Raw genomic sequence first — 72,089 nt, forward strand, 5'->3', positions numbered from 1 at the left:
AACGTACTCAAATCCTTATTAACTGGCAAAATGTCTAGAACAGATTGAGGTATCACAAGAGAGAGTACAACGATGTAAGGGACATGCTGGCTACGAGCGGCTTTCGTTGGGACAATGAGTGCATAGTTGTTACGGCCCCAAACGAAGTTTGGGAGGAGTATCTAAAGGTAAGTTCATCACAAACAATGTGTCCAATCTAATTGACAAACTCCCTTCATTGTTTATAGTCTCATTCGAGAGCTGAAAGATTGTGTGGCAAGCTAATCGAACGGATGGATGATTTAGCGATGATTATAAGTTCTGACCAAGCTACGGGCCGCTACGCTCAAGAAAGTAGGAACCTGACTGCATCTCCGTCTCATGTTCATAGAGATTTGAACAAAGCATGGACAAAACTGGATGATGATGTTGATGCTACTATGGACCTTTCTGAAGAAAATTTTAGGGAATCAATGGGGAATTATCAATATTCATCTGAAAGTCAATCAATGGAAAATCAATCGTTCCAAAACACTCTCACCCGTGGAAATGAATCCGATAATGCTCATGGTGGAAGTATGACAACAAAACAGATGCGACCTACTCATCCCTGTGACGTCCTTAACATGTCTCTCACGACTGTAGCAGAGGCAATGCGTAACTTTGGACTTGAAATGAGGTCAACCAAACAAGTAGGGTCTTAGACATCCTTGAAGAGGTTTAAGGGCTTACCAACTTTGACTTCATTGAGGTTGGTGAGCTCCTGAGTAAGAATGACAAGCTTGCCTCCTTTTTTTATTAGTCTACGACCGGAACATCGTGTTGATTGGCTGACAAAAAAATATCTGATTTTAAGGGCAGTGATGGCGGTGTTCTAGTTGATGGAAGCAGAATTAATGGGTTTTGAAACTTTGATATTTACGTTACACTTTGGATAATATTTAAGGTGGGAGAAGATGTATTACAATAGATTTAATGGACCTGTAACAACTAAATTAGAATGTGTTTGATTATGTTGGTAGTGGATCTAATTAGATTGCATAACAGGTATATGATCCACCTCCTACGGTGCCACTTATATTTCAACTGGTAGGGGAGCAATCTACACCGTGGTTGTAAACCACAGGCTGAGCATGATGCATGTTGAATACTTCTACTCATCTTCATATAGACAGAAGCATACATCAAGTAGCTAAAATATGGTTTATATACAATCATATGTTTTAATTTTGTCTATTATGTGAATGCAAATGGGTTCTAGCAAATACTATGTCGTTCTTGTGGGCCGTCGTCGAGGCATATACTTATCTTGAGACGAGGCACGATTACATGTAGAAGGATTCAACGGTGCCAAACACTAAGCCTTCAAACCAATGGTAGATGCAAGTGTATGGTGGAATTCTAACCAAGCATGTATCACAAGTGGACAGTCCACGTCACGGGATATCGTACCTGGATACATACCCTAGTGTTGTGGTGATGTTGCTACATTGACTTCATCTACTAACTCGATCCAACATATTCACGGATCCTTAGTATGCAGGATTACATAGACGGATGATACCCCTATGTCAATTAGGGATAAAGTAGTTGCATTAGTAACTACCATCCTAGTTATATTCTTCATTTTGTATATTATCATTAAGTTGTAGCTTGCATATGTAGTTACATCTACTGACTCCTTATTATAGTTTAATGTCTAGTTCAATGAACTCATATATGGTGCTTGACGACGGACCGAATATCGAACTTTTAGTTGCTTGTCAACTGATCTGGACATTATTATTTTATGAAATGTATAACTATTTCAACATGATTTTTGTAATAATCATGTTGGGCATTTTGTGGACATGTAAGTTTTTGATCATTCCTAATCCGATGATGATAAATTATGTTTGTATCCATTTGTCGCATTTCATTCTTTAAAGGATCCGCTCCGTATTCTACCACATGATGAAGGGGGCAACACTCTGAATATCATATAACCATTTCACCGAAGGTAGGTATGGTCCTATAACCTATATGATTTACAGTATATGTCTATCTAATGCGTGATGTTGGTTTGCGCAGGAAACCACGAATCCAGCGAAGTGTCAACCTACACTCCTTCTTGCACAGTTTGGTTGCTAAGATCTAAAGTACGTCCAAGTGGAGTGAATATATTGAAAATTCCCATCGCATATTCAGGTGTGCTTTCTATACAATTCTCGTTCAACATCGAAACAAAACACCCAAGTAAAATGAAGGCTCAGCTTATGTCAGGCCTGTGTCTAAGTACCCCGTCATTCCTTAAGATCCCGTGGTCCTTCCGGTCGAATTTCGGTGACCCGCGACCTGTAGATAGCGTTTGCGAGCAACCCTAAGTTCCGTCCTATGAACCTGAGTCGACTTGACCTGAGACCTATGCCATTGTGACCGTATCATTGTCGTAGTTCCAATGTCACGTCTCATGTGTCAATGCGACGCTTAAATTGCGAGATCCAGCCCATGCATTATCTCGGCCGTTGATCGCATGTTGCGGGACCTGAGGTGTCCAATTAGATTTTCTAGCAAACAATCATGATTCCTAGGCTAGGATGACATCATCTTAGCTCTAGTCACCCTACCCTAACCCATGATTACTTACAAACAATGATTTCTTTCTCTTCCCCATGACTTACACAAGTCATAATTTCCCTTACATGCAATGATTTCACTACCCTCTCTCTCTTATCTCTCTCCCTCCCTCTTTCTTCCTCATTTCTCCATGGCAAGACCCATGGACGTCCAAGCAACCCCAAAATCCAGCCCTCTCCCACCTTAGATCCCCACCAATCCAACCTTTAGATCATTATCTCCACCGTTGAAAGAGCTTCCTAAGAGCATTGGAGCATAGGGAAGAAGAAGTTTAGGTGGGTGCTTCTCTCTCTCTCTCTCTTTTCTTTTTTTCTGGTTTGATGGCCCACCATTGATGATCGATGATCTAGACCATCTAGATAGTGGGACAGCCTTACTGCCACCGTACAGGGCCATCCTGGTGCCCATTTTTAGACAAGCTTGGATGGTGAGGAAAACACAAATACCGGCTTGGTCTAGGGCTGTGCGGCCCACCCTTATGGACCCTACCATGATACATGTATTTTATCCAAGTCGTCCACCCACCAGGGCCCATCTTGCTATCCATTTTGGGCAGGCCTGTTTGAAGGGAAACCACAAGTACTGGCGTGATTTTTAGTGGGGTGGCCCACCACGTGGACCCCACCTTGCTGCATGTGTGGTACCGTCACCATCCATCCTCAACGGCCAAGATCCAGTGCTTTGTGGGCTGCACCATAGCAGCAGTAACACCATCCATCTGCTAGCCATCAACCTGCTGACCTGCTAGATGAAAGGAAAACATAAATATCATCTTGATCTAAAGCAGATAGGCCACACTGACGTGGAACCACCACGATGTATGGGTTTTATCCTTGCCATCCATCCATTTTTTTCTAAGACGTGGGACCCACCCCACACGTGTTGCACGTGTGGGGGTGGGGTCCACCTGTGATGTATATATTTTGCATCCACACCGTCTGGACGGTGTGATCCCACCTATGATATATGTGTTTTAACCATGTTGTCTGCCCATTTGTTGGACATGGGACTACCCCACACATGTTGCACGTGTGGGGGTGGGGCCCACCTTGATAATGTGTATTGTACATCCACCATCCACGTGGGACGGTGGGATCCACTATAATGTATGTATTTTATCTACACCATCCAGCTGGGATGGTGTTGATCCACCTGATGTGTGGGTTTCATCCACGCCTTCCGTCCATGTTCATGGGACCCACCTAACGTGGTGTACCCTGTCCAGCAACATGACCCCACCAGTGATGTTTGTGACTATCCACTCTGTCCATTGGACACCGGGACCCACCGCGATGTATGTGGTTTAAGCGTGCGGTCCATGAGGCCTGCCATGATATATGTATTTTATTCCATGTCGTCCAGTGGTTGGGCGTGGAACCCACCCTGATGTTTGTCTTTTATCCATGTCGTCCAGTCCCTGGACATGCATGGGCCCCATATGGTGTATGTGTTTTATCCAGATGTCCAGCCTCTTGGACGTCCAGCAATGGCTAGGGCATTACTGGACTAGATATCCAGCAAAGACCCACCTTCATGTATGTGTTTTTCCATGTTGTTCAGTGGATGGGGCCCCTTTAGTGCCTTGAAAGGCCCACTTTTCATTTGATTGAATAAGGACCAGATAGTCCAGATTTTTTGGACGTCCAACAGGTCTAGATGGACTAGATAACCAGCCTTAGAGTCCACTCTAATGTGTGTGCTGGCATCCATTATGGTGGATTGCGTGGGCTATTTTGTAAGCCACCATGACGCATGTGTTGTTCCCCTTGCCCAGCTATTTTTTGGAGCCTATGGGCTGCCCAGGGAGGTCCACCATGATGGATGTGCTATATAAAATCCTGTATCACCATTTTCCTGGGCTAAGGGTTGTCCCATATAGCCCACTTTGATGATGTGTTGTGCCTAGCCGTTTTCTCCATTTTGTGTGGCCCACTTAGACATGGCCCATCCCTGGTGGGATGTCCAGAGTTGGGGCCTACCATGTGCATAATTTGGGCCAGCCGTCCAGGCCCCATGGATGCCCAAATTGGTTGGGGTGCTGCTGGACTTGTAATCCGGCAGCAAGCCCACCCTGTTTTATGAGTTCTATCTATGCTTCCATTTGGTGGGGCCCACTATGATTTATATGGGCCACCATGAAGTAATTGTTTGCTCAAATAATGCATTTGCTAGGCCCCAGCGGGCCTAAGAAATTGGGTGGGCTGGATGTCCAGCAAGAGCCCAGAATTTGTTGTATATAGTTGGTTGTTTGAAGCTATGGGGCCCACCAGATTGGGGGTGTTTTGAGTACTCTCTATGCCTGTGTTTCTGTGTGATTGTAGGCCCCGTTTATGCCTTGCGCGGCCCACTAACCATCTCCTTGTATGAGGACCTTGCTGTCTAGATTTTTGGACATCCAGGCAGGCCCAGATGGGCTGGACGTCCAGCCTTAGTGTCTCTCCACGTGCTAGTGCTGCCCATCCATTGTGTTGGGCCTTGTGGGCTAATTGTAAGCCCAATATGATGTATGTGATTGAATCTTTACTGCCCATCCAACTTGTCTAGTTTTGGACTGATTTGTAAAGCCCACATTGGTGGGTGCTGGTTATACCTTAGCCATTTAATTGAGGCATATAAGTTGCCCATGAGGCCCAAAATAATGCATGAATAGGATGTTCTCTTTGGCCATGATGTTTTTGGGTCATGGGTTGCCCCCTTGTGTAGCCCATTTTGATGTATTTAGGCTTTGGGCCGTTGCTTGAGGCCCAACATGATGTGTGGAATATTGTGCATGATGCCCATTTATTTTCTAGCTATTGTATGGGTCATGGGCTATTTTATGAGACCCTTGTATAAGGCCCATGGTGATGTACATGAGACCCTTGTATGAGGCCCAATGTGATATATGTGGGGCCTATATGATGAAGCCATTGTGATGTATATAAGGCCTATGTGGTAATGTTTCTTGTTGTTGTTGTTGTTGGTTATGCTTCTCTTTATAAAATTTTATTTTAAAAATCCTCTTTATAGGATCTCAGGATCGGAATTCGGTGTATGAGAGCTGGAAGCCGAGAATGGGGTACTGCAGAAGCTGTTGGCACTGGATTCGGTGATCGAGAATTTTGTAAGCCTAGTTTTCGAGTTTGGGGCGTGACAGGAGTGGGCCTCATATAATTACAATGGGCCTCATACCATCACAATGAGCATCATATAATCACAATGGGCCTCATACAATCACAATGGGCCTACATATCACAATGGGCCTCATACAATCACAATGGGCCTCACACAATCATGATGGACCTCATACAATCACAATGGGCCTCATACAATCACAATAGGCCTTATACAATCACAATGGGCCTCATACCATCACAACACAATGGTCCTCACACATCGCAATGGGCCTCATACAATCACAATAGGCCTCATACAATCGCAATGGGCCTCACACAATCATGATGGGCCTCATACAATCACAATAAACCTCATACAATCACAATGGGCCTCATACCATCACAACACAATGGTCCTCACACATTGCAATGGGCCTGCAATGTATTTGAGGCCTATCTGGTGAGGCCCACTATGATATATATGAGACCCTAGTGTGAGGCCCAATTGTGATGTTGATTCCAGCATGATGTATATGATAATGTTTATGGTGCCCATCCATTTTTCTAGCTAGTTAAGGGTTATGGGTCCCATTGTGAAATAATCTCTATAGCGGGCCACATTCTAGGAGACAATGGTGGTTAAATGTCCACATTGAAAATCCCTAGGGCCCATTGCTAAGCCCATTCTCCATCATAAGTTAGAATCTAAGGCGGGCCGTACCTTAGGAGTAATGATGGTTAAATGTTCATGTTGCAAACTCCCTAGGGCCCATTGTTAAGCTCATTTCCATTTTCTCTTATTGGGCCTTCATTGAGAATAATACTTTCCACCATACCCTGTAGTACTACTCAAACCTTGGAACCCATCTTGTGGCCATGATAAGACCTATTGTGATATATAGGCTTGTTGTGATGAGTAGGCCCATTGTGATTGTATGATGCCCATTGTGATTGTATGAGGCCCATTGTGCGAGGCCCGTTGTGATTGTATGAGGCCCGTTGTGACTGGATGAGGCCCATTGCAATGTGTGAGGCCCATTGTGATTGTGTGAGACCGATCATTGTTATGTTTGATAATCATGCATGGCATACACCATGATTCATGCTCATACGCATCATTTGTATGCTTGTTATGAGGAGTAATGGACCATAACATATGTCATTGGGTTGGTTGTTTTTGGGACTCCCTAAGAGATGGAGTTGCCCCACATGAGCACGCGGTATGCTTATGACTGATGCATGACTGGATTGTATGACTCATGCATCTTGCATTTGTGTGATATGATTTTTGTTCGCCCTAGCAACATCAGGGTTGAGGCCTCCACAGGCATATCGTGGATGGCAGGATTGGACACCGAAAATGTTTTAGTTATACATGGGGTGCCATAGATGTCCCTGGGTGAAAGTCCCTAAACCCTTATAGTACTAAGTAGATGCTCCAACGTCGAGACCGAGTGGATGTATGAGTACACGAGTGCCGAATACCATTAGGCCGCGTCTCCCACTGTGCTATGGTCAGTTGAAGGGGGTGTGGCCTTACTCACCTAAGGGTAGGGGCAATGCTAAAATGAGTCTGACCAGCTCGTAAACTGGTCCGTTATCGACGTGCCAGATAGGTATTGGTAGACTATTGGTCATGCGGATAGTGAAGTCTCTTACGCTCACTTGGACTGCGCGCCCGGGGGAGAGGCAGTGCCATTTGAAATGTCCTAGACCTCACTGATTGTCCAGAGAGGAACTGTACTGATATGTGGATTCAGATGAGGACTGGCATGACATGTGATTGCATCTTGCATATGATATTGGCCACGTAGGCCTTGCATCGCATAGCCTTGGTATGGCTGACAACATTGCACTAATCCCCAATGATGATCCCAGATATGTTCGGTACTGGTATTACAACACCCCGTCACTGTTGTACACGTGGGCAGGCACATGTGGGTGGACGCTGATGTGGGCAGGGCCTAAGGGCCTGGGCAAGTTACCGGTGGTTGGCAAGCTACTGTGCTAGCAAGCGAATGTGCAAGGGTTACGTACTCAACGTTCAACTCATTCATTCATTCATCCACTATCCACTCGAGCTGGTGGTGTGCAACCAAGTCATTATGTGTACCTTTGCAATGGCTAGGATTTCGGTTGGGGCGCACGACCAACCTGAGATCAGGAGTTTACCACATTGAGTCTAGCTATCCAAATTTAGGTATGGGCCTGGTTTGGATAGAAGTCCCTTGTGATGAACCCCACAGCTTGCGATACCATGTACTATCATCCTGACTACACACTCAGCTTCGTCATTCCTTTGCATTGCATATTATATTACACCCTCAGTATATGACATTTGGGTTACTATTATTCTGTATTACATAACCTAGATATGTTATTAGCTTATTATGTTTTTGCATCGCACAACTTGAATAAGGCTGATGGTATATTATGGACTTACCAGTATGTTTTCGTATTACTCTGATATTGCATCCTGAGTACACTCATATTGCACATACACTTACACCACCCTCTAAGCTTTCTATAAGCTTATGCACGATAGATGCACGTAGGTGACGCTAGGACGCAGTCAAGTTGAAGTAGGAGTATGCGGCTGAGCTTCTGGAGTTTTTTTATTATTATCTCTATAGTGTATTTCCCTTCATGCCATGTACTCGAAGTTTTTTTATTATAGTGGATATGTGGTGATGTTTCTTGTTGTTGTTGTTGGTTATGCTTGTGGTTATGCTTCTCTTTATGAAAATTTATTTTGAAAATCCTCCTTGTAGGATTCTAGGATCGGAATCCGGCGTATGGGCGCTGGGAGCTGAGAATGGGGTACTACGGAGGCTGTTAGCGCCAGATTCGGTGATCGGAAATTTTGTGAGCCCAGTTTCCGAGTTTGGGGAGTGACAGCTTACATGTCTAACATTGTTATTGTTTGCGTCTAATGTAGGGTTACGATTTCCTGATCCCCTCTTTTTCATGAAATATGGAGTGTATGTTTGGTAGAAAAAGAAGCTGGTTTGGGAAGACTTAAATACGATTTCATATTTAGATTGATGACCTGTTTTTCATGTTATTCACTGCATGTAGATGACTCTTTCAGATTTGGTTTATTAGTCACATGTACTTTGCATGTGTACAGACCGAAGAGCAATGGTTGTTCATCACGTCCTTGTTGTTTTGTAATCTCTCTACCTGTTTATTATCATTTTCTTTATATACATATAGTGAAAAATTGTATGGATGTACTTAAGACAGTCACATATACATTTGTGGTGTGGTCCACATTTGTTTTAATACCGCAAAATCTTTATTTTTTCCCTTCATCTAGATCAGTAAGACCTAATCAACGGATTGGATTTGGATGTCAAATAAACAGGACAGTGGGCCTTAGGACGATTTTAATGATGGATCTCCAATCTATATTGTTTTCCTATAATTTAGCTGCACCTGAGATTTATATACCTCTCATTTGCGGTCTCATACCCTAAATTGATCTGTTAAAATGATCTGAACGAAATGGATAAAACACATGCATCATGGTGGGGCCCACAGAGCACAGACCACCACCACCACCGGGCTTGTTGCAGGTGGACTTGCCGGTCCGTACCTGTTTTGTCATACGTATTACTTATCCACAAACCCACAAACCATTCAGTACATCACATGCCAAACATGGGTTGCCTAAATTCCATGGGATTCTTTCATCTACACTGCAATCCAAACACAATTGTCAGTATTACCAAGGATGTTAGAAGGAACATCGGTTTATTCCAAACACCATTAGTGAATTTACTCATTTACACCACTCCCAGACAAGTCTCTGACAGACAACAATAAATGCGATTTTGTAATCCCATCCCTTCAATTCCTATGGGATTTGATGGGCCAAACAAGCCCTAGGGGAATAAGGAATGGAAGAATGAAAGAAAGAGAAAGGAAAGAGAGGGCCTGTTTGGATGCCACATCAAAATCATCCATTCACATCGGACGCGGATTTCCTGCGAAAGGCTTTCGCAAGAAGTTCCTACGATGGGATTCTAGGCGAGTCCCACCATGATTTTTGTGATGAATCCACACCGTACAGACGTTTTGGGAGATCATTTTAGGACGTGGCCAAAAATGAAGTGTATTCAAAATTCAAGTGGGTTGCATGAGAGGAAACAGTGTAGATTTAGTGAACATCGTTTGAAACATTCGAATGCCCACAAAGTTTCATATCAGCCGAACTTTTTGGTTTTTTCACTTCATCCAAATGGGAATGACCTTATAAACGGTCTGGATGGCATATAAATATCAAGTTAGATCCCAGGAAGATTTCAACGGTAGAAAACTCTTTCCCCGGTTTTCCCTCTCGTCCGGCCCATTAGAGTTTTGGATCACCTCAATTTTGGTAGAATTTCCTAAAATGAGCTCCCACAATGGATGGACGGTGTGGATTTCTCACAAACATTACTGTGGCCCCACCTAGCATCCAAGCGCAGGAACTTTCAAAAGGCTTTTGCGGGAAATCCACGTCCATTCACATCTCGGTTGATAATTGAGTTGGGAAGTGCGCCCCCTTTTGCGGGATGACCTGGGATCAAGTCCAAAGTCATTTCAATTTTAATTAAATTTGCATCTTATCACTGAAAATAGCTCTTACACTTCTTTTTTCCATAAATGAGTTAGTATGCCAACTTCTTCCACCCTTTGTCACACATGCCAATTGAGCACACATTTACAAGATCCAAATTGTTCATGAAGTGCGTGATGACTCAAAATACCATAACATATATTTAAAAAAAAAGGCCAATATAATACATAGGTGGGCCTAATATGCGAGAAAATCATCACCATTCAGTTCTTAGCCTTTTTGTTCCAAAATTCATACGGATTACATAAACGGGGCAGATTTAGCCATACGGATTAGATAAATGGTGCAAATTTAGCCATGTGATATGGAAGATATTGAGAAGCATGAGTAAGGGATTTGGTGATTGGCTCATCTTTTCAAAGGTGTTTTTGGTAGTTTAGTTTTCTCTAGATAAAGGCAAGTGGTTGTTCAGCCACGTCAGTCCTAAAGCACGTTCTAAGCATACAACAAGGATAAGATCATGATCGATGAAATGTAACTGTTATTTTTCTAGCTAGTTGCATGCGAAAGCACCACATGGACTAGCAATTGTTCTTCCATTTCTTCCATAAAGCTATAAATAGCATGGACTAGCAATTGTTCTTCCATTTCTTCCATAGAAAGGACTCCTCTCTAAATCCAAAAACCCAATTGGAGGTTTAGTTCTCCATTGCTCAATAATGGCAAACCCTTAATGTAGATCTAGTCTCAATTTGTCTATGTGCATACACTAGACCGACTCTTAGTCGTAGATATTAGTTGTAATTTCCTTCCATATACACTTGCGTGCCAAATATGAAGGAAGACCTTATCTTAGGAATCTGCTTACTCTTATACGATGGGCCGACCTTAGTTATAATATCCGGCATTTGCATTTGCCTTGCTCATTAGTATGCTGCTCTCAGTTAGGCCGATGATCCCACTATAGTGGTAAGTCACATGCCTTTTTCTGCATCAATCTCCCTCCAATCTTTTTCATTTCGACCATACAATTATTGCACCTTCGAAAGTCGTTGAATTTTCAAGGGAAAAAAAGAGCTCATTGGAGAAAGAGCCCCAACCTCTGCCAATCACCTGAGTAACTTGTACATGACAATTAGCTGAATAGATGAACGATCAAGCCCACGACAAACTTCGCTCTACCTCGATGCTAGCAGTTGGTGGTCATGGTTTGAATCATACCCAATCGGTTATGGCACGCCTGCAATCCACACACGTGTTTCACGTGGTTGAATTCGATACCAACATCATTTTGCCACCCCTGATGGAACAGGTGTGTGGTTGTTAATTGAAGTTTATAACAACATGAGTATGCGATCTACTTGAGTTAGTGGAAATATTGAAGAACGCGATCTTAATCAGGTCCCTAAGGCATTTCCAATGCAGGCCAAACTGGATCCCTAATCCTCCACATCCAGCCATTCCAAAAGTAGGATCATTATCCCAAAATAATTTCATTGATGTTAACGGAGTCTTAGGGAGTGTTAATATGAGTCTACAAGAACTGACTGAAACACTCGAGTTTAAACCGAGGCTATAAACAGGTTCTTAACTTTCCTTAATGACAGATTACCTGATTACCGTTAGCATAATTAAGAGATGCCCAGATTTGGCAATGCTTTCTTAGAGCTGTTGATTGTGCCTCCTTGTAACATATGCCCAAACCTAGACCTAGGAGGCCAAAACATGCCACCTCAGGTAGGCATTAGGAGGAATGGAAAAAATAACCAATTCAATGGTCCAAATAAAAATGATATGAATCAGGACATACCTATTGCAGGGCCATTCATGCCGAGCAATGAACCACTTTAGGGGCAGGTTCCAATGGTACAGCATACCCAAGAGGCGCACAATTGTCACTAATAGTTAACCCCAGATAACTCCAGCCGGCCGGGAGGAAATAATTAATTTGATAAATGAGGTAACCGACCATTGCCATGGTCGATGTACTAACTGACCCGTTTATTGCACGCCATACCTACACTGGGTTTGCCAAAGTACCGAAGGGTTCAAAAATACCAAAATTTTCATTATTTTCTGGAGATACAGGCCAGTCCATGGTGGAACACATTGGTTGCTTCACTATACAATGCAGTGAGTTTTCGGTAAATGAATATGTAAAACTCAAATGGTTTGCAAATTCGCTAACTGATACAACGTTCACATGGTATATTAATTCATTAGTAAATTTAGTACAGGCTTGACAAGACATGGAGGAATTGTTCGTTGCTCAATTTTATCGAACCGAACTTGAATTTTCCTTTGCCAATTTATCATGCCTAAGACAGCACCTAGCGAACCGACTAAGAAATACATTACTTGGTTCAAAAAAGCAAAGAATAAGTGTCGAGTATTTCTTTTAGAAACTTAATTTGTTAACTGTCGGTAGAAGATATGGACATGAAAGTTCGAAAGAAGTTTAAAGGAATAGACTTCGAAGAATGGCTTTTACGAGAAGAAATCAAAGGAAAAATTTCATCGTCAAGAACTTATTATCGGGATCCAAACTAGGAAATAGCTTTGGTCGAAATAAGTCTTAGTAAACCATGCACGACTTTAATAAAGCAAAAAATGTGTCATATCATCAAGGTTCCAACGTGACCAAAAGAACTATAGAACAAAGCAGGCAGTATTCCTTTGCTATCACAAAGGCCGATGAGATATTTGATCTTCTACTAGCTGTCAAAGTAATAAAACTTTCACCAAAGCAAAGGATTCCTTTGGCAAAAGAATTAAAGAAAATAAAATATTGCAAATAGCATGTCTCACGTTCTTATTCAATTAGGAATTGCATTATTTTTAGGAATGTGATATGGGATAATATAGATTTTGCAATGCTTAAGTTCCAAGTAATGGAGAATGAAGATATGCTAGTCGACACTGCCCATTTTTGCAAACCTTGGGAATCAACATAGTCATTATGAATTTAAGAAACATGAACACCCCAAAACATAAAGTAAATCTTGTATCGGTAAAAAAACAACATGTTTGCCATTCAAGTTATGCCGACAAGAGAGGCGAACCAAGAAGAAACACTAGGGGGCAATGTTTTTCTGGTAATAAATTGGTAATTAAAGTGAACAGTATATGTGAAAGATGCCATGAGGATATTTAGTGGCAATGATTGGTGAAAGAATATCATCCACTAAAGGCTTAGGGTAATAGATACAACAAGTATAATAATATTCGAAAATACTAAGTTGTTCACCCAAAGAATGTTAATACAGGTACGAAGTAGTGTAGCTTTGCCGAAGGGTATGATGGAAAACGACTAAGAATTGTCAAACCAATTGCGAATACGGCCAACCGATGGACGAGGGTCGTTCATCCTAAATTTCTGCAATTCCCACTGGAAATGACAAGGACGCAAAAATATTGTTGGCAATGATAAAGAGAGGCAAAAAAGGGTATGAAAATGTAGAATCTAACATATGATCGATCAAAATGGCCTATTGCCCATGGTTAACAAAATCTTGGTTAAAATTGAACATATGTGAATAATTCGAACAAGAAACAGAAAGACAAGATGATTACCCTGGGTGTGAACTTGCAAACCATCTATAACGAATGAGAATTCACCAACGAAACAAAGTAAGATGATCTGTTAGAAAAAAGTTTGAATGGCAATGGCTCCTTGGGAGAAGATCTGCTAATGGAAGAAATATTGGCAAACGTGAAAGTTTTAGAAGAAGACGTCGATTTTCAGCAAGCCACAAACTAAAAAAATGTTGAAGAATCTAACGAACAAGAGATGAAGACTATCACATTTGGAACATTGCCACCATTAAAAGTAAGTTGTAATATGGTGTTCACGCTTTCTCTTAATTTCTTTGCTAAGCCAGATTAGCCAAATAATACTGAATGTGATGTTGAAAAGATAGGGGCGATCTTAGTAAAAGAGGAAATAACCCATCAACAACTGATGAATTACAAAGGTACGCCTACTGTTACCATCGAACCAGGTACACATGCAAAAAATGTAATCTTCAGCCAACATTCATTCGCAATGTCATAACATCTTAAACCTTTGGTTATATCGGCACATATGGATGGTTGTCCTATTCCCGGTATCTAGGTAGACAATGGAGCAGCATCCAACATCTTACCGATAAACATGTTAAAAAAGTTGGGCAAAACTTATTCTGATTACTATAAAGGTAACTGTCACTGATTTCATCAGTGGCATAATCATTACTGAAGAAATCTTACTAATTAAGTTAACGGTCAAAAGCAAGAAAGCATTAATGACTTTCTTTTTGGTACCATCATCATCAAATTATAATGCTCCCCTCGGTCAAGATTGGATCCATGTGAGCTTTTGTATTCCTTCTTCCCTTCGTCGATTCCTTATATTTTGAAACAGATGAAAGATCGAAGTGGTCTTAGCTGATAGTAAACCATTTCATGTGGAATATAATGCTGCAGAGGCTTATTTGTATGAGGACAATATTGGGCAAGTAGTCTTCACAGGATGAGACTGAATAGGTCATCCAACTAGAGCTTCAATATCACAAAATTCAATGATTAAGGTAAAAGACATAAGCTCGACTATTAACAAAGAAATAGTTGTGTCAGGAGCATTAGTTGTGTATTGATTAGGATGCTCTTACATTGTCGAAGAGTTGCCATGAATACAAACTCATAAAAGAATCGAGAAATAGTTGAAATCACGGCTTGGTTCCCTACGTTGCAACGAGCTTGGGACAAACGTGAGCTAAGAAACAGTCATTATATTAATATAGCTAAATGTTTGCTAGTACATAACGAAATCGCCGAAGACGGCATATCTTTTGAAGAGTTAGAAGCCACACTAGCAACGCTTGATGATTTTCAAGTAGACATTTAAGATCCATTGGTTGAATTTAATCTAGGAGATGACCATAATCACCAGCCAACATACATCAGTGGTCACTAATAAGCATAAGAGTGTGGAGTCATGGTCAAACTCCTACAAAAATATAAGGATTTTTTTGCATGAGATTACTATGAAATGTCATGTCTGAGTCAGAAATTAGTCAAGCACCTATTGCTGATTAAGGAGGGATTCAGACTAGTCAAATAGCCACCGCAAAGGATGACCATGAAAGTCACTATTAAAGTCAAGGAAAAAGTAGAAACACTCCTAAGGGTGGGCTTTATTTAGCCAATCAGGTATGACGAATAGTTTTTTAATATAGTTCATGTGGTAAAAAAGAATGAAAAAATTCGTGTGTATTGATTTCAGAAATCTGAACAACATCACTCCTAAGGATGAATGCCCTATGCTTATTGTTGATCAGTTAATAGATTGGGCAACAGGCGATAACATAATATCATTCATGGATGGTCATTCCGGTTACAATCAAATATATATCGCGATATATATATATATATATGTATATATATATGTATGTATGTATATATTGCGATATATATATATATATATATATATATATATGTATGTATGTATATATCAAAAAAATGACTTTTAGGTGTTTAGGAGCTATTAGTATGTTTTGTTCGAAAATGATGTCATTAGGACTTAAGAACGCTGGGGCAGCCTATCAAGGAGCCATGAATGATATTTTTCATGATATGATCAGCCATATTCTAGAAGTATACATTGACAATGTAGTTGTCAAATCTTATGACTTAGTCGACTATCTTGCTCACCTACACTAAGCATTTGAGTGTATGTGGTTGCATAAATTAAAAATGAATCTCTTGAAATGTACATTGATCAAAGGGTTGACAACCCCAAGTGCAGGGTTGTGATGCAGTAATAACTCGATGAGACCAAGGTCAAAACCTTAGCAAATGGGAAACATAACTAGTTTAAAGGTAAATGAGTTGTCTAAGTTTTTAATCCAGTGAAGAAGAACATGTTTTTAAATAAATAATAAAGGACTAAAAATCCAGGAATCCACTTTTAGCAATCACAATATCTAATTCACTTATTCAACTTTTATAAATCAATTAAAATCAAAGTTCTATCCTATTCAATTGAAAAATAATTTTATTAAACTAATCATTAACACTAATAAAACATGATTTCAATTGAAAGATTCTACAATGAAGCACTCAGATATCAATCATATGGAATCAAGAGCATCTACTGTAACGTAGGTCTACAATAGATCAATCAATTATACAAATTGATTCATTCTCTGATCAAGAACTAATCATTAACACTAATAAAACATGATTTCAATTGAAAGATTCTACAATGAAGCACTCGGATATCAATCATATGGAATCAAGAGCATCTACTGTAACGTAGGTCTACAATAGATCAATCAATTATACAAATTGATTCATTCTCTGATTGAGCTAAGTAATTGTTAAAGAAAAGTATTCATTGTAACTGTAATTCACAATAAATCCAAAAATAAATTACTTAAAGGCTTTAAAGTAAAATTCAAATTAATTTAATCTATCATTATCATTCAAACATTGTTGTTAAATCAAATAAGCTAAATATTGTAATTAACTACAAGCTTCATCTCTTAACCTTAGCTAAGAGATTAGCTTAACATGACTAACATCCTATAACAAAAATAAAGGAAAACATAAAAGACAAACTAGAACTGAGGGATTGAAGAAGAAGAACAGCTTTGTAGAAGCTCTGCTATCCCTTGGTCTCTTCCAAACCCTAATTCATTTGTAAAATAGCATGAAACACCCATTTAAAAAGAAAAATTATCCACTGACTTCAAAATTCTGTACTTTTGTTATGCTTAGGTTGCACTGAACCCACCTTCGGTCACACCGAAGTCAAGCTGAGTGTAGCAAAAGTTGCCTTCATCCATAACCGAATTTCTCCAAATTTTATCTGAAGTCTCTGTCTCCATTTGGTCCGACTGAACCCTCCTTCGGTAGCATCAAATACCACTTCAATCTCACGTAATTATCGAGTCAAATAAAGTATGAAAATCATTGTTTCTTACTAGATTGTTTTGGACACTTTCAGTCGAATCACTCGAAAACTGTTGTTTTGGGCATATAATTTCACAGCAGCTTAACACCTCTACTAGCCTTACTTATCATATTCTAATTAGGCTCTTAAGGCTAAGCAATGATCAACAAAGTTTACCTATAGGGTTAGGATCATCTTAAGGTTCAAGGGTTGTTTTGTGTCAAGGTTAGGGTCACTAAGGCATCTCATTTACCTGCTTTTGAAATTCTATGATATTGGGCCCCCGTGTTAGTTAAGTGGATTTATATAATGAATTGTTATATATATTAGGCCCTCGTGTCATTCAAGTAAAATATGTGATATGATATTGGGTTCTTATGTGGTCAAGTGGATTTATACATTGCATTATATGATTGTCGCGCATCCCATCTACATGATGAGGTAATGGAACTTGAGGCATTGACAAAGTGTATTACCAGGTGGCCTATCGTACACAATGTAGTGGCGGAACTTAAGATTTTATAATGTGTATCGTCAAGTGGCCCATCATATGCGATGAGGTGATGCATTCGACCTGTTGTTCGGCGGCCCATTGTATTCCCCTGATGTGTTGACGAGACCCAGGGGTAGTATGGATGTTTGGCGACGGCCCTCATGTTTGTCTAACCAAATTTGTTGATGGTTTGTTCTAAACTTGAAACCAAGTAGATGCCTTGAAAATGTAGGAGTAACATTCTAATGCGTGAAAAAATCCTACTTTCCTAGCTTAGGGAGGTTATTGGGCCTTTAAGGTAGGATGCCTGACAATTACTCCAATTGGCCATTAGGAAGTCTCCTATCTTCATGTGCATACGTGCTAGGAGTAGGGGAGAGAGTGCGGCAAACCTTACCGTAAGGGAATAATGAATTATGCACATCCCTCGATTCTATCAGGAGTGATGTGTGGCTATTCTTGATGTTATTATTTGGAGTTTTTTGTAAGATAATGCACCACACGTATCCATACATTTGCAGCATGTTGTATTCCATCCGCTTCTATTCAGTAGCATATGTTATATGTGGTTATTGCGCTTTATTTTATTTAGTTGCAAGTGCTACTTGATTTTGATATTACACGATCCCCTACGCTATACTATGATCTGACAATGTTATGTCGTTAATTTGACTGTGTTATGCTACTTGATATGGCTACCCACCAAGCTTTCGTAGCTCATCCCATTGTTTTATACACACACACACACACACACACACACACACACACACACTTAAAGGAAGGACTCACCAGTAAAGACAAATAGGTGCAATATATATATTTTTTTAATTTTAAAATTTCAGTAATGTATTGTTATTTTGAAACATCAAGGAATATAATATTTAAGGTAGAAAAAATACATTATAATGGACATAATATATATATATATATATATATATATATATATGGGTTTCGTCAATGTTTTGCTTGGATACCATTAAAAAAAGAAATACTGTTAACACTATGATGGGGACATCATGCACACGCCCCCTCTACGCACGTATTCGAGGAGGAGGCGGGCCCCACTTTCGATTTGGATCAACGACGACATCTTAGAGGGCCTCATAATTAGGGGGTTGTGTTATGGAGCGTTGGAGTAGACCCGATCATCACATATATTCTACCATCGGATCTCATGATCGTGGTTCACTACCTTAGATGATCTAGGATTTTGAGTTTTGACTATTTTTGTTATTAGAAACTTCATGAACGGCTTTGATTGTTCAGATTAGTATTTATTTGCTTTAGATTTGATATTAGTGCACGCACATGGCACAAGGGTAATTCTATCTTTTTGGGTTTAGGTTTTCTTATAAATATAACAATCCTATGTAGTATTGGCATGATATTTGATGAATAAAAATTCTTGCGTTTCTTTCTCTCTCTCTCTCTCTCTCTCTCTCTCTCTCTCTCTCTCTCTTTGGGTTATAGAATCGAATTAGGTGCAGAGCCCTCCCTTCCTTGAAGGGCTAACTACTGTGATGCGAAGCCACATCCGCTCCAAATCATCTCCATCTTCTTATGCATCACTTCCATCACCCTCTACACCCCTTTTCACCATTTGTTGCATCCTTTTTCTCACCCATGTTTTCTTTTATAGCAGTGCACAAACAAATTTCTAGATTTTGACATATCTAAGGGGTTGAAAATTCGGCGGAGTAATACGCACAGACCTTACAACAGATCGACGTGAAACTTGATATGGAGGCAACCCATCCTTGGCCGATCCTAGCTTAGAAGTTAGTTTTCAACTTTGTGAACCCTAACTTTGTGGGCCTTACACATGTGCGTCCAGACCTATCTACTGTCTAGTTCGCGTGGTTCATCCCAGGTTCTCTTTTTCCTCTATTTCATTCTCTTTTGACTAAAAAAAATCCCTTAATCCAAATCTCTAACAATAAAGAGTCCGAATTCCCAATTATCCCTAATTTTCAAATCCTAGATTTTCCTCCAAATTGAAACTTAGTGAATCTCTTGAGTTGGGAACAATTCTTTGCAAGAATGGATGATTATTATACTTATTTGGGCTTGTTTGACTTATAATTTTATTTCATCAAGCCCTAAAGTTGTGTAGGCTTGGACCCACATAGATTCTCCTTTTTGAATATTTGATAGTATGTAGAATGTGGAATTTTATGACTGTTTAAAATTAGTATAATCTCAAACTTGATCTCTTTCATTTCATATTTAATTTCATATCCTGCATTATTGTATTTAAATTTCAGAAAATTGGAGAACTCTTTTACCGAGTTTGGGACACGATATATTTTTCTTTTAGCAAGAGGCTAGATGGTAAACAAACATGTGATTTTTACAGCAAAATTCTTGAAGAATCTATATTTTACCAAATAATGTGTAAATTACATGCATGTACTTTTTGAGGGATGAAATTATAAAAATGCCCTTATTTAATATTTTCTTTAAAAGTAGTAAAAGTCAAGAGTTGTGGACTCAAAAAATTCGAGTATAACATCCAACTTGTCCAACGTATGCACACCACATGGTGATAATATAAACAAAATATCAAGCTTGTTAGATCATTAGATGGGTTACACTTAAATTAAGATATTTTAAATGATTTTATATATATATATATATATATATATATATATATATATATATATATATATATATATATATATATATATATATATATTATAGATTAGATAAGATATACTATGTCTTTGGTTTGTCTAATAATATTGTTGCTTGCATTGTTAGAGAGTTAAATGGGAGATGCATACAATGTGGCCAATAGTCAATTTTTTCCTTTAGCTGCTGTCAAAGCTCTATAGCCCTTGTGATGTATTTGTTTTATCCAATCCGATCATCCATTTTCACCGCTTATTTTAAGATATGATAAAAAATGCTTATCATCCACTTTTACCACTTATTTTAGGGCAAGATACAAAAAATGAGATAGATTCAAATAATAGGTGGATCACACACCAGGAAACGATGGGGATTAAACACTTTGGTTGAGAACTGGGGCCACAAAAGTTTTGGATCAAGTTGATATTTGTATTTTCCCTTCACACAATATATTAGATGTTAAATAAACATTACACCCAAAAATATCGGTACCAAAGGTTCAATAATGGTAGACGTCCTATCAATATTGTTCTCCCGTGGTGTGGTCACCTGTGATTTGGATCTGCCTCATTTTTTGTCAAATGCCTTAAAATAATAAGCGAAAAAAAAAGGTATGGACGGGTCAATAAAACAGATACATCATGGTAGGCCCACAGATCTATGCCAGAAGCTAGCTGGCCCCTGATGGGTCACTAGCCAAACCGCGGTCCTTTGTTATAAGGAAAAAAACAAAAGGAAAAAGAGAGTACTGTAATGTAATATCTTCCGAAAATGCACCGCGCATTATTTGGTAACATTCAAATACCGGAGAAACGTTGCGGTAAAAATCCCTATAAACATTACCGTCGCCCAGAGCGGCGTTGGCAACAGTACACCACCTGATTCACTTCCGAAAATCTTGAACACACAGAGAGAGAGAGAGAGAGAGAGAGAGAGAGAGAGATGGTCCGCCATAAAAGAAATAATAAAAGAAATAGCGACAGTGAAGAAGACGATTCGATCTTTCTCCGATACCCAATCCCTCATCCTTCGAGCAGCAATAGCCGCAGCAACGATCACAGCAGAAGATCAGGCGGCAGCGGCGGCCTCGCCCCCTCGAAATCAACGGTCTATGTCAGCAACCTGGATTACAGCCTCACCAACTCAGACCTCTTCACCATCTTCTCCACCTTCGGCAAGGTCGGCAAGGTTACCATCCTCAAGGACCGTCACTCCCGCCGCAGCAAGGGCGTCGCCTTCGTCCTCTTTGTCTCCCAGGATGACGCCCGCCGCGCCGTCAATGAGATGAATGGCAAGATCCTCAACAAGCGCTCCCTCACGGTCTCCATTGCTGCTGACAATGGCCGCGCCCCCGAATTCATACGCCGCAAGGTTTACAAGGACAAGTCCCGCTGCTACGAATGTGGCCAGGATGGCCACCTCTCATACGAGTGCCCCAAGAATCAGCTCGGCCCCCGGGAGAGGCCTGTTCCCAAGCGGGCCCGGAAGGCGCAGGCCACCACAGGGCAGTTTGTTGGGGGGGACGATGGGGAGGGTTCTGATGGTGAAGGGGGAGAGGCGTTGTTTGAGGATGACAATTGGGCGTCTGTGGTCGACACAAGAGGGGTTGATGAAAGGGCGGTGATGAGAGGAGGTGATGCAGGTGCGGGCGGTGTGACGATGATCAAGGGAGGGAAGAGGGAGAAGAAATCGAGTTATTTCAGTGATGAAAGTGGCGAGGATGAGTGAGATGAATATACGGTGAGTTCTCCATCCTTCCATTTTTATATCTAAAAGGACCAGATGTTAAAAGAGACATGATTGTATACTTTGAAATCTAAAATTATAAAAATAAGAATGTATGATGAGTTCCCTTTGTATAGGGTCCTAAAATATCCGCCGTTTGACCGAAGTTGATGTAATTATATCCATAAAGAGTTCATATAATGAATGCATAACTCACATAATGCAAGCACCAAAGCTCAAATAATAAATTCAACAACAGAAAAATAAGCAAAAAAAAAGAAAAAAAAGAAAAAAAAGAAAAAAGAAAAAAAAGAAAACTGTGCCCCCTACATCCCACCAAGAGATTCTACCAAAAATTCCTTGGAAAAATGAGTTTTCTTTATTTTTTGATTTCTTTTCACCTCCCAAATGCTCCCTCAATATCGTCAATACTTATCCCTTGTATTGGTGCTATCGGAGAACTTTATGAAGTAATCCTGACGATATCTTGTGATATCATTGATGCAATGTGATATTATTGGCCATCCTAGGTACCTGTTGTTCCATATTGAGCAACTTCTATACTGATATTGAAAAACTGGTTGCACCTAAAACAATCCATTGCACACACCCTCCCCCCTTTCTGTATACGGTTTGGTAGCCCTAAAACAATACAAACTCATTACTCCATCCATAGATATTGAGACCATGGGCTGTGGTGCGGGCCTGCGGCAACCATGGCTACTACAACCTTGGAAAGTAGACAGTCATGGCTGCCCCCATATAGGCATGCATTGAGTTGGTACAATATGGTTTTATGACAAGGTCATATTTGAATTGAGATGCAATAATGCTCAGATGATCGATGACGTGGCCTATTGTTTCCATTTGTTCTTTCATGGGTGCATTATTACATTGGTTGGAATGAATATTGAAATGAGAAAAAAAATGATCTCTTCCCAATATATGTGGCTTGCACAAGTTACGATGACAACATCTAAGGTTCTTGTGTTTTTGAAACCGCACTAATTAGGTCAATGCTATAATCTCAAGGTGTGAAAAACTTGAAATAATGAAAAAACCACTTGGCTCTAATACTAATTATTTGAAAATTTTGATACGAGGAATCACACAGAGGGTTGAACAATCATTTTTTATTATTATTATAAATTCACTGATAAATAAAAATAACCAGATTTGTATAGAGCTTATCTGAAATTTATCTTAGAATGGATCCAAATGAATATGATGGTTGTAATAGATTGATGGAGTGATTGAATTGTAGATCCCATGGCTCAATCACTTGATTTTCCTCTCATAGATTTTCTAGGGAGAGAAAATCCAATAGACAACTTGTGCTAGAATTGTGATTATATATACACACACAGAGAGAGAGAGAGAGAGAGAGAGAGAGAGAGAGAGAGAGAGAGAGAGAGAGAGAGAGAGAGATGCTCACACACTACTTGGACACTGCACTTTGGTCCAACTAGCTGGGTTGGATAAAAATCCCATGTTTGTGACCATTGGTGGAAAATTTGTACCAAGTGCGACATGGTTTGGATACAGGCGGGTTGCAGCCTTGCAGGCTGCAAAGCATGCATGGTTAATAGTGGCGTTGGTGACTATGGCCATTAGCCATGATATTACCATTATCCTCTGGAAAAATCCTCCAGGTCATGGTCAAGGAATGTGTGACCTTTTGTTGTTCCCTACATGCCGCACAAATGCGATCACAACTTGATTGCTTGCATGGGAGTCGAGGTAAAAGATTGATAGAGATCATTCACCAATGCTTCTTGAGGACCTGAAAGTTAAGACCAAAGTTAGACGGCTTGTTTACTTGGATGATATGATTGGCAAATAGATGGCTTCTCAGATGCCTAATACAGCAAGATTGGCAAATATATGACTTCTCAGATGCCTAATAGACAAAATGCCTAATAGTTCCCAGAAAGGTTCACTATAGGGATTGCAAAGCATATCAGTTGGGTACAAAGCTTCCCTAGGGGTGAATTGCACAGGCTATCACTGGTTTGCCATATGCAATGAGGCAATCCTTTCGCTTTGACTCTTAGTTGTGACATGTTTATCTGCAATCTAGAGATTAGACTGGCTGAATCAATCTCTCCATTATCTTTTCGTTGGCTCTACACGAGGCAAAATTGTGAGAGCTAGTCGCGTTAAGCCGGACGTCCTCCTAAGGCCTACACGGGATTACATTGTTAGAGTTAATCATGTTAAGATTGTCATGGCCCCTGCCATTCTTTATATAGGGGATTCCCTAGTGGCAATCTTTGGTCACCTGCAAATTGAGCAACAATTAGGAAATCTCATGTTGACAGAGGGCATTCAATAACATCATTCTGACCAAGTCGTTTGTCATGTTCTCTATCTTAGGTCGACTAGCATCACCTATTGTAGTGAAGCCTATAGAGTCACCTATATCCTAATTGGTGGCAACATCTGTAAATTGCAGTTCAACCTGCTAGCCTTGTAGGCTTAACTTGTAGGGCTATCAATCATGGCCCAATTCTAGGAGGTAAATGTGGGCCCTATGAATTGATTATCAAACATAATTATATCTTATCCATGAGTTAATCTGACATTAGTGGATCCCATGGAGCAATTAAATGCACTAAAGCATCCATGTACTTGTAGATCCAGAAGATCAGACCCTACTTACCTCGTTCCGACTGTCAAAGTCGATCCATGACAACCAAAAAATGCATTGTGTCAGCTTGGGTTTTTGTGGAGACCCTCAAACAGTTATTTATTGAGATATACCGGGTCTCATGAAAAGAGCGAACGAAGTTCATGCTCACTACTTTGATTTAGATCAAGATCTCATCACATCTGAGGTGGATCTGATTGTTAGATGAACAATAGATATTGAAGATCAAGATGGTTTGCCAATGTAATAAATCCCTTACCCTAACCGTTAATTTGATCATGTGATTGGTCCAAATTCATGGGTTTTAACATTTAACATTGAGGTCTAGGGTTCAAGCCCAGCTAACCATAGAAAAAAAAGAGCAAATCTCGTGGGTTCTGGCTAATGGTTATCAAATACCTGATTGTCCCAATGTTTTACTTTATGAAAACAAATATTTTATAGGTTAGGAAATTAGATTTCCTATTATTTTAATATGTAAAAGTCTTATATTATAATTAAGATCTATGAGAATTCAATATTTAATAAAATTAATTAAATTGAGAAAATATGACATTTATGATCACTTTTTCATAGGATGAGAAATTGGATGGGGGTAGACTTCTAGTCTTATTAGGAGGTGATGCGATTCACCTATGGGATTCCTTGCTTAATGAGGAAATACAAAATGGAGTTTCCTTTGTTGAGGAGATTGGGATTTAAGCTTGGGCTTTCCTAGTTAGAGTGAATTGAAAACTTGATGGGTTTACTTTCTCAATAAATACCTTACTAGGATCACATCCAATAGAAGTTGTCTGTCAGATTTTCTCTCACCCTATAAAATCTGATGAGATGGACATAGGGTGACTAGTGGTGTCGCCATAGGATTTGTAGCTCAATAATACATTGATTTACCACAATTGTTATGTTCTTTTAGACCCATTCTAAGAGGAGTACGTGATGAGGACATCGTGCACACGCACGCTCGCACACCACCACCCCTACGCACGTACGTACGTAGAAGGAGGACCCCACCATCGATCTGGCTTGATGACGATGTCCAGGGAGGGCCTCCTAGTTAGAAGACAAGTTTTGGTTCAAAAAAAGTAGGCTCGATAGTTAAGAAAAGCCCATCATGGGATCTCATGATCGTGGCCCACTCGTCAGATTGATTTCATATTTTAGGTTTTGCTTATTGTTATTATTTAGAACATTGTGAACGCTTTAGATTTCTTTGTTTGGTTTTTATTTTAGTTTACTTCATCGCCAAGTAATAGGTTGCGCACATGGTGCGAGTTTTGGGGTATAAGATTTTTCCTATAAATAGGCACCCCTTGTAGTTCTTTTGATTCATTGAAGTTAATAAAAAAATTCCTGCTTTATTTTTCTGCTATTTTTGTGATTTGTGGAAGAATTCAAAAGTGGGTGCAAAGCCCTCCTTTTTTGAAGGGCTAACTACTGTGGTGCGAAGCTACATCGATCTCGATTCACCCCCATCCTCCATCATCTTTTTTTCCATCTTCCCCCACCATCCGTACTTCAAATTCGTTCATTTTGTTGCATCAGATTTCTTCATTACAGCAGGTTTCCAGATTTTGGCCCACGGGCGAGCTGAAACTTCGGCGGAGCACCACACTCAAACCAGAGCTCGGATCGACGTCAGATTTTGGGGGTTTTGCAGCCCAAGCCTGGCCGACCAATGCCTAGGAATCCGTTTCTGGATTCCGTCCCCCACCACACGTGCGACCAGCCTTAGGCGCACGTGCGCCCGCACCTGGCTCGCTGTCCACACGCAGGGACTGTCTCGGGTTCAGGTTTCTTCCTATTTTCCTCTCTTTTATACATGATTTCATAAATCCTGACCCTAGATTACATTATCCCTAATTGATTTGCCTCTTTTCTCATCCCAGGGTTCCTTGAATTGAGATTGGGGAATCCCTTAGATTAGGGACTGATTCTTATACATGTGTGGGTGATTTCTATTTCCCTTTGTTTGGTTTATAATTTTCATTGATCCAGCCCTAACGTATGTAGGCCTGGATCCGCATAGATTCCCCTTTAATTGAATGTTTGGATTTTCCTGTGGGATGTGGAATTTGTGTGATTGTTTCTGAATTGGTGTGATCTAAGCCTGAAATCTTGCATATCATATTTAAATTCATGTCCTGCATCAGTACGGGGCGAGCTCTAAACAAATCTGGTTTTTATTTATTCGTCGGTGAAATAAAAAAATGGTTAATTTGATTGTACATTGTACTTCCTTGAATCAAGAATTTCAATAATTGGTGTTAGAGTCAATTGTTTATTTATTTATTTTTTTAAATTTTTATTTAAATTCCATTATTTCATGTTTTTCTTATCACGATACGGCTTATTGAGATTAGAGCATTGATCTAGTTAGCGCGTGCTTTGAATCTACAAGAGCCTTGAATGATATCATCTTAGGTTATGCGGGTTGTGTATATTAGGAAACAAGTGTGAATACTTTTTTTTTTCTCTCTTTCGATATCCATTAGGACCATTATAATAATGCACTTGAGGAAGAAAGGATGATTCTCCACAAATATCTTCTTCCCCATCTTCACAAGAGAGGCATAGGTTGCAGCATCATTGATCCTCATGTGAGCATATGAAATCTTGATTAAAATCTGACCATGTTGTAGTTCGTGTCATATTGATGCATGCCTATATGGGAGGGACAACCTTGATTGCCTACTTCCCAAGATTGTGGAAACTATCGTTGTTGTAGTCGCAATATCTATGGATGTGGACATGAGTTTCTATTATTTTCCAAACCGCATACACAAAAATGGGGAGGCACATGCGCAGTAGCCATTGTGACCAAGGTCGTGGCAACATGCTTGTTGCTACAGTACAACATGATCGTGCGAAGGATGTCTTTCCTACAACCCTCTAACAAAATTCTGTAAAGCTTTTCACCAGATACTTTTCTGCAAGAACACTGACCTATCAAAACATTTCATGAGGCATTTTATTTGCCCTTCAGAGAAACATCTCCACCTTAAATATATTGTTGACCTCCTCTACCTAATCAAGGTTTATCCACATCCCCATATCATTAAGCTTTCCTATCTTCATACTAATCCACGTGTATTCCATCTATTAAGCTCATATTAATCTGCTGATTTCTTCTACAAAAAAATTCTGGGAAGACAACTACACTACCAGATTGCACTATGATTCTATGAATCCATGCAGATCTCTCGAACTGTCTATTGCTCCACCTAACATTGATATAGCCTGCACCCTCTTTTATCGAAGTTGCTTTGCTCCTCAAATCTCTTACCTCAGAGCTCTTCTTATCACCTTTGTTCTAGGCCAATGGTTCCTTTGCTATTATCACCTTTCCCAATGCGTTCTTCCCAGTTCCTGGCATTGGCTGAGATTTGGGCTCTGTTAGCTTTGTGACTGCTCTTGCCTCCCCTCCTAAATTCCAATCCTCAGCTTCTTTCACCCAGATTTTTTACACATCTTTTTGTCACCCACCTGTATTGCTTTCTGCACTACTATTTTCATCTCATACATTGCAAATGTAAATCCCCAACAATACTGGGATGTCTCTCTTGCTATGTGTCACTTCATAATCCCTACTATAAAAAATTGTGCAAATCAATCATTGTGAGCGTTCTTTACAATATAAACACTGAAGAACCCATCATTGGATTTAGAAATAAAGTTTGAAACATGGTTTTGTGAAGTTGAATCACTTGAGTTTTCAGTTGCATGGTGAAAGAGGGAGTGTGGATTCAAGGAATCGAAAGAGGTGAAGGGGATCAACAGCAAGAGGAAAGGAGGACATGTTGTTTAGAGGCTTTACCTCTGAGGTGTGTCTTCCTTGAGCTGAGGGAAGATTACCTGTGCTCTTCGTTGAGTAGAGGTAGATATTTATTGGAACTTTGGCAGATATGGCAAGATGTTTGAAGTGCTGGTTCCTTGACCAAGGCAAGATGTTTGAACTGCTGGTTCCTTGACCAAGGAATTGGCGGTCATATGAGGCTTTACGCTCATTCATTTTAATGTTGAGGAAGCTAATGATGCTATCGAAGGAATGGACAATAGGTGTTTGACTGGAAGAAGTATGTCTTTCCACTATGTTCTATATGGGCTGGAGCTTTACTAGCATTTCCGATCGGGAAACCTTTCATAAAGCAAGGTTCAATTCCTAACCTTGACGTGGAGAGATAGCTTCCATCTTTTGGCACAACTAGCACAGCTGTGAAGAGCTCCTTCAATGCATCTTCAGGTGATGGTAGAGCTTTCCTTGATGCGTTCAAGCCAGGGCCAAAATCTCGAGGGGTTTGTTCTTCAGATTTGAATAGAAAAGATCAGGTAAATGGGTTGATCGAGAAAAGGGTTGCATGGGTGGAAGGTTAACGTGATTAGGTAGATCAAAATGGCTCCTTTGATTGTGAAGGAGTTGTTAACAATCTCGAGGGATTGTTCTTCAGCTTTGAATAGAAAAGATCGGGTAAATGGGTTGATCGAGATAAGGGTTGCGTGGGTGGAAGGTTAACGTGATTAGGTAGATCAAAATGGCTCCTTTGATAGTCAAGGAGTTGTGAAGGAAGCTCGATGTAAGTGATTGAAGAATTTCTCTGAGAAATTCGGGTGAAGGTAGTTAAGGAGAATCCTTAGCAAAGCTTGACTTAGGTGGTGGACAAATAATGGAGGCGTAATAGAGTAGCATGGGATGGGTGTCCGAAGTTGTTTAACAGTTTGTTCTCTTTATTTGTTGCGGACTTATTGGAGACTTGGTCTGTCCCTGATTTTTTCTGTCATTTCGGCAAAAGTTTGGTAAGGTTGTTGATGCCTCATTGCCTAGGATGGACTCTACAGTGATTTGTTGTATTACACTTGTTCAATGCAATGGCAACATTGATGTTTGATGATGAGAGAGGGGATTGAATGGGAACTTATTGATGAAAAATCTATCAGGGTGATGGTTGCCAAGTATGGTCCCAAATATTTGTGGGGCTAGAGGAAACGGAGGCTTACTTGAGCTTTTACCTGTCGTCATCTTCTTTAGGGCCTCCGCCTAATGATCCAACAAGCTCTAGGGAGCCTACTTGCTTTGCCATCCTGGCTTCGAACTTCCAAAGCGGCTTTGGTAAGGAGGGACCTAGCTCGCAGAGATCCCTAGCTCCATATTGGTAGGATCCATCTGCTTCCTTAGCCCTCTTTCTCCATGCTTCCTAGGATGGACTGATGTGAATCATTGTAATTTTCAGGTTTGTGTGGGTAATGAAGTGGTAGAAGAAAGAATATTGCTTAGAAATTCTCTGTCAGGCTTCTTGAATGTTGATGTTGAGGATTCCACTCTTTAATGCAATAAAGCGGGAGATGCAAGGAGAATTAGATGTTTGCTTACCTCTTGTAATATGAATTCTGAGGCCGTGGTCTAGGAGGGTATTCATATGGGAAGCAAGGTATCATGGTTTTGTCTTTGTAGTATCCCTCTCTCTACGAGTGGTTTTAAGAATCCTGCTATACTTGGTGTTTGTGCGTGGGTGAAGCCTTAGACGTGGATGCCACATCTATCATTGAAGATTAGATGGAGTTTGCCAGGGTCAAAATTGTCAGATTTTCTATTATTGTATTTCTTTTATACTTTCTTTACGGAGATATTGTACAAATATATAGGGAGATTAACAACCCTATTCTTGGCTATACATAGATATTGTACAATCACGAATATAATCTTTCTGATTTTCTCTTAATTGACAACTCACGCCAACACTCCCCCTCAAGTGGAAGCATCCAAATCTTCAATGCGCAACTTGTTAGTGAGTTGTAGAAATCCTTACTTGATACGGCCTTTGTAAGAATATCCGCTGGTTGGTCTTTGGACTTCATGAATGGAAATTGAATTATTTTAGCTTCGAGATTTTCTTTGATAAAGTGTCTGTCAACCTCCACGTGTTTGGTACGATCATGCTGGATTGGATTGTGAACAATGGCGATAGCTGCCTTGTTATCACAAAAGAGGTCCATCTCGGATGTAGGAGCAAACCCAATTTCGGTTAGAAGTCTTTTGAGCCACAGGAGTTCACAAAGTTGTTTAGCCATTCCACGGAACTCGGCTTCAGTACTTGATAATGCCACCATTTTTTGCTTCTTACTTCTTCATGTAACAAGATTCCCTCCAACAAACATGAAGTATCCTGAGGTGGATCTTCTGTCTGTGGTATTCCCCACCCAATTTGCGTCTGTATAACCATTAACTCTGAGATGGTTATTTTTCGAAAACATAAGCCCTTTTCCTGGAGAGGATTTTAAGTATCGTAAAATCCGGATCACCGCCTCCATATGATCCTTACTAGGTTGATGCATGAATTGACTTACTACACTCACTGCGTAGGCAATATCTGGACGAGTATGGGAGAGGTAAATAAGTTTACCAACTAATCTCTGGTACCTTCCTTTGTCCGTTGGCATTTGGCTTGGATATTCTCTGAGCTTGTGGTTCTGAATGATTGGAGTGTCTGCTGGCTTACAATCTAACATTCCAACCTCACATAGTAAGTCTAATATATATTTTCGCTGAGAAAGAAATATGCCTCGCCTTGATCTAGCAAACCTCTATTCCCAGGAAATATTTGAGTCCTCCTAGATTTTTCATCTCGAACTCGACGGCCAATTGTTTCTGAAGCTTAGTGATTTCCTCCTTATAATCCCCTATGATGATCATATCATCAACATATACAATTAAAGCTGTTACCTTGCCCCATTGGTGCTTCAGAAATAATGTATGATCTGAATTACTTTGGTGGAAGCCATACTTCTTCATTGCCAGACTGAACCTCCCAAACCATGCTCGAGGTGATTGTTTTAATCCATACAGTGCTCGCTGCAATTTGCACAGAACTTCAACATTTGAAGATGCTGTGTAGTCTGGAGGGGTATCCATGTAGACTTCCTCTTCAAGATTACCATGGAGAAATGCGTTCTTTACATCAAACTGGTGCAATGGCTAGTCCAAGTTGGCTGCGAGAGATAACAGGACTCTGACTGTATTTAACTTGGCTACCGGCGAAAAAGTTTCTTGATAATCTACGCCATATGTCTGAGTGTATCCCTTTGCGACTAGCCTTGCCTTGTATCGTTCTATAGATCCATCTGCCTTGTGTTTAACAGAGAAGACCCATTTGCACCCGACTGTTTTTGTTTTTTTTTCCCTTTGGGCAATGGAACCAAGGTCCATATTTGATTCTTTAGTAGTGCTCCCATTTCTTCCTCTATTGCCTGTGTCCACTTGAGATCAGCTAAAGCTTCTTGAACTGTAGTGAGAATATGACATGCGGACAACTCGTGTGAGAATGTCTTGAGAGGTTCAGGTAGCTTTTCGGTGGAAACATAGTTGGCAATTGGATACCTCGACCTTCTTTCCTCAATGTCTGGAGAGTATCTGTTTGGTGGCTTGCCACGGTTATGCCTGAAAGGTAAGGTATACCCAGCAGACATATCTATGTTATTCATAAATGAGGGTGTAGTGAAATTGCTTACCTCAGGAATATTCTTAGAAGATAGGTCTGCAGGCACTGAGAGATGGGGGGATTCGGGTTTTTCTCCTGATGATGTGAGCTCATTTGTTGAAGACCCTCTAGATTTAGAGGATATGTCACGCCCTGAAGATGTATTTGTTGATTCATCGCCAATTATTGGTGTGTCAATTCCGATCTTCAAGCCAGTCAAAACTCAGCCAATTCAACTCTTCATCTAGTGTCTCCCCCTGAAGAGAAGAAGTGGATGCCGAAGAAGGATAAAACGGTTGGATTCCAGAAAGGTGACATCTATAGTCACATAGGTACGCTTGGTAGTAGGATCATAGCAACGATAGCCTTTTTGATGCGTAGCATAGCCTAAGAAGAGGCACCGAAGGGCACATGGGTCAAGTTTGATGCGCTGGTTCTTATGGAGGTGCACATACGCCACACACCCAAATATGCGAGGAGGGAGCATTAGGGCTGTAGGTAGAGAGACCGAGGCTGACAGAGACTGTAATGGGGTCTTAAAATGTAATATTTTGGAAGGAAGGCGATTGATTAAATGTACGACAGTGGTAATAGCATCGGGCCAATGCCGTGTGGGAACATGAGCGCCTAGAAGGAGAGCCCGGGCAGTCTCAAGAATATGCCGATTCTTCCGTTCAGCGACTCTATTTTGTTGAGGGATTTGAGGACATGAGGTCTCATGAATAAGACGGTGTTGTTGAAAATAGGAATGAAAGTGGTGATTAATATATTCACCACCATTGTCAGAGCGGAGAATCCGAATCTGAGCTGAAAACTGGGTCTGAACCATAACATGAAATGACTGAAAGATACAAAACACTTCATCCTTATGTTTCATCAAATATAGTCAGGTCATCTGGGTGCAATCATCAACAAATATCACAAACCATCGTGCATTAGATATAGTAGAAAAAGGAGAGGGTCCCCATACATTAGAATGAATCAAAGCAAAAGGTGTATCACTTTTATTCATACTTAATGGATAAATATCACGATGACTTTTGGCTAAAATACAAATCTCATAGTGAAAATCAGAAGTCTCTACATTAGAGAATAAATCAGGAAATAAATGCCATAAATACCCAAATGACGGATGTCTTAAACGACGATGCCACAGCCAAATTTGTCGAGCCTTGGAACCAAGTGTAGAAGACACGTGATGCGCACGACCTAAATCGAAATCTTCCATGTAGTATAATCCCCCCTCTTAGTACCACGCCCAATTATCTCCTTGGTGAGAATATCTTGAATAAGACAAAAATCGGAAAACATTAGCACCACACAATTTAGAGTTGTAGTAACTTGGGTAACAGATAATAGTTTGTGAGATAAAGAGGGAACAAGCAGAGTGTTGGGTAAATGAAGAGAGGGTGATAGGGTTACAGATCCGGCTCCTGTGACAGGTGAGGTCACTCCATTAGCATTTGCAATGCTGGTGCGCCTTGGAGGTGAGTGATGGGAGAAATCCGTGGGATCAAACGTCATATGATCTGTGGCCCCAGAGTCAAGGAGCCAATCACTACTGTCCACATTATGGCGACGACTAAGTAAGACATGACAGAGGTTACCTGGATCCGCAGGAGAGAAGTCCGATTTAGGTGAGGCAGTGGGCGGGATGAGAGAGAGATAAGGTTCGGCTGTTGCCATAACAGCCTTTCCCGCGCCTTTAGCCGTACCGTCTCGTTTTTTTCTGGCTTGAAGCTCGTGCCACCAATCGGGGTACCCATGCAACTGGAAGCAGTTTTCACGTGTATGATTTGTATTGCCACAATGAAAGCATTTGAGACCATCAGATGAGGTACTGGCTTTAGAGGAAGATTTCCCAGTATGCTGAGAAGCTGATCCAGACAGTCCAAGCTTTAGGCCTTTCGAAGCAAGCATCGCCCCTGGAGGTGGTTCATGGTCACCAGCGTTCATCACCACCTGGCGAAGAGCCTCCCAGCGAACATGGGCATACGCTTGCTCCACGGTGGGAAACGGGTGCATTGCAACACGTCGCTGCGAATATTGTCCAACCTGTCATCAAGACCATCCAAGAATACATAGACCCGATCTTCTTGGAGAAGATTATTATAACGTTCAATATCGGCAGGGCACTCCATCGGATTGGGACGTCGAAAATCAATCTCATGCCAGAGGCCTTGCAAATCGGTGTAGTATTTTTCCAGGGAGCCTCCGCTTAGCGGAGATGTGCGATGCGCTGTTGGAGATCCTAAACTTGAGAGGTATCGCCACCATCAAAATAGGTGGTAGCAACTGAATCCCAAACCACAAAAATGGCCGAAGCTCTGTCCAAAACTCAGGAGGCTATGAGTTACCGGACTTCGTCGGGGTTTCGGTGTCTCCCATACGTGAAGGTGGCGGCGGAAGGAGGCTATGAACAAGGGTTAGACATAAGCCAAGAGCCAGAAATCAACTTGGCTCTGATACCATGTCAGATTTTCTATTATTGTATTTCTTTCATACTTTCTTTACAGAGATATTGTACAAATATATAGGGAGATTAGCAACCCTATTCCTGGCTATACATAGATATTGTACAATCACGAATATAATCTTTCTGATTTTCTCTTAATTGACAACTCATTGATTGATTTGACAACTCATGCCAACAAAAATCGTCTGCAACAATCTGTTCCATAAGATTTTGGTTTTGTCACTAGTGGTTGACGATACAATTTATCTTGTGAGCATGGAATGGAGGCATCCCAAGGTATTCCATAGTGGTAATGGCTGGTGTAACGGCTAGCTGTTCAACTTACGCCACGTGTTATGGCTCCCATAACAGTGGATTTCTGAAAATTTTAGAAAAATTAAAAAAAGAAAAGAAAAAGAGGATTCTAAATATGTATTCTTTTATATATTTTAACACTTTTATGATGGTTTAGCAGGCCATTTTTTGGTAAGAATGATGTATTGGTGATGTGTGACGAATGCATGAAATCAAATAATGTGTGAGATCAATCGGCAAAATTAAAGTGATTAATAAAAATCACAAATCCTGCTAACATCATCACAAATATCAAGATTTTAAGAGGAAATCATGCCTAGTTTAAGCCTAAGTTGTCAAACATCGTCCTACATGGAGCTGTACATGAACCGAGTTAGCTCGATTAACTTTCTCGACTCGATTCGAAAAAGCTAGATTCGACTTGGTTCGAAATCGAGTTCGAGCCGAGTCAAGCTGATTTTTGGAGCTCAAAACAATTTTGAGCCAAGTTCGAGCTTGTCCAAGCTCCAATCAAACCTCAACTCGAATCAAACTCGGGTCGAACCAGTTCGGTGACTCAGTTATTTTGATATTGACGTAGCTCAACAAGTGTTTGATGAAATGACTCAACGAAGTGTTGTTTCGGGTGCATACATTCTTCGCTAGATCGGCTGGTGGCGAGGAAGGTATGGATACGAAACAAATCACTATTAAAAAAACATTACATGATAAAACTACCACTGTATATTGATTTTGATGCTGCCTGCTGAGTGTTTGATGAAATACCTGTAAACCGCTGCTGTTGTTTTGCATACTGTGAGAAATTGAAGGTGCACTCCATGTGTTTGAGAAAATGTCGCACAGGCTCGAATTTGGCTCTAACTGGCCCGAGCTGCTGACCGAACCGAACTGAGCTGACTAGTCAGGCTCGAGGACCGAGTCGAGCCGAGTTCGAGCTGGGGTCAGCTAGTGGCCGAGCCGAGTCGATCTGTGCCAAGCTTGACTCAGTTCGACTCGTGTACAACTCTAGTCCTACATGATCATTAAACATGGAAAACTAGGATTTAATGGATGTAGAGACATCCAAATAACATAGGGTTAGGTCTATTGTAAAGGGGAAGATCTAATACTACCTAGGGTTGACTAGATTTAGGTGTGGGTGAAGCTAAGGTTAGGGAAGTTTGGGAAAAAAAGGGTGAAATTAGGGCTAAATTGGGGAATTGGATGAAGGGATTAAAGGATTTAAGTATTATGAAATGGGAATTAAGGTTTTGGATATAGGAATATTATTGATTTTAGGTTAATTGAATGATTTGGAGATTTAGGGTTTGGAAATTTGGGGTTTTAGGGTTAGGGTTAGGATTTTGGACAAGGGATAATGGGGTTTTGAATCAAGGATCAAAGATGCAAGGGGGAAGAAAAGGTGGTTTGTACAGACCAACTGTGGGGCTCGCACATGTGGCCGTACGGTCACACGAGTGGGGCATGGACGGGTAGGGTTTGGCCTGTGGTAAAAAGGTTTGATGGGAAAGGGTTATGAGGAAGAAGGGGAGATGTTTGGAAGAGTTTTGAATGGCTTGGGGTGAAGAGAAGATGAGATTTCTACAAAATACCTCGAAGGAAAAAGACGAATCAATGGCTGATAATTGGAAGCCTAGCACTCCCGCGATTGAAGATGGGCATCGCACCGATTTTCGTTCCAAATCGCATGGAACAAGTCTTCACACCGCATGAAGAAGAAGAAACAAAGAAGCTTTGTTGTTGTTGTTGTTGGTTTTTTTTTTTTCTTTTTTTCGTTTTCGAGTTGAGAAATGCACCATTAGAGAGAGCTTCACCTCCCCCCTTAGATAGTCACTTTAAGAAATTTGAAATTTATAAAATAGTCCATGCTTTATGTCTTTTAACCAAAATAACCGTAGTATAAGGAAAAACACATAATACCACTCATAAAGTGTCCAAAAGCATAAATCAAACATAAAACTAGATCCTAAAACATATATGTCCTATGATGAAAAATGGTCCACGATTAACGGCCTGATAATGTAATCATTGCGATCCAATGCTCCGATCGTCGCGTCCCTTAAATCCAACGGTCCAAATCACTCCTTAAAGTAACCCATGTGCATCTTGCCAGTGTGGGGTCTTCTAGATGCTCGTACATGCACCATGGGTTCTTCAACACAGATACTCGCCTAGCCATAGAGAGACTGGGGCCTGCCTCCTCTTCTGATACGTGCACAAATGCGTATGTGATGTTATGTCCTTGTCAATTGTGCCACCTGATGATTATACTGACTTGAGAGGCTCAGATTTAATTCAAAACTCCTGTATTTAATTTTCTAGATATCTAATATCAATAATTTAATATAAATAAGATTACACAAGCATAAATCTAATGATGAAACAATTATATATTTATATTTATATAGCCATTTTACCATAAACAACCATAGTATAGTTGTATAGGTCCATAGAATGTTAATGCTAAGTATGAAGTGAACTTGTAAGTGAGAAAGTGGTGTCAAATGATAAACATAAATACAAAAACATTACTCACCATGTCACCACCAGAAAGAAAACCACACTGCCTGTGGCGGCTCAACCTCAACGTCGTTGTCATCTGGCTATGCAATGGGTGCTGCATATCCATGATAACTAGAGGGAAAAACCATTTCAATAGAAGTTGATGATGACTAATCACAATAATCACAGCCACTGGGCATTTGTTGTGTTAGACTCGAATAAATATTGCTAATACTAAAGGTCGACCCATACTCATAGACAGCCGTACTGGTATGATTTGTACTATTGAGCCTGGGACTATGACGATGACTCGGATTCGGTTTGGATATCTGTATCCCCCATATCCTGCTCCATGTGGAACATATCAGGACTAGTCCAACATGAGAGTACCTTAGGGGCCTCCTTAAATTGTCTATAGTCATATCCATATTCATAAGTCGTCTGATATCCTACTAGTTCCTCATCTCTTCCAATGCGACTGATGCCGGCTTCATGATGCTCCTCTACTTGGTGGTATTGTGAATCGGTGCACTCGTGAGTTCGTCCTCCTCTGCTTTGCCGATTCTCATCCTTTTTAAAACAATTGCATAAATCTCTTGTTGGCTTGCGCGTAATGTTGGGTCGCACACCTCGACCTCTTATCTATCTTGTTTTGATGTTTTCTCCCTTTGCTCCAACCAAGGTAGAAGTGGGCCATCTTCATTGTAGATGTAGTCCAAGTTTGTTGGATAAAAGTTGTCTTCTTGAATTTGGTTCACCGCACGCCTTGCATTTTGTAATCTTAACTTCATCTTGTAATGCATTTATACGAGTTGATCCAATGTCTTAGCCTGCAACCTATTCCTTTGCTTTGAATGAACTAGTGCAAAATAGCTCTAGTTCCCCTTGTAGGTAGAGGAATTTGTTTGGCTCAAAAAACATTTTATTACTATTGTTTTGAGAGCCTTTGCACTATTTCTAAAATGAAGCCATCAATCAACTATATAGAAAAAAAATATTGTGTACGTAATAGTAATGCGGTCAAATCCACCACTCCACATCACTAATAAAACAATTTTTATAATTACATAATAGCAATAAAATATCAGGTTTTTTTTTTTTTTATTATTTTATTATTATTATATATATTTGTTGATGTTTGAAAAATTGCCTTTCTGTTAGTGGATCTAAGCAGTTCTGGCGAAGTCCATATATTTCTAACTGTAAACAATACGCTAAAACATTCGTATTGTCATAAGTGATGTTGTCAAAATTGTTATCGTATCGCGAATCATAAAATGGGTTGAATCGTATTAAATCGCAAATCGTAATATTTTTTTTTTGATTTTAAAAATATACATAAAAAACAAATGGAAAAATATGAGTAAATCATAAAAGATTAAAAACTCATTAATAATCCATTTCCCTTCAACATGTACCAAAAAAGTAATATGTATCATGATATTACCAATTGAGAAAATGTATATGGTATACATATCATGATATTAAAGGATTCTTGTCTTTTTCTTGTGTTTTCTTTTGTCGTCTTTCGAAAAATTTACCTTAAAAAACATACAAGAGCCCTTAAATAATTTTGTTCTTTTGTACCTTTCTTAAGCGTAGAATCATGTTTGAAGAAATGGCATTTGAATCCATTATGTATCTTGATTTCTCTGTTTTGGGTTTTTGAATATCAAAATCCCTAAATCTCCTCTTGCCTTTCTCTCTCTCTCAAAAGAAAAAAATGAGAATATATTTAATAGGGGATGCCTTTTTCATATTTTATGAGCAAAAGGTAAAAAGAAAGAATAAAAAAATCAATAAAAAATTGAGCAAATTTTGGGCCCATTTATGTAATCTACGATTATCATATGATTCATATGTTTCGATATGATTATCGTATAATTCAATACGATTCGTACGATTATCGTACAATTATTTGGGATTTACGATTTGGGTGTATGATTCAAATTGTACACCCATAAGATACAATATGAATCACACGATTCACGATATGAATCGTACGATTGTGATTACATTGGTTTTAAAAGCCAAAATAACAAAATATGTACCTAATGAATGAGTAATGAATGATAACCAATAATTAAAGAGTTCAACTCACTCCATTTAATGCCCTTATTTGTATATCTGAGTCAAGTTCTAATCTTTTTTATCACATTTGTTTGCCTGACACGAATATTTTCATCCTCAACAAATGATGCAACTTACAAGAATCTCGAATTTAGATAGGAGCCTTCATTACAAAAATGAAAATAATAAATGGCTTTAATGATTATATCACAAAAATAACTTAGTAATAAGTGCATGAACGTGCATGCGACATTATTACTATGTATCACTTTTATATAAATACTTGTTGCATAAATGTCGTGGTGAAGTTGATTCATCAAAGATTTTTTCAATCATTTTTCGATAATCTTTGTAGTTGTCACAATCACGACAAATAACAAATTTCGCTTTATCCATGACTTCATAGTGGAAGCCTATGGTAGGTATCTTGTCAGATTTTAGAAGATGAAGGACTCTAATCATTGTTTCCATTATCTTTAGGCTGTTTTAGACTTCAGTACAATATTTATTGTTTCTTATGATCTTTACGACCTCAACTGGTGTCCCTGACGTCTTCTGCCCATGCGTTGTGTTGAGATACTCTGGAAAGTAAACATCTCGCTCAATTCTCCCCTATGCTTGCATAAAGTCTCGAGGGTAATAAAATTTGTAGCAAATCGAGTCGCCGCGGGTTTAAGTAACTCTCCCTTTCGTGAACTTCCTTATTGTGGTGACTACTTGGTTATGATCATTGTTCGGAGTATCCTCGATATTATCGAAATATCCTCGGTATTATTCATATCTCCAGCTGATATCGATAACACCAGTAGTGATACCAATAACATTGGTAGTTTAAAAAATTCCAGGTATTGGTGATGTATCACTAAGTATCGCCAATGTATCGATATTGCCAATGTCCAATGTATCGCCAATATTTTCGATTGTGTAAATTATAGGTATTGCTTGTATCGCAAGTGTATCGATATATCCAATATTGTCAACTGCGTAAATTTCAGGTTTCGCTTGTATCACCAATGTATCAACGATATTTCGATAGTATCAGTAATGTATCGATATCATAAAAAAATCTGTTAATAATAATAAATCTTTTTTTTCCTTTTCAAAATTTGTATGGGCACATGGTTGTATATAGTGTTCAAATTGTCGAGGATAATATTGATTAAATCGCGATATTATCGCTATCGCAACATGGGTGATATCGAGACCACAATCTTTCATTTTCTTTCCAATTGTTGACGATTTCTCGACGAAATTTCGCGTGTTGTCGATAGTCTAAAATATCGTCGAATGTTTGGATGGTTAGATGGATAGATGGGATGGTTGGATTGGTTTCTTATGACAACACAGGTTTTTAGCCCACCATTAAATGGGAACTTATTATGTATGCATTCTTTTTGCATTTTTTATTTTTTATTTTTTATTATTATTTTTTAAATTCCTAAATATGCAAATATGTGTATTTTAGTATCTCCTGAAGTTTCACTGAAAAATTCCACCGGTTTCCTCATGTTTCCCAAATGTTTACCGTCATTTCTGGTTATCGGTGATATCGATATTATTTCTGTATCCCTGGCAGGCAAAACTTGTAGCGATACTGATATTCTGAACATTGGTTATGATTATAGATGAATGTGGTGACTTGACTCGCCTTTTAAACCAATTTCGCAACATTTTTTTTTTCTTTCCATTATTTTATAGTATGAAGTTGGTAAAATTTGCGGCATGTCGTGACCAAAATAAAAATTTTCACTTCTCCGTCAACATTTTTCCAGTTCATTCATTATCGGTAACAAATTGTATGCTTTCTCCCTAATTTTATCTACCATCAACATGTAATTATACGGATACTTTGAAGTTGTGGAAAGGAACCTCTCAAATCTACTTTGCTGCATGGCAAGGTATCAGTCCAGGAGGATTGCTCACCCATCAGGATTGGCTGCAGGGACTCAGGATTTCTCTATCTAATCTCAGGAGGCTGCTGTGTTTCCTCATTTTCTGTCCCACACGCTAGAGAACTATCCTCAGGATTGATGACTGGTACCTTGACCCTCAAATTGGTTCTATCGTTTCAAGGTAGCATAGAGAAAAAATATGCTGTTTGACAGCATTGATGAGAGGCAAGGTGTCTATCTTTCAGTCTCAGGATTGCGTAAGGCTACTAAAAAACATGGAGGTGCTTGATCCGTTCAGTTTGGTGAACTATGAGAAAAGAAGAGTTTCTAAGGGCAGGAGGACAAGCCCCTGTGCTGAAAAGGATTGAGCTATATTGCACTGTCCCAGTGAAATTCCTTTCTTGGAACATCAGGTGAATGGGGGTTATTGAGAAGTGGAGTGCCATCAAGAACTGTGGGGGGAGAGGAAGCATTTATATGTCTATATTACAGAGAAATGGATTGTTGATTGCTGGGTATAAATACCTGTTGCAGTGGTTTTATTCTGGCAGTTGGAAGATCAGGCGACATCCATTCTATTTGGAACGATGCGTCTATTGAGGTCACTGAGGAATGGAAGGGGTATTTTGCTTTGGTTCACAAATTTGTCTCTAAAGTTATGGCTTCGACTGGGCAATTTGCAGCACTATGGTCCATATGATCATTCTCATAGTTTGAGTCGGATGAGATCCTCACTAGGTGGAGGGTGCTGTGATTTCTTTTGGGGATTTTAGTTCCCTTTGATTTTTGTCTAAAAGTTGGGTGGTTGCTCTGTTAAAACATGTGTTTGTCTGATTTTACAGAAGGAATGAACTATGGGATATCCCCTCCAGGGTGGCCTCTTCACTTGTTTTAAGAATCAAGATAGGCTGGCAATGTGCAAACTGGACAGGGTCCTGCTATAGCAGGAGTGGAAGAACATTTTTCCAATGCTTCGTCTTCGATCCTCCTGTGGCTGATTTCAAATCATCACAAGGTCCTACTTGACTCCAAAGGTATGTCCTTTAGATTCGAGAATATATGTTTATTTGTGCCGGCTTCTCTAACTTGATCAAACTTTGGTGGGTGGAGTGTGATGTGCAAGGTTAGGCTGCTTTCCAATTCTAGAAGTAGATGGCCTGTATCGTTTTGAAGACTGAAGGTTGTAATAAATCCGTTGTTGGCAATTTAGAAGTCAACAAAGCACCTGTACTAGGGGAAACTGCGACCACTGACTTCCAGGAAGATGGAGCTGATTTCAGACAATCTGTAAAAAGGTTTTTGCTCAAGGGTGTTCATGTGTATTCTCTGTCAAGAACAAACTGCATCGTGCCGAAAGTAGAGAGAACCCCCCCCCCCCCCCCCCGAACCCAACCCAACCCAACCCAAAAAAAGAAAAAAAGAAAAAAGAATGGCTAATGAAGTAGAAGGATCGGATTGCTCTCATCCAGGTGGGGGATAACATGGTGGAGAATGCGTCTCAACTGAAAGTTACTATCACTCATTTCCAAGATTAAAATTCATTAGGTCCTCTGAATCTATTCAGAGAAGGGTAATGCTGGCTTGAATGCTGGTAGAAGAGTGGGGATGAGGACAATGGAAAGTAAGGTAAGAGAACTGGCTAATTGGCTATATCAATGGGCTCAAAAGCAAGGAGAGGAGTCGAGGGCATGAAAAGCGGTAATGAGTTCTCATCTTATGGATTGTGAGGGGTCTTGGAACCCAGACTGTAAGCTTTGCGGTTAAAGACTTACATGGAAGGAGAAAAGTGGAGATAGTGTTACTGGGGAGAATTCTAAATGGGTTCTTTCAGTGATGTATTGCCTCAATAATCCTAGCCTGATGTCTCCATTTCGGTTGGAATTGTTTTGGGTGAACAATAGATGGAAACTTTCATGGTGTATCAGCGGCAATTTCAATACATGATTAGGTTCAGACATGAAAAACCGGGTTAAGTTGCATCACCACATCGATGGTGAAGTTCTCTGTATTTGCTGCACCGAACAATTTTTTTGATTTACCCATTCGTGGCTGGCAATATACATGTTCAAATGATCAAGAAGGGCTCATCATGTGTTGATTGGACAGATTTCTCATTTCGTTTGATTGGGAAAGACACTTCTCGGGGGTGGTTCAGTTGGTACTTCCAAGGTCGGTGTCAGACCATTTTCTATATGCTTGGAGTCAGGTGGATGGATTAATCCTTTGAAGGTTTGAAAACCGGTGGTGGAGGATGAGGATTGTCCGTGACTAAATTGCCAAACGGTGGTGGGAGTTTGATGTTGGAGGATGGAATGAGGCACAAAGTTCTAAGAAAGCTTCAAATGCTTAAAACTAAATTAAGTGGAGCAAATTCAATTTTGGTGCTGGAAGAAATTCTTAGTTGTATTGAATCCATAGACACTGAAGGAGAGTGGGGGAAGACAAATCTATTGAGGAGAGCCTAAAAATGGAATATATGGTGATATTAAGAAGCAGAAGCATTATGGAAGCAGAAATATAGGGCAAGTTGGCTAAGGGAAGGAGACAAAATCACTTTCTTTCACAGGATGGGCAATGAAAGGCATATAATGAATCATATTAATAAATTATGCATCTATGTGCGACTTGTTGGCAATCAAATTCAAATAAGGGAAGAAATTGTTGAGTTCTAATTTGTATGCTGAGGATCATCTTAGGCTGCATTTGGGTGGTCATCTCTTTAAGTTGTTGCCAATCGGATTGACAGCTCTAGGGTCAGATGGTTTCATGATGGCATTCTTTCAAGTTTGCTAGACCATATTTAAAGAAGATATTACACAGTTCTTTTCTGAATTCTTTGCTAGATCTAAGTTGAGCCAAGAGTTGAATGCAATTTTTATGACTCTTATTCCACAGAGGAAGCATTGGAATAAAATATTTTAGGCCGATCTGCTTAGCAAGTGGCATGTACAAGATTTTGGCAAAGGTTCTCTTGGTTAGAATGCATGGAGCTTTGGGTTTCTTCATAGCTTAGTATCAAGGGCATTTGTCAAAGATAGGTAGATATTATATGTCATTTTGGTTGCAACTTGCAAATGAGCTCAATGATTCTAGAATCAAAGGTGTAGGACTGTATGGAAAATTGACATGGAGAAGGCGAATGATCATTTTTTTTTTTGAAGCGAAAGAAGGCGAATGATCATGCCGAATGGGATTTTCTCATTCTCTTTCCAGGATGGGTCTTGGATCCAAATGGATAGGTGGATCATTATGGAATCGTGTCATTTTCAATATTGGTGAATAATCACTGGCCTTTTCTTTCGTCCTCTCTTTTTTTGTCGGTTCGAAGGGTATCAGTCAAGGGGACCCATTATCTCCTCTCTTGTTTTTAGTACTGCAGAAGGTTTGAGTTTGCATATGGAGAGGGCATCCTCAGTTGCTCTCACTAGGGATTTTTAGCTTGGAAACTTGGTGATACCGATAATAACTCTTCAGTTAGCCAATGATACCCTTGTTCTGTGTAAAGCATCTATTGATCAAGTTGCTAATTTGAAAGAGGTTCTCAGATGTTTTGAAGCCATATTGAATAGTTTACTAATTTGAAAGGTGTTCTTAGATGTTTCAAAGCCATCAAGTGAACCTATGAAAAAGCACTATGGCGAGTGTTGCAGCCAACGAAGATTTGGTTAGTCTATGGTGGCTCTTGTAGGATGCAGGCATGCTAGTATGTTTCTCTTCCTTGCATATACTTGGGGTCTTGGCGGTAAGCCAAATTCTACCTTCATTTTGTATCCCAGTATTGAGAAAATGGAAAAGAAGTCAGCCTCGTGGATAGGAAGGCATCTCTGTTTTGGGGGGAGAATCACTCTCATCAATTTGTAGTTATTTTTTTCTTTTTAGGAGGCCAGTTCCCATGGATAGTTTTTTTTTTTTTTCCACTGTGGTGTGTGCATGGCATGGAATCCAAGTTTTTTATTTTTATTTTTTGCATTTTTTAATATTTATTCTTACTACTTACCATATTTTTTGGTATTTAAAATAAAAAATAGAAGTATCGTGTAGCTTACACTACACGTGACGTAGCTTACGCTACACGCTATAGGGGGCAGAACGCTACGCAATATGCTATGCGCTATTTAAAACATTGCTTTGTGCTCATCTCTTCTTGTTGATAAAATTGTCATCTTTCAAAACAGTAGTAGTAGTAGCAGCGGCAGCTATGTAACTTCTTAAAATTTTTTTATTTAGTGATTTAATTAGGAAGATGGTTGAGCTTATTTCAATTTAGGTTGAGGCTTTAAAATTGGTTAAGAAGGTTGAGATAAGTGAATTAAATTTAATACTTTGCTTGAAAGTTTGAGTACACAATAAGGGACTAGTGAATGGTGACATGTTCTTGTCCACAGTGGCAGTTTCTTTCTAGTCTTTGGTCTCCTCTCGCAAGTTCTTGTTGAATTTTGAACTTATATTCTCCCTCTCTTACCATTCCAAAAAAAGAAAAATAAAAAGAAAAAAAGGAAAAAAGAAAGAAGGAATCGTCTCCTGATCTATTGCAAATCCCTGCATCAGCAGTTCTACCCTCAATTATTTTGTATAGTTGTGGTTTCTGGATGCACGAGAATTCACTCATTCACACTCAATTCAGTCAGAAGAAATGACAAAAATAAATGATTCTTCCTAGTAATTTCTTGCCCTCAAATTGTTGCTATGCTTCTTTCAAAGTCCAAAGCAGTGAAATTGTGATCTGTAGCCTAGGCCCTCAGTATGACTGCTCCAAAATTATTTTTGGTCGTTTCCACTCTATTAGACTTGTAATTGCAACTCAATTTGATAGTGCATCTGAACATAAAGTTGTGCTGGATAATTAGGTTTTTCATGATTGTGTTCTTTGATACTTTTTGTTTCCTTGTTTTTAACCATTGTTTTTTATTGGGCAGGATCTCAAGTTTTGTTGCAAAATTGAAAACACGACTTCAATGCCAGCTTACTGTAAAAATGAAAATGAAAGGGATCTCAAATGCTGAAGTTGAATTAATTAGGATGGAAAAGGCAGGCATTGTGTCTCTGATCATGTCAAGGTCTGCTCTCTACCCTTTTGTGTATACATGTGTTGGAAAATGTTCTTACTGTGATATTCTTCAAATTGAGAAAAAAACCCCCAAAAAGGAAGAGGAACAGAAAGTGTTCTTTGTGGTGACGTGTTGATGATTACTTCTGCTATCATGGACTGTTCTTGTGATCTCATTTATTAATTAATAGAGGTTTGCTACCCCATGCACGCTCTCCACTCCTTAAGCTGCAAAATGGATGAGGGAAGCAGGTTGTCACAAGCATGAAGGCTAATGCAGGGACTTTGCAAAATTTGGCTCTAATTGTACATATCAAGAGGCTTTTTCATTTATTATTATTATTTTTTACACACACACACACACCACATGGGCTCTCAAACCCATGACCGTAGTGTTGAAATGCACTTTGTCTACCACCGAACTATGGGTTGGATACCCGATGTCGAGAGGCTTGTAAATTACTAGAATAAGCTAGAATCTTGTAAACAAGTATAGAGAATTCTAGAGATGGTGTGAGTCCTAAGTGTGATGTCCAAGTTGAAGTGGAATTTTGATGGGATAATCTTGCATTGAACAGATCCATGCATAGGGTATCTGCCGGTGGACCTTCCATGCAGATGGCCTGGTTGACAAGCATCTCTTATTATTATTATTATTATTATTTTAAATCTAAAATCTTCTGTGGTTTTTATGCTAGAGTGGCACATCTAATGATTACCCTTGCATGAGGTGGGCCATACGTGCAGATGGGGCCGACTGGCCAAAGTGGGCTTCTGGATAAGTTTCCTTCTTTTTATTTCTTTCTAAAAGGTTCTGATGTTTCTGTGCTAGGGTTTCCCTTCTGATGAGTTGATGGGCCTCTTCTATCTGCAAGTCACCTATAAGGGGCCCACTGCAGGTCATTTACATGTCCCATGCACCAGCAGCAAATCTGCTAGTGAGCTTCTTAGAAATCTAGACCTGACAGATTCCACGGATTAGATTAATTTGTGCTAGATCGCATCCAGTCCTTGTGGGCCGGGTGCTCCCACAAATGGTCATGGTCGATGGGAACTTATCCACCTAAAAAAGAAAAAGAAGAAAGGGGTATCATTCAACATTTGACTTCAGAATATCTACTGATGCTTGGGTTTTCAGTTTAAGTGGATTATTGTCTGTGGCGCAAACCTTGGATGCCTCATGGTGTTGAAGGCGCGATTCTCATTGTTTTGGATGATTTTAATCCATTGAATATTTGGCCTTCCAAGGCTTATTTGTGCACTTTGCTGTGTCAATTTTCTTCTAAAAGACCTATTTATTTGCTGCTCACTCAACCATGTCCCCCACTTCTAATGAGGAAGTGTATTGTCTATATTCTTAGCTCCAATTAGTGGAGGTTGGTTTGTTGAATTTACCCATGATCTTGTCCACAATTTATTAGTGCATTTAATGGCCGCCAATTGGACAATTAGAACCATCGTTTAAAAGTGAAATTTTGGTTATGCTCCATGTACACCGGTTCCTCCAATTTGGATGGTTTGGATTGAAGCAAATGTGTGCCGTTAGTATGGTGTCTGTCTACATGCACATAGATCTTCTCATCCCACATCTCCTTCCATGCTTTAATTGATGCTTTCGGACAAGCCAAAAATTCGTTTTTAGCTTATGAAAATTGGCAATATTGAATGCCTGCATTGACTGACCTTCAATTCTTTCTCATCATGCTCAAGCTGTCCATATTTCCGTTTCCTTCCAACAGATGGTGAGGACCTCCATGATCAGTACTTTGGACACAGTTAGTTGGGGCCCTGGATTACTTGCATCCTCTTCCAACACAGATGTGGTTTCTGCCTGCCCATCTGATCTGGTACTACTGTCAGCAAGAATCTCCCTGAGCAACTTGCTATCTGTACTTGGTTTAGGAGTTCTATATAACATTCGCCCATGCAGGGGGCCATACCAATTCTATCTTGTTTTCCTGGGTTTCATTACTACAGTTTTCCTCGATGTGGTAGGATTCCTGACCCATGATATGTAGAATGTGTTTTGACCTCAGAACAAACATATATCATGTACGTACTCATTAAAAGCAAATGATGAAACTGAGATTCACAAATTTAGTATGAAACAAAAAGAAAAAAATGACATTTCAAATTTTTGCAAGGGAATCATTTCACATTATAGTTGCTACATTTTTTCTTCGATCAAGTGTCCCTTCCTTTGCAAGTAACTTGGGAATCTTATCTGCTGATTTTGCCTCCTCAGCTGGGTCAATTCCTTAGTTTACACCTGTCTTCAGTTTCGTCATCAATGTTGATGCCAACTCAAGCAAAGTTGTGTAAAACAGTTCAAACTATTTTAGTTTGTGTTTTGATATTGTGAGGAACTGACTTGAAAAATGAGAGTCGTGCCTTCAACATCCTAAAATGGCATTGTGTAAGGACACATGTTGACAGTTACGCAAGTCAACTCGATTTTGTGGTGTCCATCATGTTCTGTACTAATTTCAACTCATGATAAGGTGCAAGAAAGTCAGCAGCACCAGCGAAACTGGCCTCAATGACATAATATTTTTCTACAATTCAAGATTAGGCTTCTTTATTGCTATGCTAGGAACCTATACAAGTTTGTCATGGATATCATTTGAAATGGTTCACTGCCATTAGGAATTTGAAGTTTATCTTCCCTATATAGTGCTGAATTGTAATATCTGCTGAGTTCGAACCTTCCAAACTAGGACACTGGAACTTGAGAATGAATGTTCATGTGGTCATGACCTTTTTTGACACATTGTTTTCTCTGTTATGTAATATGACTTGCACCTGCAAATGAACCAAGCCCAGGATAAGTGTCCTTGATATCACTGACCTAATCATGGTATTTAAAAAAAAAATTGTAACATTGACTAGTTAATTACGTGGAACTGTGGGCTCCAGTTCTTATTGGAGATGATTTCTGGAGGCATTTGAGGCCCAATGGGTTTACTATATCTGCATGCAGGCACACATAAATAACTGTTTTACTGATAGGAATATGGTTGTAGTGCATAGGTTAGCAGTTTATACTCATGTAAGGAGGGTGATGGTATTACTGCCCCTTGAGTTCGATGGATGTGAAACTCGATAGGGTTTGACAGATGTAAGGCTTGACATGCCACTCTACTAGCAGTTTATCCTCATCCAAGGAGGCTGATACTTCATAGTTGAGACTTATGTAAGCTAGGAGCATGTGCTAACCAGTTTAAGCTTGTAATTAGTGTTGAATCCATACCCATCTGGGAATGGTAGAACTTCGAGGGACGCCATGGATGGTAGAATAGGATGATGCCATTTTCGTCAGTTGACGATAAGCCCAATAAATCATCTCGATGATGTAGGGTCCCTCTCGCTTAGGTTTGAAGGAGCAGTAGCAAAACTGTTTGGATTGTGAATTACAGCTATAATGTGATGTAGAAGCACCAATATCATGATCTTACAACATTTGTTTAGATACCTAAGTCGGTACGTAATTTGGCACTTAAATGCAAATGTAACAGGAGGCAAGGAATTTATAATTATTACAAGTTTACATTGTATTGCAGTGGAAATCTTATATCTAAAGAGGCACCTCAACGTATTTTTTCTATCGATTTGACTGTTCAATAATGTAAAAGTATCATTATTATGATTTTACCATGCCTATCCAAATATGGGAATTGTTAGTTAAATTACCTGTTTTCTAGGAGACGGGCATTATAATTTGTAATCATTGTACTTTTATAATACATTACGGCTGTAATTCGCCATCCAAACAGGCCTTGAAAGCACTGAACATGTGAGCCTTGCACAATTCAAGGTACTGTTGGGGTGGCAAGTGTTTTAGGCCTAGCGATTGAGCTCCTTGAGATGAACTTTAGCATTTTTCTCATTGGCAATGGACTTGCGCATTGTGATCTGTTAGGACTAGATATGAACCTCAGGGAGCAAAACCACTGCTAGGCTGAAAATGAGGGAATATGGGGTTGCCTAGGTGAGGTCTGATCTGGTTTTTAATATCCCCATAGGGTCCCAGTTTCTCATTCCAGTCTTGTTTGCTTTTAGAGACCTCCTTCCTAAAGAGCTTGCAGATAGTCTTGGTGAATGCTTTTTTATCTTTTTGTAGAACTCCCATGGTGCGACAGTCAGGAGGAGACTATCAGATGGGAGTAGCTCTGGCATTATGCAGATGAAGCGTCATGAAGTTGGCATGTATGGCAATGGCTTGCGTATTTCATTGCATTTGGTTACCATGGTTGCCAGCCCATACATGTGACTTTCTTGTGGACTTTTAGAGCAGGCTTATGGGGACCATAAACTGCATAGTGTGCTTTGGCTAGGACATGTTGACCTTCATTATGAGACTAGATCCAGTTCCCATACTTCATACATTATGGCAATAGTTTATTATTAGCTTCAAATCTCCATAGAGTATGGATCCTCATCTTGTAGGTGATTTTGAACATGATGATGAGAGCTTGTTGTTGTGCGAAGGAGTAACATGTGGTTTTCTAAAGGTCCTTGCATAGACTCCATTTTTACGGGCTGCAATTACAAAGTGCAATTGCCAAGATTTGAGAGAGTCATCTCTTCAAGTATATCACTGGGGAGGATATGTGTAGCTAGGAAATCAGCTAGTGTCGGTCCTTTTACTACCTTTTGTGAATGATCTAAAACTCAAAAATTAGGAGAGAGTCGAGAGACCAGTTGGATAAATGTTGTGAGAGCATAGGTTTCAGCGTAAGAAACTTCATATGGTTAGCACCAAGTGATCTCATCGAGCTAGGAAGTATTGGAGAGCTTTTTGGATTAGATATTCTTGATTGTCGGGTAGTTGAATCCTGATCTGCCAGCGTGCTGCTTTATTGTAGAGCTTTTGGTCATGATGCTGCCTAAGAAGGGCTTCAAGTAATTAGTGGACCGTTCACAAGTGCTTTGATGCTGTCAAATGTATTCTAATTGGTTTCTTCCCCGCTTGAAACGCACTCCGTTCTTTGCCATAGGGCTGGTAGCGTCCATGCTGGCTGGAAATGAACAGGTCTATGTAGAGCAGGTGGACCTGGTGGCCTTTCAGCTCCTTGAGGTTCGGGGTGGAGGCATGTCACTGGTCGCCTGCAATTTGATAGTGTCAATCTCGATCTGGTGAAGTTGACAATGAACCAAGAAAATTGCCTGTTGAGAAATCCATTTAGAAATGTTGGTTTAGAGTTGCCTGGGTCTCATAGATTGTGTAAGTGGATTATGTTTGTATGTATGTATGTGTGTATGCATGTGTGCATGTTGGTAGATGGGCGCGTGCGTAAGTCGAGTAGTGTTTGGCTAGTTTTACCGCTGCTACTAGTGATCCGGAGGGGCATAAACTTTTGACTTTAAAAGGAAAATGAGATGTGTTTGGCCTTGAATTAAGGGAATTTTTATCCATTCATTTCTTTCTTATGAGTACCTTGTTCTCATGTCTCTCTCTGTATGCACCCCACCCCTGTGTATTATTAGGGAACTTGTGCAACAAAGGGTGTGTTAGGCTGACCTATCATTGAGGAATTTGATTGAAATTTGTGAAGAAGGGGATGGACTTTACCATTATGCACCGCCAATGGCCACCACACCTAAAGCGATGCTCTCCAATTGTTCTTATGGATTCAATCTTTGGCACATTCATCTCGGTCATCCATTAACAACATGTTTTGATCAATTAGCTTCTACTTCTTTACAAATACTTACCTTTCATGCTCATTGTGACGTATGTGAACTTGCTAAACAAACTCATTTTCCTTTTCACTAAGTTGTGATAAGTATAGTACTAATTTGAACTAATTAATTGCGATATTTGGGGTGCTATCTAACAACTTCACATAGTAGTGCACATTACTTTTGTACTATCGTTGATGATTATTCTTGTTGTACATGGGTTTATTTGACGTGTTTTAAATATGAAACTTATGTTTTTCTTAAAAAAATTGCATCATGGTTTAGAGATAATTTCAATACTCAGTGTGACACATTCACACTGACAATGGCACGAATTTCTCTCAATTACAATGCAAACATTTTTTCAAAAAAAGGAAAAAAGAAAAAGAAATTAATAATCAACGTACTTGTGTTGAAACCCCTCAACAAAATAGGGTGGTTAAACGTAAACATCATCACCTACTTAAGGTTGTTCAGGCATTGCTTTTTTAAGCACACCTCCCTTTATATCCTTTTGGGGTGATTGTGTCCTAATCGCAATATACCTCATCAATTGCATGCCCATCCCAATATGGACGGAATATTTTCCTACGAAATGCTTTTCAAGACTACCCCCTCCTATGACAACCTTCGTGTATTTATTTGTTTATATTATGCCCACACCCTTCGTGCACATCATCACAAATTTTCTCCTTGTGCATCCAAATGCATTTTTATAAATTATCCTTTTGGTTAACAAGCATATTGGATTTATGATATTGAAACCAAGCGTGTTTTTACTTCTTGAGATGTCACATTCGTTAAAACTGTTTTTAACTATTCAGAATACTCCCACTTCTGACCCATCAACCATTGTCATCCCTACTCGTACTCTTGACACACAAAATGCCCATCCTTTATCCTGTCATCCGTTAATTCCCCATCAAACTCATTATCACCACCCATCGCCTCTAAACTTGTGTCTCCCCACTAACACACCTACCCCAAGGGCCAAGCCCATCAAACCCCACCATCCTCCAACAAACCAAACACGTCTCACCGCACCATTATTCAGCCAGCCTACCTCAAAAGCCGATATCTACCCCGCTCTGCCACTCGCTCCATCACTGACTTTCCCATCTCTACAGCCCTCTACAAGTTTTCTTTACCCTTTATTTGATTGCCTTTTCTTATAACTGATTTTCTGTTAACTATATTTCTCCTCTCTACTATTTCTAACTATGATGAGCCCTCCTCTTTCTCTCAAGCCATTAAATACTCTCATTGGGGTAAGGTTATGGTAGCATAAATTGATGCATTAGAGTGAAATAACATCTGGACACGTCAACCTCTGCCACTTGGAAAAAAAAACCCTTTGTATGTAAGTGGGCGCACAAGGTCAAACACCACTCTAATGCGACTATTGTGCGGTTGAAGGCATGTTTGGTTGCCAAAGGATATATCCAAACTAAAGGATTGGATTACCATGAGGCTTTTGCAACTATTGTCAAACTCATCACTATACAATGTCTCTTGTCTATTGCTACCACTTGTCAATGGACACTAACCAACTACATATGCACAATGCATTTTTTAAAAAAGGGAAATCTTGATGAGGAAATCTACATGGTGATTCCCTCAGGGTTTGCCAAATAAGGGAGCATTGTGTTTGTCGTCTTAACAAATTTCTTAAGGGGTTGTTTGGCTCATGGAATTAGATCGTATTAAGTTGGCTGGAATTGCTTTTTTGTAATAAATGCACTTGTCGGTGGATTGTCACTTAATGACATGGGAGTGAGCTATTCACTTTGGTGTTTGGATCATGTAAGATGCAGGGCTTAAATACATGCTTTGATTCATGTAGTGTTTGGTTGTACATGGAAAACAACTACCAATCTCGAAAATCGTGTTTGAAAATTACAGTGAGAAGCAAGGTGGGGCCCACCTTGATGTTTGTGAGCAATCCACCTCGTCCATCCGTTTTGTGAGATCATTTTATGACATACTATCAAAAGTCAAGCAGATCCAAAACTCAAGTAGGCATGCGAGAGGAAAGAGTGGGGAAAGAATTTCCTACCCTTGAAACCTTCCTGAGCTCCACCTTGATGTTTATATGTCATCCCAACCGTTTATAAGTTCATTCTTGCCGAGATGAACTGACAACATAGAAAACTCTATCGTCATACAAAACTTTTGTGGCCATATGAATGTTTCAATGGTGGTCACTTAATCTCCTTTGTTTTCTCTTGTATGGCCCACTTGAGTTTTAAATCTACCTCATTTTTAGTCGCTTACCTTAAAATGATCTTGTAAAATAGATGGATGAGGTAGATTCCTCACAAATATCAAGGTGGGCCCCAACACCATTCCTAACGTAAGAATTTCCTAGCTTATGCTTTTAGGAGGAAATCCCATGAATTTTCCAAATACTGGTTGAATTTCGGAAAGCCCTCCCTAACCCTTTCTACTTCATGCACAAGATCCAATGGTGGAAACCTATGATGAACCAAATAGGGGATGATTTTTTAAACCAAGGGATTTAAAGTTCTATCCCACTTAATACCATCTAATTCCATGTGCCAAACACCCCCTAATAGACTCAAGTAGCCCTTGTGAAATTAGTTCACTAAATTTTCATCAGCCCTCAAAGAGGCTGGTTACACTTAATCTATAGCAGATTTTTTCTTTTCACCTACTCGGTTGGCGCTACTTTTACTGCGGTTCTTATTTATGTGGATGGCATCATCGTGATAGGGACTGACAATCTCTCTACTGCTGCCTTGAAAGTTTTTCTTTGTATTAAATTTTACATTAAAGATGTTGGCATTCTCAAATATTTCTTAGGCATTGAGGCAATATTGTTAAATTGCATATGTGATCATGTGCGATCACATATGCGATCACATATGCCTATGCACATATGTGATTGCACAATCAATCGCATATGCGACCCGATATTTATTTATTATTATTTTTTTGAAAAAATAAAAAAAAGGAGAAAATAAAAATGTAAAAAAATATAAGAAATTAGGGAGAACTTCCCTAAGTTAATAGATATCTAATTTTACATATTTAAAATGCATTTGAGAGAAATAAAATCAATTAATTAATGAATTACGTATATATCAAGTCATCAACATTCAAGAAATAGGATTATCGTGTATGTAAGAGAAAAAAATGTAGATTGTAGAATGAGTGTGCTTGAAGCTTGAATCTTAATCTTCCAAGAGAGAGGGAAACTTCTTAAACGAATAAGTGATCTTCTTGCTTTAATCTTGTAAAGAAGTAAGAACTAGGAACTTGGATGTTGGAAGTTGGAACTTGGAATGTGAGAGAAGAAGAGATTGTAAATGGAAGAGGTTTGGATGCATTTTTTATTGGCAAAAGGTCTTTCTTTTTTTTTTTTTTTTTTTTTTCTTTTGCAAATAAATAAATAAATAAATAAAATGTGTGGATGCCAATATGCAATTGCATATGCAGTATGCGATCACATAATCTTGTATTTTTACAATATGCGATCGCATATGCACTGCAATCACATATGCCATCATGGCATATGCAAAATGCATGGGAGAATTCACATATGCGAATATGCGGTCGCATTTAAGAACATTTCATTGATGTTGCCTGCTCTCCAAAAGATTATTTTCTTAGCCAACGCAAGTATGCTCTTGACATACTCACTGATAGCAGCCACCTAGGAGCTCAACCAAGGACTTTTTCTAAGGAAAAAAATTTCCACTTCATAAATGATCAAGGAGAGCTTCTAGTCATCTGAGTACATATCATAAGACTTGTTGGACAATTGATTTACATAGAAATCGCAAGGCCAAACATTGTTTATTCCATCAACATTTTAAGCTAGTTTATGCATCAACCTCGTCAACCTCATCATGATATTGAGGTTTGTAAACTATGGCACATAAATTGCACTTGGAAGTAAGAATGTGAGAGAAGAGATTGCAAATGGAAGAGGTTTGGATGCATTTTTTATTGGCAAAAGGTCCTTTTTCTTTTTTTTTTTTTTTTTTGCAAAAAAAAAAAATGTGTGGATGCCAATATGCAATCGCATATGCTATATGCGATCGCATATGCACTGCAATCACATATGCCATCATGGCATATGCAAAATGCATGGGAGAATTCATATATGCGAATATGTGGTTGCATTTAACAACATTTCATTGATGTTGCCTGCTTTCCAAAAGATTTTTTTCTTAGCCAACGCAAGTATGCTCTTGACATACTCACTGATAGTGACCACCTGGGAGCTCAACCAAGGACTTTTTCTAAGGAACAAAATTTACACTTCATAAATGATCAAGGAGAGCTTCTTAGTAATTGAGTACATATCATAAGACTTGTTGGACAATTGATTTACATAGAAATCGCAAGGCCAAACATTGTTTATTCCATCAACATTTTAAGCTAGTTTATGCATCAACCTCATCGTGATGTTGCGGTTTGTAAACTATGGTACATCAAATCGTTGCCAAAGAGATTTTTTAGCAACTCATTCTAACTCTCTACTTACTCTGATTCTGATTGGGCTAGTCCCACTACATGTCGCTCCACAGCCAATTACTTCATCATGCTTAGTCGTTGCCCGCGTTCTTGGAAGACGAAGAAACAAACTATCATATCCGATTCCTCTACTAAGGCCGAGTACCGAGCCATGGCTATCACCACTTGCGAGTTAATTTGGCTAAAAGCCATCCTTCATGATCGTGATATTTCTCATCATCAACCCATACAGCTATATTGTGACAACTAGGTGGCTATTTATATTGTCGCTAATTTGGTGTTTCATGAACGAACTAGACATTAAAATAGATTATCACATTGTTTGAGGAAAATTGACCTAGGGTGCCCTCACTACCTACCATGTGTCAATTCGACCTCAACTTGCCTATATTTTCACCAAAGCACTTCAACGGGCCAATTTCATCTCCTACTTGGCAAATTGGGCACTACGGACCTTCACATGCCAACTTCAGAGGGAGTGTTAAGAAACTTTTTAAAATTTGAATTTAAATTATTAGAAACCTTTCAAATTTGAATTCAAATTTTATATTCCCTTGTACACTATTGTTGCCTATGTATTCACTTCATGCTAATGGAATGTAAAGCAAGAAAGTTCATTCCTTATTTTTCTTTTATAAAATTTTATTAATAAGGCCATCCATAAATCAAGTTGACCCCAATATTTAAAAAGTGGGGATGGGTAGCCCACCATTGGTGCCTCCATGTGTGTGTGTGGCTTGCACATGCATTTAGCCTCGCCTTTTCTCCCTCTTAATTTATTTTTTTCCTCTCTCCCTTACTCCATATGCATTGGATGCTCCATACCCATAAGGGCTTGTTTGGATACATCAAATTAGTTACTTTTTAGCGTATGTTAAGTCATTAAGTTACTTTTTTCACTTATCCTCATAAGTTTTTATTTTTTTAACTTCTGTCTGTCCATATCAAAGGAGGCCCTACATGATGGATTGTCCACATCAAAGATGGGGCCACACGATGGATGGTCCACATTAAAGGAAGGCCCCACATGATGGATCACCCATATTAACATGGGCCCACATAATCAACTATCCACATTAAAGGTCAACCCCTAATGATAAACATCCCAAATACAAAATAGGCCGACATGATGGACAACCCACTTCAAAGGTGGGCCCCACAAGATCGACAGTCCACATCAAAGGTGAGCTCCACATGATGGGAAATGGACATTGAAGCTGGGCCCCACATGATGATGGGCTATATCTAGGTGGCTCCACATGATGGATGGTCCACATCAAAGGTGGGCTCCATATGATGGGTGATGGATATTGAAGGTGGGCCCCACGTGATGGATGACCAACATTAATGGTTACATAATGGATGGTGCACATTAAAGGTTGACCCCTAATGATGAATGCCTCACATCCAAGGTGAGCCTCACATAATGGACAACTCACATCAAAGGTGGGGCCCATACAATGAACGATCCACATCAAAGGTGTTTTTTTTTGTTTTTTTTTTTTTTTTGTGTCAGCTTGTTAGTACACCCCACTGTCAGTTGACACTTCACTGTTAGCCACCCCCACTAGGGATCGATACCAAGACGTCAGTGTTGAAACGAGGTATCTTTCACTCAGTCTACCACTTGAGCTATGGATCAGGGTGATCCATATCAAAGGTTGGCCCCATATGATGACTGTGGATGTGAAGGGGACCAAACCCATAAATACTTATGATATTGGAAACCAAACATGATTTTTAACTTTTTTGCTGATAAATACATGATTTACCAAACATGATTTTTAACTTTTTAGCTGATAAATACATGATTTACCAAACATGATTTTTAACTTTTTAGCTGATAAATACATGATTTACTAAACATATTTATCTGTTAAATAAGTAGAAACTAAGGTAAGCTATTTATGGCATGAGTAGCTTATCTAAAGTAACTTAAGAGAGCAATAATTTAGTATCTATAAAATAGCAATCAAGGATGCCTAATGACCCATAGTCTGGATTGCAGGATTTAGAATGGAAAACGCATTGAGCTTAGGGTTTTAGATAACAATTCGTGCAGATTAAGCGACCCCACTCGGCCAGTTAACACAATGACTTGAACAGGTTTCATCAAGATCCAAGAAAAAACACTCGACTTGGTCTTGAACAACATGACAAAGAGAACTAAATGAAACTCAGTTGGAGTCAGAGAAAAAAAGAAAAAAAAAAAAAAAAGGGAAAGAAAAAACGTCCTACCTACTCGACTTACTTGATGGAACATTGAATCTAAGTAGGATTTTTTAGACCATTGTTTAAAACTTGCTAAACATGAGGACAAGGAACGATTGATATTTGTTCATTTCTTCTTTTGTTTGTTTGTCTTTTTTTTTTTTTGTTTGGTTATGTGCAGATGGAGACATCCCACCACTAATGATATTTCTGGTAAGACCATGACTCGTCGAGCAGTTCACACCTGACAAAACATAAGATCAAGGACTAAGACATCAATCTTTTTTTTTTTTTTTTTTAAATTATTATTATTATTATTTTCATTTATATTTTTACAACTGCAGGCATCCTTTTAATGGAGATTTTTTTTTTTTTTTGGAAGGCACAAAAAATCAATATTTGGAACTGTTTATATCCACACATTTCGTTCTCCCAATGATAGCTCTTGTTGTTTGCACTCCTTATCAACGACATCCTCCTTCATTTGTGCCCACTTGCATTGATGGAGCCCTCTTAATGGGACGACATCAAAGGTTTTCATCTGCACACGTGTCACGTGAGATCTGGGTTTGTCAATTGGGGTCCCGCAGTGACCCAAAAATCAGGCATTCCCTCGTATGACAGCGGCCTAAAAGCGCACGTGACCCACCTGATGAGTGGGCCATCCTGGCTTTCAGGCTAGGATATGCTCAGGTAGGTCTTCAAAAACCCAAAAACCAGACTCCACTTGATGTCCAGGGAGGTAGGGTTGACTCCATGACTCGACCTTGTCTTTAATTGGCTTGACTCAACTATCTACCTAATTATAATAATATTTAAGCCTTATTCCAATTATTTGGGATTGATTACATGAATCCTTCTCTGTCATTCCACTCTATCAACGCCCATAACTATAGCTAGACCGTAGGTTATCAGGTTTTTACTTTACTTAATATGATCACCCAGGTCGTTCTCTGCCATTCTACTCTATTAATGCCAGTAACTTTAGTTAAACCATAGGCCAATAGGTTTCTTCTTACTATCACTACCCACCTCCTTTTATACATTTCTCTTACTCTTTCAGGGGCTTTAACTTATAGAAACTCGTTACTTCTAAATGAAGCAATCTTTTGTATCCACTATACATAATAAAATCATCTAAGCTTATTTTCTCTCATCTTATTACCTATTAGTGTTACTCATAAATTCCCTCAAATTCATTCATTTATAATTGTATCCTTATCTTGTGTGGATGTTGGAGGGAAGATTTCTCGGAAAATAGGATATCAATTCTCTGTTCCACTGGTTGACTCACTCGAGGGCTTTTGTTGGGGGGTAAAAGGGTGTTTATATTTGACTAGAGTTGTAACTAACCAATTATTATGATCTTATAGTTGGTTAGACCATGTAGAAACACTTAGGATTGAGAACTCGAAGATCATTAACCCTAAGATGACTTGTGGTTAGTGTTCTAGAGATTCTGTGCAAAAGATCACTGTTATAAATTGGGAAGGTGTTAGACACCCATTCTGCCTGTATAGATATACTGTCTTTGCTTCACAAGATTTGACTAATTTTTAAGGAATAAAACTAGTTCTCAAGTGCAAAAAATGTAATGCGATGTAATGGTAATGGTGATTGATCGATCCGAATTTCTGATGGACCAGATCCAATTATATCGACAAGCCGTAAAGCATACGTTCAAAATGATCGAGTTAAAGATGCACAATAGATAAAAATAGGATGTATGGGATGCTTGATGATATATTGATACTTATGATAAAATGAAGGCTAACTGGATAAGGTTTCTAGTGGACTTGCTTCGATTATATCGACAAGCCTTAGAGCATACACCCACTAGTTAGATACGAGAAAACAATGAAATGCAATATAATGATGATGTGTATGAGGAGCAAGAGGGTTGAGAAGGGAATGAGTGTTGCATGATGCTAATGCTCTACTTTGATAAAATTGATTGAAGCTTAAATAGTTGGATGAACGACAATGTCACAAGGCTAGATCGAGTGGCTTAGATTTGAACTTAGGTGGCTCAGGAAGCTTGGGATCTGGCTAGGTTGGGCTGAACTAGGGTTGGACTCTTACTCTCACTCTCACTCTACTTGGTGGAGGGATGGCTAGATGGCTAAGGCTAAGGGATCTCTGGATAAGAAGGGATACTTCCTGAATCTATTGGATGCCTGAAATGAGAAGGAGAGAGAGCTATTTATAGCATCCACACCTAGTTTTCTTGTAATTCCTAGCAATCCTAGGGGCAAAAGGTGGTTGAAGGGTTAAGATTAGAGATTGTCACATAACATCATTTCATAGGTTGGATGGGGTGGCAAAAGGATAATTTTGGTTAAGGAGATGTGCATCAGAATAAATACACTTCAACTGCACATAGGGTCTTAAAAATGGAGATTTCACATGCTTGAGGGACGCCATCCCGAGGGGGGGGGGGGGTATCGCATGTCTCCACTTGGACTTCCCACTTTGGCAGCCAACCTTCTCCAAGCATGTGGAGGCTCTACTGTGAAGGTCGTTACTTTGAGTTGTGAGACCCGTATCCTAGACCGTATCGTTCCATAGGCTTTCGCGGTCCTCCTGGTCAAATTCCAACAACCCTCGACCTGTATCCGACGTTTGTGAGCGATCTTAAGCCGAGTCCCGCATACCGAAGTCAGCTCGACCCAAAACTTGTACCTTAACGACCACGCCGTCGTCGCGGTTCCAACGCTGTGACTCGTACACCGATCCGATACCCAGGCCAGGAGATGTGGGCCCGCGTTCATTTCGAGGAAAACGTTGCGCGTTGCGAATTCCGAGAGAATCTCTATGATCCGTCACATCAAATCAAGTCAAGTACACCACCATACCTTAATGCCACCTCACCCTACAATAAGTACAATGCCCATTCTCTCTTTTCCACAAGTCAACTCTCTCTCTCCCTACCTATTCCTCTTTTACACAAATTTCAACTAAACCCATACCTTCCCATCCCCATTCCTTACAACACCCATCCCATTATTCCTTATCAATCCATCACCTCCCTCTCTCTCTCATTCTCTAAGCATTTCTCCAAACACCCAAGAGCAAATTCCAACGTCCAAGCATTTCCAAGAGCAACATGTGTGGCCCACTTTCCTACTCACTCATCTCCCATCTCAACCGTTCATCCTCCATCAACTTCCATCAAAAGGCAAGCCAATGAGCATAGGAGTTCAAGGAGCTAAGAAGGAGGCCGATAGGTGGGTGATCCACCGTTGATTTTTGATTTAATGGCCCACTTGTGATGGGACCCACTTTGATGTATGTGTTGTAATCTAGAGGGGCCCATAGTGGCGGGGCCCCTCCATCTCGTTTCTCTCTCCCTTTCTTCTTCATTTTTGTGGTGATGATGAAATCATGTGACTCATCCGAATGGACCCCACCATGAAGTGTGTATTTTGTCTATGTCGTTTGCCGAATGGCCCACATGGCAATCCGTTTGGATGGGCCCCAAACAAAGGAAAACACAAATATCAGCTTGGTCCTAGAGTGTGGCCCACCTGACGTGGGGCCACCGTGATGCGTGGGGCCACCCATACTGTCCATTCATGTGGGGCCTACAATATTAGGTGGGCCCCTTTCATCCAAGCCGTCCAGCGTCCCTGGACGCTGGACGCTGCCAGTTACACGGTCTCACACACCCACACACTCATACATATACATATATTGTATATTATATATATAATATTATATATTGTAATATATTATATTAATAAATATTGTAGTGGGCCACTTCTACGTGTAGACCCACCATGACCTCGTGTGCTAGATCGGCACCATCCAGAGCATCCAAGGGTCTCTGGACGGTGGTTTTCTTTATATGGTATATTATCTTATAATGTAATATATATTATATTATATGATATTATATTATATTATATTAATATTTAATTAATGTATATATAATATATACATATATAACCTTGAGGTGGGCCACACATGTGGACCCCACATGACCTCGTGTGCTAGCTCAGCAATGTCCAGAGCATCCAAGGGTCTTTGGACAGTGGTTTTTCTTTACATGGCATGTTATATTATAATATAATATATTATATGATATTATACACACACACACACACACACCTTATTATATATGGTGGTGGGCCCTACGTGGGACCCACCTGTACACAACCGTCAGCAGTAGCTAACGCTACATCTCACGCAGCTATACGCTGCTGTATTAGTGCCAATTGTAGTGGGGCCCAGCTGCTGAGGGACCCACCATGATGTATGCATATATCACGCGTCCATCCATCTGGCGTTCCAATGGCCCCCACGCTGATGGGTGTGTTCCCATCCAAACCGCCCATCCAATTATGTGGGGCCACCGTGATGTATGGGCTTTGCCACACCGTTCAGTACGTTGGAGGGGTGGGACCCACCGCTGATGCACGTGATACATCTAAGTTGTCCATCCATTTGGCTAGCTTGCATCAAGGCTTGGGAAGAAAAATAAGACAGATCCAGATATCGGGTGGACCACACTATAGAAAACAATGGAGTTGATAGTCTACCATTGAAATCCCCTTTTTGGGATTACAGAAGCCTTGAACCAATATGATATTTGTTTTTTTTCTAAATCCAGGTCTTTGTGACCTTATGAACAGACTGGATGGGAAATAAACCTATGGCGGGCCCATTGAAATTTTAATAGTGGGAATTATTATCACCACTGTTAGGTGTGGTATGGTCCAGATGATCCTTTGGATATGATTCAATTTTTTTGAGATAATGCTCTAAAATGATATCTAACAATGGATGAATGGTGTAGTTGATTTATACCCATTTGATACGGCCCATTTGATTTGGCCCATTCAACCCGACCCATTTGACACGGCCCATTCAACTCGACCCATTTGATTCGGCCCATTTGACTTGGCCCATTGATTCAGCCCATTTGACTCGGTTCATTTGACTCAGCTCATTTGATTCGGCTCATTCGACTTGGCCTATTGATTCGACCCATTTGATTCGGCCCATTCGACTCAGCCCATTTGATTCGGCCCATCCGACTCGGCCTATTTGATTTGGCCCATTCGACTCGGCCCATTCGACTTGGGCAATTCGACTCCGTCCATTCGATTTGGCCCATTTGACTCAGCCCATTTGATTTAGCCCATTTTGATATGGCCCGTGTGAGCGGCCATGATGTGTATTAGGCCTTTGAGTGAGGCCCATGGTGTTGTATATTAGATCATTGTGTGAGGCCATGGGCCCACTATACGTTTGGCTCTATGTGGGCCACTCCTTAGGAGCGATGTTGGTTAAATAGTTACATTAATGGCAATGATGGTTTAATGTCCACATTGTGACCTTCCTTAGGTCTTATTCGGCCAATTGTCGAGGCCGATTATTGAGCGATTTCAATTGTCGTGGCCGATTGTCGATTAGCGATCAAGGCCGATTATCATGACCGATTGCCGATTTCGATTGACATGACTGATTTGCCGATTCTGATTATCGAGGCCGATTATCTGTAACGCCTTGAAAATCGGAGGTCGAGTAGGTACCCAACTCCCGAGTAAGACAAATCCTTTCACCAAGGAGTTGTCTAATACACATCAATCATGTTCTTACATTCCATACACATGGCAGGCACAAATCATGAATCCATATTCATTCAGTCATTTCAACAAACACTTAGAATGCATTATAATCAACATAGTTTACATATATGTGTAATATATGGGAAACACCATAACTAAGCATATGAGATTGCAACCAAGTCAGTCATAAATCATTACTGGCATTGAAAGCCTTGAAAACCATAACGTAAACATTTATAGTCTGCACTTTACGTCGGTAAACAAGTATCGAACTCAGTTTGTATACCGAGTCTGACTACGGCACAACGGCAACCTGCAGTACGAAATAAGTAGCTATTTCATCACTTACACGATTTGAAACCCTAAAACAGGTTAGTGTTAGGTTTTTCTTACCTAAGAACGGCGTCAGAATCGCTGGAATAACGATACAGAAATCGTGGTTAAGCACGTGGAACATCAGGGAAAGATCCCGACAACTAACTCCCGCTCTCACTCATTTCTCCTCACTATCTCCTTCTCTTTTCTCTCTCTTTTCCTCCTAGGGTTTGGAAATTCGTATGTGGTGAGAGAGAAATGGGTTTAGGCCTTTATATAGGCCTAGGTTTGATGGAAATGGCCCCAGGGCCAAGGTATACTTAGGTTATATCCAAAGGGCGTCTGTTTCAGTCTAACGGAGCACTTCTGGAGGCCTTTTTTCTATGTGTGGTCGAACTTAAGCTCCCTGACATTGGATCTAGGTCAAGCTGAGTTTTCGGTCCGATCAGATTTACAGATCGATCATGGCGGTCCAGTTTCAATTCGACGGTCACCGGTACTCGATCAAAGTCATCAGTGCATTGACATATGTTGGACATTTTTCCTGATCCGAGGGTGCAATTGGGTCAGATTCTGACGGTCTGAATCCATATATTTGGACCTGCAAGTGAACGACTCAGTGTACTTAAGTTTGGATTTATTTCTTAAAGATATTCACGTTTCTCACACACTTCGGTCCGGGCTCAAGTTGTGTGTTTCTGGGTATAATTAGGACTTGATTTCCGAGATGGTTGTCAGGTCCAGCAAGGCGGTCTTAACCGTATAGTTTCGGGGTAATCGGACTTTCGACGTGCGGTCCAGGTCCGATACGAAGTTTTAAAGCGCTCCTAAGAGCAATAGGGACTTGAGATTGATATTAAGTTTTAAGGTAATGTGGCGGTAATGATTCTGCACGGTTTGGGTCTTGCTGATCACATTTAAAGTGATTGGTGCTAATTTTATAGATAAGCACTAGTTAATTCCCGCCTAATTTCTAAAGGATTTGGTTCTGTGTGATTCCTACCTGAGATGGTACTTGGGTCTTTGTACGGATTGTTCCGAGACGTTATAATCTACCCCCCTTAAAGAAAAATTTCGTCCTCAAAATTAGTACCTTTTCGTACTCCTCAAGAATTTGAGGGTAGTTCTTTTGGACCTCGGTTTTTGTTTCCCAAGTAGCCTCTTCTTCGGTGTGGTGCGTCCACAAAAACTTTCACAAGTGGGATAACCTTGCTACGCAGTACCTGTTCCTTCCTGTTCAGGAACACGTCGGTCGCAGTACATAAGTAGCGTCTTCGCTCAACTGTACCTGCTCCCATCTGATAATGTGGGAAGGATCGGGAACGTATTTCTTCAGCATAGATACATGAAATACGTTATGAACGCCCGCAAGTGGTGTGGGTAAGGCAAGGCGGTATGCCACCACACCCACTCGATCAAATATCTGAAATGGGCCGATGAATCGCGGTGTAAGCTTCCCCTTCTTGCCAAACAAAAGGACTCCCTTCATGGGGGAAACTTTAAAGAATACATGGTCTCCAACCTCGAACTCTAGCTACCGCCGTCTCGTATCGGCGTAGCTCTTCTGTCTGCTCTGTGTCGCCAGAAGTCGACGCCTGATAATGCTGATCTTCTCTGAGGTCGCCTGAACTAACTCTGGGCCAATCAAACTCTTCTCACAAACCTCTGCCCAGCAATGCGGCGCTCTACACGGGCGCCCATACAGGGCCTCATAGGGAGTCATGCCAATGCTTGCCTGGAAACTGTTGTTATAAGCAAACTCTGCATACGGGAGACAGTCATCCCAACTGTCCTTAAAATCCAGCACGCAAGCTCGCAACACATCTTCCAGAATCTGATTCACCCGTTCCGTCTGCCCATCAGTTTGTGGGTGGAACACGATGCTAAATTTCAATTTCACACCCATTGCTTCCTGGATGCGAGTCCAGAAGATAGATGTGAATCATGTGTCTCGGTCCGACACGATCTCCAAGGGAACTCCATGCAGATGCACAATCTCCCTGATGTACAGTCTGGCCAACTCGTCTACTGAGTTCAAAACTTTAATTGGGAGGAAGTGAGCCGACTTCGTCAACCGATCCACGATCACCCATATGGAATCATAACCCTTCCTCGTCTTCGGTAGTCTCGAGATAAAGTCCATAGAGATGAAATCCCACTTCCATTCAGCTATGGGCATAGGCTGAAGAAGTCCAGGAGGTTGGCGATGCTCTGCCTTGACCTGCTGGCATGTGAGACAACGGGACATGTAGTCTGCTATGTGGGCCTTCATATTGTCCCACCAGTACGATCTCTTCATATCGCGATACATCTTCGTACTTCCAGGGTGCATTGCCATCTTCGAATTATGCGCAGCCTCGAGAACTTTCCGCCTTAGATCGTGAAGATTTGGGACGCATAGGCGGCCACGATAACGTAAGTCCCCATTCATACCAACTCTCCACTCGGCGTCCTTATCGCCGCTAGCCTGCTCTCGAAGCTCAGACAATCGTCCATCGCCCTTCTGGGCTTCAATGATCCTATTATTAATAAGTGGCCGCACATGAACATGCTTGACGCTTTGAAACGGTTCCTCTACGGTGAGCTTCTGCTCGAAGTCTCGCACGAACTCTACCATACCCCATTCTGCCATCATTAGCGGAGCCGCATACTTTATGGTCTTCTTATGGCTCAACGCGTCAGCCACAAGGTTACCTTTGCTCGGATGATAGGAAACCTCGAACTTGAAGTCCTTCAAGATTTCCATCCATCGTCGTTGCCTCATATTCAGGTCCCGCTGAGTGAATATGTACTTGAGGCTCTTGTGGTCGCAAAAGAGCTCGAACTCCTCTCCGTGAGGTAATGTCTCTAGATCTTCAAAGCAAAGATGACGACTGTTAACTCTAGGTCGTGCGTAGGGTAGTTTTCCTCGTGTTTCCTCAACTGTCGCGATAGGTAGGCAATAACCCTGTCCTTCTGCATCAAAACACCGCCCAAACCGACGCAAGACTCGTCCGTGTATATCGTATACTTGACCCCTTGCTCTAGTAATACTAGCACAGGGGTGGACGTCAACTTGTCTTTCAACTCTTGAAAAGCTGCCTTTGCCTTTTCATTCCAGGCGAACTTAAGATCCTTTCGAGTCAACTGAGACAAAGGTCTGGCTATCTTGGAGAAGTCTCGAATGAATCATCGATAATAACTTGTTAGCCCAAGAAAACTCCTCACCTCAGTAACCGAACCGGGCTGCTACCAGTCCTGAACTGCGGCTACCTTGGCAAGGTCCACGGCTATCCCTTCCTTGGACACCACATGTCCCAGGAACTTGACTTCCTCTTTCCAGAAGTTGTACTTCTTGTACTGTGCGAACAACTGGTTCTTTTTCAGAGTATCCAAGACTGCTCGCAGGTGTTCCTCGTGCTCTTACCGACTCTTAGAGTATATCAGGATGTCATCAATAAACACGATGACGAATCGGAATAGAAACAGCCGAAGTACCCTGTTCATCAGGTCCATGAACACGGCCGGTGCGTTCGTAAGGCCGAACGACATTACGAGAAACTTATAGTGTCCAAAACTAGTCCTGAAGGTCGTCTTCTGCACGTCCTCATCCCTGACGTGCAACTGGCGATTGCAAGTCAATCTTTGAGAAATACTTTGCCCCCTTCAACTGATCAAACAGGTCATCTATCTTGGGCAAAGGATACTTGTTCTTTACTGTCACTTGGTTCAATCTGCGATAATCAATACATAACCGTAGAGATCCATCCTTCTTCTTTACGAACAACACGGGTGCTCCCCATGGAGACACGCTGGGTCATATAAAGCCTGCATCCAACAGATCATCGATTTATTTCCTCAGCTCGATAGGTCTGAAGAGATACAAGTGTCGTACTAGGCACTAGATCGATGATAAAATCGATTTCGCGCTGAGGGGGTAGTTCAAGTATCTTCCTGAACACATCTGAGAACTCTTGGACCACAGGAGTGTCCTCAAGTGTTGGACCATGAACATCCTCCAGCATGGAAGCATAACAACCAATGCGATAGGGCCAACTGACCTGCATTGGGAATGTAAAGGTCGTGCCCTCTGGTCCACAGGCTGTCACCACTCTAGTATCGCAGTCGATCTTTACCTTTATCTCTGTGAGCTAATTCATACCGAGAATGACATCATAATGATGTAATGGGGTAACAATCAAGTCGAGGAGCACTGTCCCGCTCCCTACATCTATTGAACAGCCCTTACAGATCTTGGTAGCGTTCGAGAGAGTCCCTGTGGCGGTAAGGATTCTCACCCCAACCATAGGACTAGTTTCCAACCCCAGCCGCTTGACTGCTGCGCACGATATGATAGAGACAGTGGACCCAGTGTCCACTAATAAGAAGACTGGAGTACCTTGGATATGTGCCGTAACATTAAAAGCCATAGGTGTTGTAGGTGCTACCTCTGATGCCTCAGCTGTAAGTGAGTGCACACGAGCCTGCTGAAAACGGTTGGGCTGAGGTACCATAGGCCGTTGAGGCGGCCTAGATCGAGGTGCGGGTGGCCGGAATGATGGATGAGCTGGTACCAACTATAGAGGTGGTGCTGATATAACCTGGGGAAGTTGGCGGTTGATCCTCTAGGGCGGTGAGAAGCCTCTATCTCTCATCCTGGTGAAGCAGTTTACCTATGTGTGGCCAGGCCTCTTACAGTAGGAACACCACACATCAGATCGCCTCACTGGGGTAGGTGAAGCCATCAGCCTCGGCGGTGAGTCTGTGCGTGGCCTCTTGCCGAGGAACAGTCTGCTTGGAAGATCTGGTCGCGGCCTGGGAGCCATCGGTGCTCGCATACGGGACTGCCTGTCCCCGTCCTGCTCCGCTCGCATAGACATGCTCACTAGCTCTGCATAGCCGGGTATGCTAGCGCAACACATCTTCGAGCGGATCTCGGGTCGAAGACCCTTAGAAAATCGCCGCATGCGCATTGGCTCATCGGCCAATATCAACGGAGTGTACCTGCCCAGCTCCGTGAATCTGTTTTCATACTCCGCCACTGTCATCCCTCCCTGTCGGAGGCAAAGGAACTCACTCTCCTTCTCATGGTGATAAGTGAGGGGATAATATTTCTCGTGGAAGCAGTCTCAAAGTCTGCCCACGTCCATACATATCCGACAGTAACAGTCCGAAGGACACTGTCCCACCAAAGGCTGGCCTCCTTCTCAAAGATAAAGGTGACTAACTCCACCCGCTCTGCTTCAGTGCAGTACAGTGGCCTTAGCATCTTAGAGATGCGGTCAAGCCAATACTTGGCCTCCTCGGGTCGGTGAGTACCCACAAAGGTAGGAGGTCGCAAGCACTGGAATCGCTCGAATGTACCGCTGACACTTGTGTTCCCAGCAGGGTGCATAGGTGATGAAGGTGGAGTCACGCCCATACTCTGGGCAAAGATACCAGCCATGGTGGTCAAGAACTGCTGCTGCATCAAGAGCATCATCTGCTCTAATCTATCAGTAGGAGGAGCAGACTGGGGCATGCATGGCGTCGAAGTCGACGCACGGTTCTGCTTTGGAACCGATGGTGCAGCGGGTGGTGCCGCAGATGGTTGCACAGGTGTCGGCCCATTAGTGGGGCCAGTGGCCGGCTGAGAATCCGGCATAGTGTCAGAGGGAGATGGGCTCGAACTAGGGTTCGTATGGCTATCGCTTAGGGGAGATGCCCCATCAAACGACTCGCCGAGTGTATCACGTACCGTACTCTGCGTGGCCCGAGGTGGCCTTCCCTAATATAGCATAGGGCGCAACCCGTGTCAGATGTAGCATAGCAATACTCAATTCTATAAGCATTCAACGCATCTTATAGCAAAAGAAACGACATGCATTTCATTTAACAAAATTTGTCATAATACATGAAATAAAGTTCTACATGAATTATGACAGGAACGCATGCGGCTATGCTAAGCCCAAACTACCAATATACTTACTACACTACTAGACCCATCAAGATTAAAACACAAACATCCTAAAAAGTAACAGAAACAAGCTATAGGGCGATGGCATGGATGACTAGACATCCGAGTCTGGCGACGGAGGAGGGGCACCCTTATCCTGCAGGCAGCACAGGATAGCCTTTAAGGTGCAAGTCACCTTCTTAAACTTGTGCTTGACAAGGGCCTGGGTATCAATAATCTCCTGCCGCAAGGCAGCCTGACCCTCCTCAAGTCGAACTAAACGGGCTTCCTTAGCAGCCCGATCAACATCATGCTCCCGTGCTGTAGGAGGGGACCTCTCATCCGTGTCCTGGGCCTCTTCTTCTTCTTCCTATTCCTCCTCTATCTCTTCTTTGCTTTCCTCCTCGCTTCCATACTCCTCACTAGCCGTCTCGTCCTCACTCTCCTCAAGTCGGGCTTACCGCTGCCGTGGCCCAATTTTCATCTGATTGAGAGTAGTTTCGTTGATGTAATGAATCGGCATCGGTATTTTCGCCACAAGTTTATAGCCAAACTCATGTGCAATCTTGCATATGAGTCGACCGAATGGAAGCGAATCAGATGCTCTAGTAGAGCGTGCGGTAAGAACTATCTATCGCAGAACATACGCAGGCACGCACAACTTCTCTCCCTGTCCCACTTGGTACAGGAAATCTACCATCAGGCGCGTGCACTCGCTGCGATTGCTCCACCTGGGGTAGACGTTGAACGTGAAAACGTGGTGAAGCAGGCGGAAGTCGTCTGTCACATTAGATGCCGGGAGACTATTGTTTGGTTGCCAATGAACCAGTAGGCCACAAAGGAAACACGTGCGGTGATCCCTTTCACGTGCACTCTTCAGATTCTTCTCGGTGGCATGGACCTCGCCAAGCGGCACCTTCATAAGTCGAGCTATCAACCCAGCATCGATTGTGGCCTCCTGATCTCTACCCACTAGGATCTTGAACTGCAAGGGCTCCAGCGTAGGCTCTCAAATGTAGGCGTAGAAGGCTCGGACAGTGCCCACATTTACGCGGTACTCGCCCTTAAATACGGGACCCCACCCGGCCCCGACCAGGCGGTCCATCAACAGATAGTCTCTAAAGAGCTTTTTATCACTTGGGCTTCAAAAAGAACCCTACGGCCCTCGAATCTTCAATGAGACAGATCCGCCAGTAGGGCCCTCTTGAGGGGAGCATGGGGATCGAGATCCCGCTTCGTCCTTATCTCACGATCGATGCTTGCACTTGTGGTGGTGCCTCTCGGTCTCCTTGCATGAGTAGGGCGACTAGGCCCGGCTTCATCCAAAGGAGCCCTTTTCTTTCCCATGATAGACAGAATGGTGGAAATTGAGAATATGGCCGTAACAAGCTCGAATAAGGCCATGGAAAAGGGAAAGAAATAGGGAAATGAAATGGTTTATGGGGTTCTCC

At 40.7% G+C, this 72,089-nt stretch overlaps 2 protein-coding genes across 8 annotated transcripts; one reads left to right on the top strand and one right to left on the bottom strand.

Annotated features, from left to right (window-relative positions):
- Positions 1-21,064: 21,064 nt before the first annotated feature.
- On the top strand, positions 21,065-54,937 carry LOC131230750 (U11/U12 small nuclear ribonucleoprotein 31 kDa protein). 7 transcript variants are annotated; one of them, XR_009164089.1, is made up of 5 exons: positions 21,066-22,052; positions 27,183-27,287; positions 42,236-42,427; positions 46,310-46,450; positions 48,180-48,960. XR_009164089.1 is itself a non-coding variant. In XM_058226708.1 (2 exons), the coding sequence occupies exon 1, from the start codon at positions 21,255-21,257 to the stop codon at positions 22,038-22,040; it is 786 nt and encodes a 261-aa protein (XP_058082691.1). In that variant the 5' UTR covers positions 21,067-21,254; the 3' UTR covers positions 22,041-22,052; positions 46,310-46,648. The 7 variants fall into 7 exon arrangements, 1 of the variants encoding a protein (XP_058082691.1); XR_009164090.1 differs by lacking the exon at positions 27,183-27,287 and having other exon boundaries at positions 21,065-22,052; positions 48,180-48,957; XR_009164088.1 differs by lacking the exon at positions 42,236-42,427 and having other exon boundaries at positions 48,180-48,926.
- LOC131230751 (uncharacterized) lies at positions 33,320-34,080 on the bottom strand. Its single transcript, XM_058226710.1, has 2 exons — positions 33,767-34,080; positions 33,320-33,442 (listed from the first exon to the last, which is right to left on the bottom strand). The coding sequence occupies exons 1-2, from the start codon at positions 34,077-34,079 to the stop codon at positions 33,369-33,371; spliced, it is 387 nt and encodes a 128-aa protein (XP_058082693.1). The 5' UTR covers position 34,080; the 3' UTR covers positions 33,320-33,368.
- Positions 54,938-72,089: the final 17,152 nt, after the last annotated feature.

Source organism: Magnolia sinica, chromosome 17 (assembly GCF_029962835.1).
Source record: "Magnolia sinica isolate HGM2019 chromosome 17, MsV1, whole genome shotgun sequence".
Lineage (NCBI taxonomy): Eukaryota > Viridiplantae > Streptophyta > Magnoliopsida > Magnoliales > Magnoliaceae > Magnolia > Magnolia sinica.

Coding starts and splice junctions, on each gene's coding strand:
- LOC131230750 (XM_058226708.1), top strand. CDS start 21,255: ATGGTCCGCCATAAAAGAAATAATAAAAGAAATAGCGACAGTGAAGAA.
- LOC131230751 (XM_058226710.1), bottom strand. CDS start 34,079: ATGCTTGCTTCGAAAGGCCTAAAGCTTGGACTGTCTGGATCAGCTTCT. Junction 33,443..33,766: donor CTTCTCTCCTGCGGATCCAG/GTAACCTCTGTC, acceptor GTCTTATTCAAG/ATATTCTCACCAAGGAGATA.